Source organism: Anopheles marshallii, chromosome 3 (assembly GCF_943734725.1).
Source record: "Anopheles marshallii chromosome 3, idAnoMarsDA_429_01, whole genome shotgun sequence".
In the NCBI taxonomy this organism is placed as follows: domain Eukaryota; kingdom Metazoa; phylum Arthropoda; class Insecta; order Diptera; family Culicidae; genus Anopheles; species Anopheles marshallii.
The window spans coordinates 70,426,894-70,498,982 of record NC_071327.1 but is presented as its reverse complement, the minus strand read 5'-3'; the positions used below and the strand labels follow the sequence as shown (position 1 = coordinate 70,498,982).

Sequence of the window (72,089 nt, the reverse complement as noted above, 5' to 3'; positions counted from 1 at the left end):
ATCTATTTGTTCCTGTTGGACGTATCATCGCTAGCTCAACAGTCGGGCTATCTGTACACGGTTTGCAATACCCTGATGGAACATTTGGACAATCTTCCCGGTGATGCCCGCACACAGGTCGGTTTCATTGCGTACAACAGTGCTATCCATTTTTACAACATTTCCGAAGAATACAATCAACCGCATGAGGTGACGGTTTTGGACGTTGACGGTAAAGTATAGTGAATTCCTTTTTGGTGGGTAGTTTTTCATTACATTAACATTCTCCTTTTCCTTGCTCTTGTCTACACTGCTCCAAATAGACGTTTTTCTTCCGTATCCGGACAATCTGCTAGTGAATTTGAAGGAGTGCAAAGAAATGATCATGCAGCTGTTGAAGCAGTTGCCGAAGCGGTTCGAACACACACACGACACTCACAGTGCACTGGGAGCAGCTTTGCAAGTTGCATATAAGCTGATGGTAAGAGCGCTTTTTATTTTTTGTCTTTGTTAAAAAAAAAAGTTAAGTGGTTTATAAGTATGTATTCGTTGATATGGAACAAAGTGCGGTTAAGATCTCTCGTTTGTTTCAGATAGGTTATAGGATAGAACGTATATTAATCCCAAATGCAGAAAGTAATGCTATGTACCTGTATTACGAACCACTCAAGAGAGGCCACACAAACATAACATAATGAATAAAAAATGCGTTGATATTACAAATTAAAAATATTATCCCATTTGCTTCCTTATAGAGTGCTTCCGGAGGACGAGTTACGGTGTTCCAAACGTGTTTACCAAACTATGGTCCAGGAGCATTGCAATCAAGGTAATAACTTACAGTAATGCAATTTCAAGCAATTTGAGTTAATAAATGTTTTTTTTTGTTTAAAATTCCAGGGAAAATCCAAACAATCGTTCGTCGAAGGAAGTGGCCCATTTAGGACCGGCTACTGATTTCTACAAACGTCTTGCGTTGGAGTGCTCTGGTCAGCAGATTGCTGTGGATTTATTTTTACTAAATAGTCAATACTGTGATTTAGCCACTATTTGTAAGTACGATAGAGCCCCGGAGCAATGGTGGATATGAAGATAATGAAACATGTTGTTGCTCTTACAGCTGGCATTAGTAAATTTAGTGGTGGATGCATGCATCATATTCCGCTGTACAGTGAAACCAAGCCGCAGCTAGTGAAAACGCTACGCAAGTCTTTGGAGCGCTACCTGACGCGAAAGATCGGGTTTGAGGCAGTGATGCGCGTACGTTGCACGCGCGGATTGACAATACACACATTCCACGGTAATTTCTTCGTCCGCTCAACGGATTTGCTGTCCTTGCCGAATGTAAATCCGGACGCCGGTTTTGGAATGCAGGTAAGGTGTTGTGGGCAATATATGCGTAGCAAGCAATACATAATATACTTTAGAAGCACAAGCGCTAACGAATCAACAAACACTTCGTTCCAGATAACGTATGAAGAAAGTTTGACCAAAGTCAAAACGGTTTGCTTCCAAGCGGCACTGCTCTATACGAGCAGCAAAGCGGAACGGCGCATTCGCGTCCACACGCTTTGCATACCGGTCACGGAAAGCTTATCGGAGGTGATGTACTCGGCCGATCCGCAGTGCATAGTTGGGCTGCTCTCGAAGATGGCCGTCGACCGTTCGGTTACCTCAAGCCTGTCAGATGCCAGAGATGCCTTTGTTAATGCGACCGTCGATATAATTAGCGCGTTTAGGCTAGTCCAAAATCTGGCACAAACTTCAAGCAAATTGGTGGTACCAGAAAATCTGAAACTGTTGCCTTTGTACATTTTGGCTATGTTGAAGCATGTAAGTTTTTGCGGTTAAACATCATACCGTGGTGTTTTGTGTCATCTGAGTGTTCACCGGAATAAACGTATGCTATTTTTTTGTTCAGCCCGCTTTTCGAACCGGAACCAGCACTCGGTTAGACGATCGCGTGTTTGCTATGAGTGAAATGAAATCGCTTCCGTTGGATCAACTGATACGTTACATCTATCCGGATTTCTATCTATTAGATTGTTTGTTCGTGTCCGGCAGCAACGGTTACGTTGACGATGGGCACAAGCTGGAGCCCATCCGGTTGCAGTTATCGGCAGAGAAGTAAATATCAGACCGCGGATTAGCGTTGCGATCGTTTGGGTTAACCATTGCTCTTTTTATCGTTCCTTTAGGCTTGATTCTCGATCCATGTTTTTGCTTGATTGTGGCCCATTCATGTATATTTATATCGGTTCTAATGTGGCATCTAGCATTGTGCAGGACATTTTAGGTACGTGAATGCAGGCTGCACATGTTTGAGCAAGACATAATCATTCACTCATTACGTTTTGTTATTGCAGGATACAATTCAGTTGCCGAAATACCTGATTTCTGCATTGAGCTACCGAGCCGCAAGACGAAAGCAAGCGAAGCTCTATTGACTTTCCTGGAAAGCATTGACGACGAAAAGCCGTACGCGTCTTATGTGCAAGTGATTCGGTAAGATGAAAAGACCATTTCGATACATTACAAAACATTACATTTCTTCTCGTTTCCCCCTTTTCTTCATTTTTTCAGTGATACTAGCCAATTTAGATCGGTGATGATTGAAAAGTTCGTAGATGATCGCAATCCAAATTCACTGTCGTACTATGAGTTCTTGCAGCATTTAAGTGCACAGGTAAAGTAAATGTAAAGGAAACCTCCGGTTTTCTCATGAAAATGGCAAACAAAAACGGAGCAGTTAATCCAACCGGGCATCTTCAAAGATAAAGCTAGTTCGCTATTTAAAAAAAAAAAAAAAACAAAACCCCCACTCGTATATGTATGTATTATAGCATACCAATTACTGAAAGTACTCCAAAAGCATCGTGCTGCAAAACGCAAAACGTTTTTCTCCCCTCATTCACACAGTTCATTGTCTATAGGGAAACAAGGGATGCGAGCAGAATGGGACGAACGATTTTAAAGCATAAATTGAAATAAAAAACCCGCATATGTCGAAACCATTAACACGATCCTTCAAAATCGAGCTAGTAACATGGGTGTGCGTGCGTGTGTCCGTCTAGGGGCGTCGCTTTAGAATAGGTTGTACTGTAATCCCGGAAGCGGTTTGTGGTCGGAATAGTCGGCACCGTTAGCAAATTATAAACAATGGAGCAAGCTGCAAAAACAAGTCCGACGTGGGTGACAAGCGTGGAGACGGAACACACATTGTCTCGTCGGATGTTATGAGTAGCTAGAGTGTGGCAAGTATGATATATTAGTTTTAATTTAGGAAACAAATAATAAATAAAAGAATTATCCGATAATGCATGGGCGTACACCAATGAACCAAAACCCGATTTGTTATAAGGGGGAGAAAAACAACCAATGTTGTAGCAATGTTAGGACAGCAGAAGGCAGAGAGATAGCGGTTTACGATCAGTTTGTTTTTCTCTCGCATAGTTAATTACAACACTTTTCCTAACACTAGGCAATTTATTCGAACCAGCACCTCAACCGTCAAGATAAATCGTAATAGGAAATCGGAGCGAACTGTGCAGAATAATTCTAGATAACTTTTCAATTTGATATATCTGAAACTAGCCAACGGACGTTGTTTGATGGCAGAAATATTCGGGAAAATGACACGCCCGGTAACAGGTGAAACTCGAAGGTAATAGTTATTGGTTTTTTGCTGTTGCTGTTCTGTTCTTTTATTTAATGTGGTGCAAGAACCCATATGACCCTTTACCTTTACGGTAGCTTTTCTGTATTGTTTGTAAATTGCATACAGCCAGATTAATCCTGCTGATGGGGGTTTCAATTAAGTCTACATCTCATCCCCGAGGACGGGTTTGTTGTTAAACCGTGGGATTATGCTTTTGGCGCTGGAAAACTAAAGAACTCAACCGTGTGGGTAGGTGTTGCAAGCTTTAGTAAGTCTTGCAAAAAGCGCATATAATGTGCACACTTTTATCATTTAGCCGTATGTTTACCTTTTTCATAAGTTATTCGACGGAAGGCATCCACATGTGGTCGGCCGACTGCGGCTTGTTCGTGTTATGCAGATGGGAAAGCAAACGAATACCTATCCTGCGTACTCTGTTTGGGTTTGTTTCTGCGGTACTGTTGTTTAATTTTGTGTTGTCGTTCGGTTTAGCCGTCCAGTTCGAGTAATGATTGCAGAGAAACAACCCATAACCCGGGAAAAATTACATTGAAAATGTAAATCGAAGCGAATAAATGTTTGATAGTTAAGACGTGCAAAGGGGCAAAGGTTCGGCATAGGTTATTGAGAAGAATTATATGTAGTATGGGGATAGCTGGAGCATTTGGTGTAATGTATATCTTTATCACGTAAGGCTTATAAATTTGAGATAAAATATCGATCATCGCATCTTTTTTTGTTTCGGGAGCCTGTCGATTGCGTCTTGTTTTATTTGAAATATTGAGAACAATTATTGTATTCTGATCGAAACGCCGAGCCGAGTTTTGTGTCAAACAGTATTCTTGCAATCCAGTAAATCTGTGATTTTGCTCTTAGTATTCATACCACAAAACAAAATGGCGTAAAAGATCCAACTCTTTCAACAAATGTTGAGCATATGGACTCTTTTGAGACGAACTAGTGAACCATCATTCGAATCATGAGCCAAATCTCAAACGCGTCATTAATTGTTGATGTTATATTAAACTCCGAAGATTGATGGAACACCCAAGATTAATCTCCCAATCTCAACAATTTACAATTCAACAATTCATTATTTTAGGCATATTTTGTCTTCTCCAATCAAACTTTTTGTATACATGAAAAATTTCAAGTACAGGTAGCCCCCGAGATATGCGGTACCTCTTATATGCGGATTCGTAGATACTCAGTTTGGCAGCTGAGTTAGTTTATAGCACAAAATTTAAGAACAAAAATAATAAAAAGATTGATTATGCCTTCCAATTTGATGCTACTAATTCCTCTTAATTTTCGTTTACGTTTTCTTTCAAAAATCGCCAAAAGTGCTGAAATATATTACTAGGAAAGAAATTAATCTACTTCAGCACTTACAAGTATAAACGTAGGTTATAGCGGTCTGTTATAATAATGTACTCGGGGACTGTTTGTACTTCTACTGTAATGTACTACCTGAATGCATCTTTAAGTAACTACGAAAATTAACGAATCTTTATAAAACATATTCAATCCGTTCATTCATTTTAAAGGCTCTCTTCAGATTCATGGGTCTGAACCACCTTCTTTCATCGCTAGTCTTAATGGTTGTTCGTTCTATTATCTAATTCCTTTTTTTTCATTTGTTTTAGAAGATTGCTACATAAACAATCAACGGTACCGCAAATACGTCGTAGAATTTTATGCCCTTCTGATCAAAGTGTAATCAGTGAAATGTGTTCAGAAGCACTAGGTGATTTGATGGAATGGAACGTTATTGGACAGAAGTGACTGAGCTGGAGATACAATCCATGACACGTTTATATTCAGGGTAGCCACGATGTGAGAGAACAAAAAAAGCCAACGAATGCATCGAAACAATTCATTGAGCTGGAACATTTGCTGGATAACAACGCTGTACCCGTTCGGACGATATCCATTGTATCTCCATTTTAAGTGGTTTTATTTGATTACCGCAGCGTTGTGGCACGATGAACGACCAATTACGGCTACAGTGCATGTCAGAGATTAATTAACACCTGTTGCTTACTGTGAGAAGCTTGGGAGAAAACCCCGAAGGTAGACAGTTCCGAACTGCACTTGATAACTGTTTGGAACCTAACGAAGCTTATGATTAACGATATTGGGATCGAATTTCGGCTCTACCGCGTTGAAAGTTGCGATATAAAGCGCAAGTGCACAGGAACGAGCGGACCTCGGAATGGTTGAGTTGAGAAAATATGATGTAACACGAGATGCCTATTGGACAGACAATGAGGACAACCTTGTCGATGTCCGCTTCCGCTAGATAAGATTAATCTCTCAATAATGTAAGTGTTCTTGAGTTAGTCTTATGTACGATATCTAACCACATTAAGCTTCGTTTTAACATGCCATTTTATGCTACAAAGGTGGCTGCAGTTGTAGCACAATTTCACGACACACTTAATTGCAGATCAAAATGGTAATCTGCTCGCTTCAACGTTGGTTTCCTGCAAACAGACGACGGTCTCCTCACTCGCTTCGGTGCCCGTTTTTGAACGGTATGATAATTTATGACCCTTTATCAAATATTCATCGGCATGCACGAGCCATTAATAATCACGGTGATTATCGTTGCCACTTAGTGATGCCAACTTCACCGCACAACAAGCGGACCAGCCCTGTACCGCAGTATATTCGCTTAATGCTGGAATAAATTGGACATTGATTTTTGGAGGGTCAGAACCATCGGACAGAACAACAGCGTTCTGGTGAGGTCAGGGAACTGCACGGAATATATTACGGGCGTTCCCGCCCTGTCGCTTAACCATGGTAATTTGCATGAAGCTGATGGCCCCTTGGTAAGCTCCGAAGCTGTGGAGCGAAAATATCTTTCAAATAATCGAACCAAATATGTTTGTTCCCGGTTCTGAGAAGAACCTTTCTTCCTCAAAGAAAAAAAAAGGATATGAAAGGAACGGAAAAGGATTCAAGCGTTGTAACCAATGGGCATATAATTTGGAGCAAAAATAGCCATTCCGTAATCGATACTGGGAAACCGGTAACTTGTTCCGGATGGTGCGTGTGTGTATAATTTTTCGTATATGCCCACGTGCAACGCACCCCAAAATGGAGACATTTCATTAGGGCATTTCAACGTTCAGTTTATTTCTCAAGTATTGAAATTGAATTGGAAGTAAATGTGTCGGAAATATGCGTTGTTAAATTGTTGTGCCGCGTGGAGAAGCATTTTTTTTTCTTTGATCAAAGCTCAATCAGTTCCGATGATAAACTTACGGCCCAAAATCAATTACCAGTAATAGCCGATAATTATCTCTTCATCAAATTGACGCGCTTTGTTCCCATGCTGCTCTAGCATAATTGACCCATCCGCTATTTTTGGCACCGTTTAAATCAATTAATGTTCGACGATCGCACTCCATTTTCCTCACTGGGCGGCAAAGCACACCGAGCGCGGACGGCACTGTGTTTTTTCTGTTTTGTTTTGTTTATTTTTTTTTTTTTTTTGGGAGGTGGGAAAATTATAATTGACACAGGAGTAGTACTTATCGGTAGGGGAAAAAATGACCTTTGCCTCAGAACAAAGACTACCCGGGGTTAGCGTTTGGTAGCGAAAGTAGATCTTTTTTTTTAGGATACGCGAATTAAAAATATCTTTAATGGGAACATGGGAGAAGACGAAATATGATTTTTTTGCTTCGGATTTTTCAAAACAATTAGCTACACAGCTTTATAAAAAGCATCATCTGCTTCATCGCCTAATTGCCGTCACCGTCTCGAGCTGTCTTAGTTTGATGCCAACACAACCTTCCTATTCTTGTGGATGTTTCAATGTCTATCAGCTGTATCGGATTTCCGTTCCTTTATCAAACTTTAAATTTACTTACACTGTTTTTATCTATTTCTTCTATTACTCTATAAATAACTGTCATTACAAACTACCAGAAACCTTCATTTTCAATACTTTCTTTACGCTGCTGGAGGCGCCCAGTACTTCACTGCCTCAGCGTGTGGACATTCTATTTCATTCTATTCTATTTTTTTTTGTATCACTATTTATTTTATTTCAGTATACATCAATTTCTTGATAAGTATTTCGAACCCATAAATAACTACTATTAGATTAGTCAGTAACGTATTACAATTCTATTTATGTGACTGGAGGCGCCCAGTACTTCACTGCTCCAGCACGTGGGGCATAAGTAAAAAGCATCTTCTTCTTGCCGTTCTTCTTATTATCATTTATTATTATTAGACCTTCTAGACTTATTTTATCACGTAGCCCGGGTAGTCAGTCCTTGCTACGGGGCATTGGTCGGGATGGGGTTTTGGACCGGTCCGGTCGTGTGAAAGTCGCCGCTGCTACCAAATCAAATCAAACTAAACAATTCAGTAATCAAGGCACTGTTGATCGCATAATAAGAGAGGGCTTTCAGTAGGACTTTTAATAGAAGTTTATGCGTTTACCTAAGAGCAGATAATACAATACGCCTACATAACTTAGCATCAATCAGCAGAGCAGTTGGTTGCGGCATCGATAAATGGCTTAAGCTCTGATTCTGAAATCATCCAATAAGTTTTCACTTCCCAGAAAATTCTACGCCTGTCACTCCCGTAGCAAGGGTTGACTATCCTTCGCTCCGTGGTAAGATGAATCTAGTAGGCCAGAAATGGCAGGCAACACCGCCTATTACGTCGATACACCAAGAAGAAGTGGTGTACACGTCATCGTAACATGTCAGTAACTGCAATAACAATTTTAGAGACCAATTTTCAGGAACTCCAACTTCTTCTCAATGGTTGGGTGGGTTTCGTACTAAACTCCTACTCCGAACGGAGGTTTTTTTTTAGATCGTGCAAGTATACAAAGTATCATATATCACCACTAACCGTAGCTCTGAGGGTAACCTGGCAGATTCTCAGACCTAAGGCAGTAAGTGGCTATGTCAGGGAAGAATTTCGCAGAACTGGATTACTTCACTTGGTGGGAAATGTGTGGGGGGGAGGAGGGATGTTTGATGCGAAGGAATCAAATCACTACTCAGTATTGGCACATTATCGTCAATTTTATCACTTAAAGTCACCATTCGTCAATGAAAAGCTTACGGTGGAAAGACCATTAAGTACGGGAAATATCGATGCATAATTTGCTTTTGGTTGGATTTGCGTGGAAATCTTTCGAATTTTTGTTAAAAGCAATCATTATTTCATCCATAAAAAGGTTAACAAAACCGAAAACGGGAAAAAACATGCAGTAAAAGTGCGGACAGTTAAAGATAAACCGCGCCATGTCGAACCGGCAAAATGTGCTTAAAAACGCACTCTGCATCACGTGAATCACTACCGGGTCATGCCATTCGTACGCCATAAGCGCGTATTGAGCTTTTGAGTAGTTTAATGGGCTTAATGATACTGTTCACGCTGAGTGCAATTTAAAGCAAATCAAATTTGTCTGTGAAAAACGATGCGGGCCTGTTGGTGTTGTGTTTGTTTCCACCCCGGGGCGGGTGGAGCTCTGTTTGTGTGTGTGTGTATGTTTGTTGCACTCCATACTATTTGCCGGTGGCCTGAAAGCGTTGGGAGTCCATTTCATATGCATATTTCATATTGCAATCGCTCGGCAAATGTTTACCGACCGCGCATGATGCTCGTGTTGGTAAAGAACTGAATAAAAAAACCATTTTAAAAGGTTAAATGCGAGTAGGCCAATCTTTACATTAAATTTTAAAATATTTTTCGAACTTTAATTTGTTTTGCAATTCGGATCTGAAATTGTTAATACGTGATATGTCTGATATATTTTTCTAATTAAATAATGCTATTATGTAGCAGCTTATGTTAGTATTGTGAGTAAATTTTAAAATAAATTATAATATACGTCACTTTCCACGTTAATTTAGAAGAAGGCTAACTGGAAATATCTAATGGCAGGCATTCGATGCATGTGGAGTAAATTAAATTTAAATTACCTGCAAACAGACAGCGTTTCGCTTTCGACCAAGTTAGTCCAAAACAGGGTTTTTGCCAAACTGTGACTGACTGTAATGGGGTTTCGGTTTTATTCTTTCATGCCTCTGTCGCGCTCTAATTTGTATTTGCTTTAGAGATTTGTTTTGTTCGGATTACCGGAAGGCCGCGGGGAGCTTTAGCTTTTCCCGTGCAATGCAATGCTGAAATTTGCATTGCACTTTTCCCAGCAGCTGCAGTGCGTGGGGGGTTGGTTTCTGTGTGAGTGTGTGTGTTTGGCATGCGCCGGTTACCTAATTTTCCGCCCAAGTGCATTACCTTAATTGAGTTGGTGGGACGTTTCGAATCAGTACCCCCGCGGATGTGAATGGTGGAGTGGTTTGGTGTGTTTTTTTTTTGTATTATTTATCCACTGCCATTGAAAATTAATTTACGTGCAAAATAAGGTTATGTTTTATGCAAGAGCATAACGGGCACAATAACAGTGGAGAAAATAGTGGTGCAATCGTGCGTTGCATTTGAAAATGATGCTGCACTTACGGCAATATTTGTAAAATTTATAAATATTACTGAAACATTTCACAAATAATGAAACAGGCAAAAAACATTTCCCTGCGTTATTGTTATGTGTAAATTAAAGAAAATTTAATATAAGGTTATGAAAAAAGAAGTTAGGACGGCTATGTTTGTGGTCACAACATCACAAAAGAGTTAACGAACGACAAACACAAACAGTTTTGAAACCCTTTGTGCAAATGGTTTGAACCTAAAAGAAGTTTGGGGGTGGAATGCTAATTACCATAAATAAATGATGGATCAAAATGGACGAAATGAAATAAAATCGTCCCATTTCTTCAACGGATGTTGATCGGAGATACCAAGTAGATCAAATATTACAATATTGTGCGAAAACGATCGTGGCTGGTGCGTGGTGAAGTAGCTCAAACAGAGGACAAACCAAGACTAACGCACCGTTTATGTTTGGTGGGACTGGAAGAAAATCTGTTATTATGAGTTCCATTTTAGTCTAACAGAAGATGTTGATCGAAACAGAAGTGATGATGTGAACCATCACAAGCAACATCAGGCCACTTTGAATCAGGGCTTTAGTGACTCGTCAGACTTGATTTTTCTTCATTAATATTAAAGACTTCTGTGGGAAAGAGGTTATAGACCTACATAAACAATAGATAAAGAAATGTAAAATGAAAACATAAGGATAAACACCAACAATACATTTGTAGAAATTTTTTCCGTTTATCTTATACATGTACATAATAATGCAAGAAAATATTATAAAATAAATTAAACTACAAAACGGTGATGAAAATATTTCCATATACCATGTACGGTGATGGTAGCGAACAGGGAAAATCGATCCTTGAACCAAAAGCAAAAAAAAGAAACTCATAATAACAACAAGGTAACAACCACGGGAGCAATATTGTTGTGTCACATCAATTTCCAGTGCTTCCACTTATGAGATTTTGCACAGTTTTAACCCATTTTCGAGAGCGTGCAAAAAGGGTGCACAGCCCCAAACAGTCCTGTTCGTCGTGTTTTTTTGCGACGAGTGTGTGTGAATGTGGTGGTTAGTTCTCTTCACTCTTGGGTCGCGTTCGATGGGTGGCTTTTCTTGTTTCCCTTTTGCCCCCTTTTGTCACCTTTAGCTCGGCACTCCCCACAACACCACCACGGGTTTCGTCAATTCGCTGCTTAATGGTGGTAAAATCGAAAGAATGGCGATATCGGGAAAAGTGAGGCGGTTTGGGGGAAGACCCTTTAAAGGGGGCTGGCTGGGGCGAAGATGGAATGCACTCGAACCCGGGCTGGTGGACACACAAAAGGGGGATGGTTGGCCGAGTGGCGGTATCGTACCGATGGCGTCAGTGACAGCATCCATCATGGCGTGACACTTGGATGGGAGTAAATTTATGAGATAGGTAATGCGCTAGAATATTTACACTTATTCGAAAAGGTTATTGGTTTCCTTTTTTGGCCAGGTTTTGTAAGTAAAATGGCGATATTTATTCGGTCGGAATTGGGAAATGGGAATTCATTCCAATTCGTGGACGATGAACATGATATTCATAAATACATAACATAAATAAATAAATATCACATAATGTTAGTGTACAAAGGCGTGCATTAGCGATAATACACTGAATGAAACGTCGCGCACCTTTGCTCACTTGAACGCCGCATGGCCATGGTGGACTAAAGTCGTACCGCGCGTACCTTGAATTGTGTGAAAATAAACGAATGTCGAATTTAGGTAAATTTCCCACCATGTGTAACCATGGACGGATCCCACCGTACAGCACCGGATAGCGTTAAACATTCACCCAACGTTGCCCATGTGTTGTGGCACCCCGTCCTAGAATTCTCGGAGCTTTGGCGGGCGTACACCCGGACCAGGTGTCAACATCAGCAGAGACTTTGCCAAAGGTAACCCGGTACCCCGGCGAATCAATAATAGATGGTACGTGCGGTGGAGAATTGAGGCAACTACAGTGCGAACGACTGTTCGTGCGGATGTTGTTGAAGGCAGAAAAAACGGGGGTCCCCCCTCCCGGTATCCTGGAAGGGATGGAAAATCGGGGAAAAGGACAACCGGCCGCGGGAACGGTTGGGTTGGTGAGCCAAATTCAGACCATTTCCCATTCACGTCAACTGGCGTGGAAAGAGTGATGGGATTCTATGTAAAATTGTGCAAAGTACAAGCCATATTATATTATAACAAGATGTTTCCGGCCATTTCTTTCTTCTCCGGCCCGGTTGGGGGGTTTGGCTTTAGGCCACACATCCATTATCCAGCACAAGCTACAAGTGTTGTTTAGCAAGCGATTTGTAAGTGAATAATTTAACTAGTTCGCTGATTATTTAGTATAAAGTTTAAAGATTGTCATGCACAATAAGTTGTTATTTATTTGGTTTACTTGTTTTTTGCTATTTTCACAACCTTTTGTATCTTTGTTTTTTTAGTGTATTGTTTAGATCGTTAGTTAGTTTTATTATTTGACTAATTCTTTATTTGTTAGCTTTTTTATTTATTTAGCTTATACATTTATCAATTTATTAATTCTTATTTTGTACTTATTTCCACATTTACTTACTTCACTTCTTCATGGTGTACTGACTTACTATATCATGTCTGCCATTTATAGCATATAAATCTTGTTTTGTTTTATTTTATTTATTTATTAATATATTTATTCCCTTCTTTATTTCAGTGCCGCTTGTACATAAATGTGCTGTAACGTATCAAGCGCATAACTTACACACTTTATTGATCGTCACCGTACTAACACTACACTTTCTATTCCATCCATTCCACAGTTAGGCCCAAAACTTCCTCTCAGTTCGGCTTCCCGGCTTGTCGACATCATGTTAGGCCGGCAAAACTGGGGCACAGGAGGCGGTAATTCGTAATTGTATAATTTAATTCATTTCCAAAAAGCGACACAAAACGTCGCAAAACAAGCCGAAAGCCTAAACCTGGCCCCGGCTGTAATGAGCACGGGCCCAAGATGTCTCCGGATCGGATAGCGCCATCACGTGACGGCAGGTGGGACACTTTAAGCTCCGTGCAAGCCGAAAACGGCACACGGGGGTGGGAGTGCGGAAAACAACCCAACCGAAACCGAGGAGCGGCCGAACGTTGCTGTTTACCATCGACTGTTGCTGGTTTGCGCCGCTGGAACGATAAAACTTTCGTTTGCCGGTGTGCTTCTTTTGCATTAAAATTTAAGGTAATCTCATCAAGCGTCCACCGGGAGCAGAGCAACCGGTAACGGGATGGTGCGGTCGTTGTCGCCGCTGTTGTTTGGATGTGTTTTCGATCCGCGCCTGATAGGTCGTGTGCTGATGTGGGTTAGGATGTGTTTTGATTACGTGATTAATTTGCTTCAACTTCCGCCGGGTGGAAAGTTTCGGGTCGGGCGCTGTTCATTTCGGGACCGAATGGTTTGTTCTCCTTGTGTGTGTTTTTTTTGTGTCTTCGCTGGTACAAATGGGAAACTTTTCCGATGTACGATTTTAACAAGTCGTGAGCTCGTGATTATGCAGTTAGTTAACGGTGTGAGGGCCCCGGTAAACTTGAACATTCGCCGTTGATGCGTAAATAATGTTGTGCGGAAAAGGAAAGTCATTATCGGGAGTGATGATGGCGAATGTGTTACTTGGAAGCTTCTGTTGGTAGCAAGTGTTTAGTTTGCGGTTTGTTACAAGTAAGGCGAATAGGTGTAACGAATGCTTCGACAAAAAACAAAACGGAAGCGGTCGCACGAACTAGTCGCATGTTGATGTTGACTGATAAGACGGTGAACACTGCAGTGTCATCGTTGGGGTTTGCCCATGAGCTTTCCCATTACATTTAAATATGTTATGCAGAAATGACTGGTAATGTGGGTAATATTCCATTCCGTTGTCCGTAACATCCACCTTCAGGCATCGTAAATTTTCATAATGACTTTGTTTCACACATTTGCTAGATAGCGGATAACAGCTCTGGCTTCCGGCTTCCAACGGCGCAGAGCTACGGCCGGCACCTAATGGACCCGGCTGCAACAGGCAAAGCAGCGCAGAAGTCGTAGAGAAATGGTTCAAAATTTTGTTGATCCCCCGGGAGTGCTTAAGCATCATCCGGAGATACTAAAACTTTTCCCAAACCTCGCCTTCTTCGGTCGATCGGTCGTGTCCCGAGAGCTGTGTGCGGGTGTGTGGAGGAGAGCATATTTGCTCGTGCAACACGTACCAGCGATACATCTGCGCCGTGTGCGCTAGGGTGCGACTATGTTTACCTGGAGGTTATGGTGTTGCCATCTGCCAAGCTTGACCTGTTTCACCGGTGCCGAACCCATTTCTTTGCTACCGGGACTTCATTAAAGCTGGTGCGCCGAGGTAGGCAATCCGGTCACCAACAGTCGGGTTTTGGCCTCCGGAAATGTGGACGGAAAGGGAAGGCATCTACCAGCCGCAAACTAGTTCGGTGGTGGTGGTGGTGCTTCCGATGTGCCGTGCCGTGTTGGCAAACAATTTTGTTTGTTGCGTGTGTTGTCGTGCGGTCCTGTTTGCTGCTGCGTATATGCTATAAAAAGAGAAAACGTTCTTGACATATGGTAGTGCTGTTAAAATCATTCCTGTCACGCATTAGCTTCAACTAGAAATTAAACGAATGATTGACTGTGTGATCCATTCTTATGGACTCTATTGGACATTAATGATGTTTTTTTATCAATTCTCTAAAGATTAAGTAGTTTCAAAGCATTCTGAGGTACAACTTCATTGGAGGAGCATCACACAATACTAGGTACTACAAATGTGAAAGTAATAAGGATTAAGGATACCAAAACTGCACAACCTTTTGCACAATGAAATTGTACTAAAAGACTCGTATTTGAATCAGATGACTGACCACTGCAAACCTGAAGCAAAACAAGAGAGATTGATTCTATAAATAATACGGAACAAATACCCTAAACATCGAGTAGGCATCTTCAGAATTTAGTACAATGTGCTAAACGATACCGTGAGCATCGTAATATCCTCGAAAGAGCATGGGAGTAACGAGGCACTAGAATTGAATTTTAGAAAATGTTTACGAAAGATACAGCATAATTTAATTGAAAATGATTATTTATCATAAACAGAGAGTATTTAGAAATTATTTTGTTAAAGTTCAAAACAAAATGGAGCATTTTTTAGTACAGATGGAAGTCGACGTTTCTGGTCGTCGATCGATGCAACAGGACCAGAAGGCTTCAAAATTCGATTTTTTTGATGAAATTTTGATGGGCAATCACGATTCCAGCGGTATGTGGACTGTGAACTTTAATATGATGCAAGTATTTTAAGGTCTCCCTGCATTTTATGTTTTGTTTGGACAATAATGCCAATAATTTATGGGTATTACATGTACTAAATAGTACTAAAAATATATTAAAGCTGGATTTACAGCTAATAGGAAGAGAATAAATTAGGAAAACATATCCAGCATTGGAACTGATAGGAATTTGAAGTTGGAAAATACATTCCTGGTGTTAGAATCTGGTCAGAATATGCAAAAAGAGGAATTCCTAAAGCCTTTTGACGGATTGTTTCTTTAATATTATACAATAATTTATATAGCAAACTAGCAACGTGTCATCCTGCATTGATTAAATGAGAGTAATTATTTTGCATACACTTTGCTAAATGACTTTTCACGATAATATTTCATCTGTACCTAAATCAAACCAGGCAAAGTTGCTCCCTGCTGGACAGCAGAAGGCACACTGTTTGGAACTTTTCGTTTTTAATTTAACAAACCAATGAACCAATGTTACATACCCTGAAGTGCTTTTCCAAAGTCCATCCATCCATCCATTTCCAGCGTTGTTCACTTTCGGCCAGTCGGCACTGGTTTGGGCAGCGGCGTGCAGAGCCCCACGGGAAGCGATGCCGGAAGAAGCGATTGCATCTGTTGGGCGTACGGGAAGTCTCATAAATTAATAGAAGTACCACCGTAAACAATGATGCTCGTCGCCTGGAGTGGCAATCTCGCGTTGGCCTCTTTTCATCTGGGAAAGTTTTTATTAAGCCTGATGTGCGGAATGAAGTTTAATGAGATGTTCACACGCTTCATCCATATGTTGCACGAATAGTTGTACGAATGGGGAGGCAGTTTGTTTAGTTTAATAATTCTTTTTTAATAATTAGGTTTATTCTTTGATCTAAAGAGAATTGTATACTAAAATCATGAACATTTACTGTAGAAAAGAAGTTACTTTTAATTGAAATTGCCCCTGGAATATTGAAAGTGAGCACGTCGGATGTGGTTTTTGGTTCGCAACACGCACATTCAGGTGGCTAAAGTTCAGTGATTAGTATCGAGCATAATTGTTTTCCATATGGGATCATTGCATACGTTCGACGATAGCAGGAAAATTGATTTACGCTCGAGGCGTCCGGAACGTGGCGCCCGTTCGTGTCATTCTCCGAAACGATGCCACAGACTGTGGACTGAGTAGTACGATGAATGGCCGTGGCTACCTTTGCTAACGTTGGCAGCAGCCTTTCGATAGTCGCCGTTGGGGTTGGATGCTGCCGGTGTATCGATTCGCACGCCCAATCATACCTATTCCATGCGGTACGTTCGATTTTTGGGCCACACTGTCTGTCCTTTATCTGGGCCGAGCGTAACGTGAATCGGGTGAAGCATCTCCCGTTACGGTACAGTGGAGTTTTAGTTCAGCTTAATGGATTTCTTTCGTAACGGTTCAATATGAATAATTTAGTATCTGCTCTACCCATCGCTGCCTCGCTCGCCAAGCTAGCGCACCAACCGGGTGGACCGTGGCTAGGCGGCCTTTTTATGACGTTAGCCGTAACGACTCTGTGGCTCATCATGCGGATCAGTTTTTGCGGGTACTTGAAGGCTTCGCGTCCTTGGATGGTGAGCTTTTTTTTTGAGTGAGCTAGAAGTGTGTGGTGGCATGATTGGATCAAGCACCCGTACCACATCTGGGGATGTTTGGCAAACAAACAAAAAAAGAAAAAACGGACGCGATTTTTCCGCATCGGAAGTTTTTCTTCGGAAGCTTGGGAAGGACCCCCTTTTTTGTTTTCGCTTTGATTCGCCCCTCATCAGGCTTTTTTTTTTGGCCATGCCGTACCGAAACGCATACTTGAGTGGAAACTCCCCGTGGGATATTTGTGATGCACGACGGTGAAAGGGGACAATGCTGGCGTAGAGACATGCTGTATTTACATGATGGCGGCCACCGGTAGAGGTGTAATGTAAAGGCCAAAGCGTAATCGAACTGCACCAAACTATCGTGTGTTAAGGGTGGCTCGTAGGGAAAATCGCTTAGCAAGGAAAGTTGATAAGAGCAATTGGGTTTAAGCTTTCTTTAAGTGTGCGCGTCGTAAAGTTAAGATTCATCAAAATGAGTGTAATTAACAAAAAGTGCTGTGATTCTGTTAACTAAAGCTTAACGAACTGTTAGACATGGTCGTACATTCGTAGTAATGATGGAATAATCAACTCATTTTGGTGAATTGGGTGCAGAGAGTGAGTGAGTTATAATAGTGAGTCAATTCTTTAATTCATTCTCTCATTCGGCTCATTCGACGTGTCTCATTAACATTATATCTCAGGAGTGATTTAAATCATTGAGTTACTCTTTAAGAGATTTTAATCACAACACAACACACGCACTCCTGTTTGATTGGGATGGAATAATCAACTCATTTTGGAAAAGTGGGTGCAGAGAGTGAGTGAGTTAGAATAATGAGTCAACTCTGTAATTCATTCACTCATTCGTCTCATTCAACGTGTCTTTAGTTGACTCATTAACATTATATCTTAGGAGTGATTTTAATTACTATTACTCGATAGGAGAGTTAAATCTCGACCCAACAGTCACACTCTTATTTGATTCGTCCATGGAGTAATGTAACTCATCTTGTAATCGCAAATTAGCCATGAAAACCTTACTCACTTACTTATTCGGCGCTATATTCGCGGTCTTGGCCTATTGTTGGAGTCCTCTAAACCGCTCGTGGTTGAGCGCTTTCCTCTGCAAATCCAATATTTCGGCGTTTCTGGTGGACGCATCAAGGCCATCACTTCATCTCAATTTGAGTCTACCACGCCTACCCTGTCCTCTGTGAACGACCTGAAAAAACTTTACGGGATGAGGTAGTCTGGTGTCATTCGCATAACGTGACGTTCCCATCGGAGCCTGGTGAGTCTAATTAGCTGTACGACAGTGAGCGACTCCTTCATTGTAACCTCCAGAGGTTCCTCCAGATAAAATCCTTCCACGCATATTCGAGATTCAAAAATCCTTCTGAGCATCTTCTAGTTGAACGGGGGTGGAATCCATCTTTTCCAAGATCTGCTGCTGGTGGTGTAGATCTGATCAGTGATTGATTTTCCATTTCGGAATCCCTTCTGATAGTTTCCAACTACCTTTTAGACGAATGGGACAAGACGATCTTGTAGGGTTTCGACGATGTTAGGTGGCAGTAGCATGATATCATCTGCTAGTGGAGCTGCTCGTTAAGCTAATCATTTAGTAATTCATCAAAATACTGAACCATGAAAACCAGCTCCAGATTACATCCAACCGGCGTTAGGATAATGATTTAAATGCTAATTTTATCATAATTCATGTTGCTTAAAGTATTATAGATTACAGCTGTTCTAACATTCGGAATGATTAGTATTTAGGGGCATAAATTAATTAAATGTGGTGGTAGCTTAATATCTAACATCATACATGTGTAGTAACTTCCAAATTATCTTCCAACCTATTTGTATAGAAATAAAGCACCGCATGCCATTAATAAACAAAACACTCATTCCCAACGGCCACCGGAACGTGTGTCGCTTTCGACAAAACAGATTTGATGCGGGAGATTGGGGGCGAAATGATGTCGAGGATGGATTAAATGGAATTATCTAAATTTTACACCGCAGCAGGCCAGAAAAATGTTGCTCCACTCGAGCATTTTGAAGCATGGTTTATGGTTTGCGTTAGGATTTCACTACAACGCTACACACCTTTGGGGCCCCGAAACGGACCGTACGGAATTGGGGGAAGAGAATTTTATCAACAAAACTTTTGTTTCGTCCCGGTGCAGAAAACGTCAAACCACTGCTGCCGGAGCAGGGGAAAAAAAGTTAGCAAAAGTTCACCTACACTGCATGACGATGATGATGAAAATGGATGAGAGTTTCGCTGGAATAGCGAACAATAAAACACAGTATTTCCATTTTCACTTCCGTTTGTGTGCTGCCAATGATCGAGTTCGAGTTATTTCGGCTGTGTAAGTGAGTGATTTGCTTGGGTGGCGGTACATTCGTAACGGTGGAGGAGATTTCGTTTGCCATTTTGTGATCGCGCCTGCACGGGGAAATAATTGTGTCTGCTTTTTCCCCGATTTCTATTTCCCGGTGTGGATCGCATCTCGTTACACGGAAACTCCCCTCGGGCATTCTTTTTGGCGGCAAACTTGATTTTTGCTGTTGCCCTGTTGGTTGGATAGGAGCAGGGATAGATAAAGTGTGTGATAAACTTTGTTTTTTTGCGGTGTTTGCCTCTCGTTTTTTATTTTGCTGCTGTTACTGTTATAATAATCTAGATGGTTGGCCGTGAAGATATTTGAAACTTTTTTCATATTGTGTTAGCGTGCCAGTTTTTAGACTTTGGACGGCACACATACCAGCGAGCAGAGTCAATTTGATTCAATTTCCGTCAAACCAATCAACTGTCCAATTGCTTTGAGCGATGAGCAGTTTGGTTCTAGCAACCGACTTCGAACTTTCGGTGAACTTCCACCAGCCCCCGGCTTGTGTGTTGTGGAGTTCGTTTGGAGGAATGAAATTGAAATTGTTATCTGCACGATAAAATTACATTAAAACGCTATTGATTTAAGGCCAGTAATCAATATGAATTAATGTTGATGAGCCTTCCCTACGGTGTTTGTTTTAAGACGCTTTGTTCTAAAACATATTTTGGATCTGTAGTACAAAATGTACATACTTGTAAGAATTCGTTTTTATCGTTTTGATCTTGTTGGAACTGAACGCAACAGATACTTGACATAATGAGACACAGAAAGATACCGTCCGAGGAACAGAACGCAGGGAGAAACGTAGCTAAATCCGGCTCTACAACCGTGTAGTTTCCCCCCTTCCCCGTTTTTGGGCTTCCCGCATTGCCGTGGCTCGGCTGGAGGCTCCGGTGCGAAAGTTTACGCAGCGATAGAGATTAATCGTGCGCTTCATTTAATTCTCGGTTTTCCCATTTCCCATAAACAGGGTGCTTTATCGCCAATCGTTGGGGCGTCGATTAAGTGTGCCTGCTGCCGAGAACCGAGCAGCCGTGAGCAGCCTTCGGATAAATGGCCAATGGGAGTCCACCATTTGCCGTTCATAATTTATACTCCCGTTCTCGCTCGCTCGAATCGATTTTACTGTCAGCGTGGATACGGTGCCCCGGTGTGGCAAAGGGGGGCGGGCATCCTGATGCTACTACCCCATGCTGGCTGGCTGGCTGGTCGGCTACCTATGGGGGTGAAGGTGACGTTGCGGATGTTGCCAACACGGAAGCAGAAAAGTTGGCCTAGACATAAGGTGAAACATTCCGGGAATATTCATGCGGGACACGTCACGTTTCATCCGTACCATGCTAGACGAACCGGAAATTGGAAAGGAAATTGTATCATATTCAATCAATTAAATCTAGCATCTTCGTTGTACTAAATTTAGATTGACTGTGTATGTGTGTGTGGTTTGCGTACTTTCTCTCTCGCTCTCTCGCATTACGAGCCAGCTTCAAACCACCTATACTGACAGAGATGATAAATATGCATGCAGTTAGCTTCTAGTTAAAGCATTTAGGCCTACTTCGTTTTTTGTTGCAAACTTCTCATCAACGCATTATTAGTGATGCTTTAATATAGGTTAACGTACATGGCAACGCATCTATTAAGTTTCAATGTGACATTAAGTTTTTCTGTGGCAATAAATAATGCTGTTCTTAATTTGACTCTTCCCAGCAGAGTCATTAAAATCATGAGTCAACTATAGAAAGGTTCACGATTGTTTTAAGAGGAATGTAATCGACCCTTCTCAGATGTATGACTCTCCAAGGATTTTTGATTATTTTCTATCACTGTGTCTTAAAGAACTCAAGCAACTTATAGTTGTGTCAACAGAGATTTCAGACATTTTTTTATGATAATCTTATCAGTAGAAACCTTTAGTGCCTTCAAAAGACACTAGAGATTTAAAGTGACTTACGTTTTGATTCTTAATTCACGACTCTGAGTCAGCTTCATCGAAATTTAGGGAGCATCTCTTGTTAGTAGAATTTAATCTTAAATACAAGTTACTATTTGACACTTCTTCTTCTCCTTTATCGGCACAACAACCTCAAGAGGGCTTGGTCTGTCATTTTTCTGCCAGAACGTAGAGTGATGAACGAACTTGGTTATGCGCGTTTACACCTCAATCGCGTCTTGTTCGGGGAGAACATGAAGAAGGAACTCCTCGTGGCGGTCTAAAGAGACAAGAGAGATTGCCTTTCGGGATGATAGGATCACGGTAAACGCTGGTATGGTCGTTGATAGGTAAAAAAAAAGGTAGTGTTGTGACGCGATAAATATATGGCACGCGGAAAGAAAACCCGCGAGAATCAGCAAATTCGGGATAACCCGGCTCGTTTTATCCTGGTCACGGCACCAATGAAGCCGCCCATTTGACGCAAAATTATTATATTAGCAAATTATTATAAATTGAATTATTAAAAAAATAAGTAGAAATTTATCACTGAATTAAATGTGATACGGTTGAATTAGGTGTCCATGTTACCATCCTACACTGCTCAATGATCAACTCAATACCTCACTACATGAGGTGAATGAGGACCTAACTGACCTAACGGAACTGATTAAACCTAACATATTTTGAAGTCTAAAATCCAGTACAAACGCGTTGAATTAAATTAAATAGTTAATTAAACAGCATTTTAGAGCTCCAATCAGGCGAGCTCCAGAAACGAAAAAAACACCTTCCATTGTCACTAACTTGAAATGCTTGCCAATTGTTCAACTCCCATCTTTCCAACTTTTTATCCCTAACGCTTTTTGCTTGATGCAGAACATTAAGCATCTAAATTCAATTGAATCGGCACGATGCTCCAAAACCAATTATTATTTACCACCCTGCAACACCCTTGCTACCCTTATTGTTCGAATCATTTTTCAAAATTTGTACAAAACACGTGCAGCACGAAGCAAAACAAGCGTGCTGCTGCTGTTTGTACACAAACACAAAGAATGTTCAAAATGAAATATTTATTTCACCCAAAACCCGAGATCCACCAGCACGCACTGGAAGCGGAAGCCGGGAGCTGGGTGGGGGGGGGGGGGGGGGGGGGGGAAGGAAATCATTAAAATCTCACAAACACAACACCACCGACTCGATGATGGTTTGCCACTGCTACTAGATTAGAGATTCCCCGAGGGGTCAGTGTGGTAAATATTTGTAACATTTTGTGCTGTTTGTGGTTTTGCGATAGCAGGTTGAACATGTTACGGTTGGCCCGATTAGTGGTGGTAGCCACAAATAAAATAATAAGCTGTTATTAAAATAATCACCACAGAGAGAGAGAGAGAGAGCGTGCGAGTTGATAGCGTGTCCAACACTTGCTATAATTATAGCAGTAATTGTGTGGCTTTTAGAAATTATATCATCGGTAGTAGCTTAGTAATTACTGCATGTAGTTAACACTATAATAGTACACTTCTTCAATACTTTGTTAGTGGATGCAGGTGTTCCGTCACCATTCCGGTGGAATGGCCACTCACCTCAGCATCCTCACGATGCGCTAGAAATATGGTTAATTAGATACAAACCATCCCTGCCCTCGCACTGAGAAGATGACATTGCGTTGCTTCAAGTATCTTCAATGAGTATGTCAGTGGCAAATGTTAGCCGACACGAAGAACTTGTACTTGCAGTGACGATCGCATAATAAAGCTAAAGTGTAACACACTCAACGGGCAGCGAGCGAAACTTTGTGTACAAGCTACCAAACAGCAATAAACAGCGGTCGACCACAGTTGTTGCGTGGATGGAAATGCAAACACACTTCCCGCGGTACCGCCATGGGCTTGCAGTGGAAGCGTGGATGTCTCACAGGATGCATCTGTTTATGTCTCACTGTTTCGAGTGGGACTCGGGGGAACTTACACGCTGCAAGTTGTCTTCGGTAAAGAAAACGGGTTCGAGTCAACACTGAATTACGTAAGGTGGTACTGTGCTGGGCGGTGGGTGGGAGGGGGGATAATGATATGGGTGGTGTGTGTGTGTGTGACAAAAGTAAACAGTGTGGTAAACTCGTGTTGGGGATTGTGGCTTGTTTGAATGGGCCAGACAGTTCCGGTTGTGCGCTAATTGTTTATAACCTTTATAAATATTGGACAGGTGGGCATTCAACAACAACCGATGTGCTAAGCCGGAAATTTTCAAACTTAAAACTGCTTCAAAATTGCATTTGCCCTTTAATACACAGCGAGAATTGGCGAATACAAACAAGCTTTGTCGCCCTGGCCCTTGGTTCGTGTGTTATAATAAAAGCATGTTTCTGTCCTGTCAGGCTTATATCGTCCCATCCCTCTACACAAATAAGCTTTGTTCCTTAACACAACGTGAAAAACCTGCTGAAATGCACCCTGAAACTTTCACTCCCAGTACGCAAAAAAAACAGGTTCCCAACGGAGCCGAAGGCCGAAGAGCCAGCAGCACACACGTCGTTTTCGTGGAATTTTAGTCGCGAGCGTATTCGCTCGCCATTTTGCGAGAGCCATGCGCTCCTGCTCGACAGATCATCGTGCGTGAGGCTTCTGGCATGTGCCGTCTCAGTTGCTCCCAACAGGCACGGTACGAAGAGACACTCTCTTCGCCCAAGCTCGCGCTTCATTCCCATCCGAGCGTGTGCTCACATATCGCTCGCGCTCGTCCCGCTAACCTGTGCTTGGCCATCGGCAGTAGAACGGACGGTGGAAGCTCGGCTGATGCTGCCGACCTGCTGTAACAGGTTGGCATAGGGTTTTTGCCGCGAGAGCAGGTCAGTTCGAGATAAGCTTTCGATCAGTGCGGTTGGGTACGGAGTGGTTTCGTTTCTTGTTCTCAACCCCCCAAATCCCCCCCCTCCTCGTGGGTTATTACTGGTGGTCAGTGCAAGCATTTAGGTAAACCTCATTGTTTCGGTTCGAAAAAAAAAATAAATAAAACAGTGATACTGTGTGTTTTAGTACAAAAAGCTTACAGCTGCCCATTCAATTCCTTCAATGTTGTGGTGCGACTCCGTTGGTTACGTTTTTCGCGCATGAAATACAATCCTTCCGCAGCAGGCTGTACTGTACGTGATTAGCAGTTATCTTGTTTGCCCCGCTTATTCCCTTGTGGAGCGAAAAACGAAACGAAACAAACAAACGAAAAAAAAGTGCAACGAGTTTCGTGTAACTTAGCCCTAGCTGATTCTGTGTGCGGAAGGGCTGATCTCATCGGGAGAAAAAGTGCCATACCTGGTGCTTACTGCTGCTCAGTTATACTACTTTCCTGGGAAGGAAACCATAGCTTCTGTGTTGCAGTTAGATATCTGGGTTGGTGTGTTGCTTGTCAGTTTAGTTTTCAAACTCATCGTGGGCCAATATAAAGTGAAATATTAGTTTTAGAAATATGTGCTCGTGGCGATATTTAGCTATACTGAAGATAGTGTTACTTATATCAAGTTAAATATAAATACTAGCTAAGAGATACAAAGTCATTGTTTAAGATCAGATTTTAACTTCTGTTTTTTGTATTGAAAAAGTGTCTTAAATATTAAAATTTGTAGAGATTCCTTAAACAATTTATTAAAATCTTTAAATTGCGTACAGTTTTTATGCGATTAAATTTGTGTAATTTTCTAATAAATATTTATTTCATGAGGAAAATGAATAGAATATTTGAATAGAATAAACAAATTGTGAAGTTAGTGAAAATTTTTATTATTATCAGAGAGTTTTTTTTTATTGGTTTTCTCCATAGTGGAATGTGCAAAACAGATTTTACGATCACTGGTGAGGAGCGAAAATAAATTAAACATTCTGGTGCCGAACGAACAGTGATGGAATTGGAAAACGAAGATAATGGATTAATCTACTTTGTTGAAAAATAAAGGTAAGAGTTAGCTTGAACAGTGCCAATCTAAACCTTTCAACGCTAAGTCCCTTGTTTTAAGGACAAAAAGGGCAAAGGTATGGATAAATTCGACCGATTGTGCTCGTTTCCGGGGTTTGGGCCACCATCAAACCCAAACGGAGCTATTTTTAAATGCCCTTGGTTCCGTTAAAATAAACCACAGTTCATCTGATTTGATGGTTTTTACGGTTGCTCCTCATGTTTATCATCACCTATTTCTCCAGTTCATCATCGTGTGCATTTGTCTATCCAGTGAAATTGGTAGTAACAGGGTGGTATTTGTTTATAAGCAAGCGTAGCATTGGTTTTGAGCGTTTAGTGGCAGATTAGGCACGGTGCGGTACGTTTGTTTACATTCATGTTTCGCTGATTGTACAGCTTCTCCCCGCAGGGAGACATAAAATAACTGAAACGATTGGAAAAATCCTGTGCATACTGTAGGTTTCGAGGGGTTTTGGGATGATTTTTGGTTTGGTTTTGGTTTGCAAAAATGGTATTGTGTATAAACAATCAACTAACGACTAATTTTTTGTAAGAAAACGGAATAATTTAATTGTAATGAATCAATCAGAAATGCTCAACAGCAAAAATATCGCTTTAACAAATTAGCGGTATTTAAAAGTAGATAAATTAATATTTACATGTAACGAATAAATATTACCCTCCATTGTATTTATTAATGGTTTGCAGTACAAATATGTGTGCATCAAATTACATTTCCCCACACTCTAATTCTGTGAATAAACATGATTAAATTTTTTACCAAACTTAAAAGCGTCGGCCACATCAAGCGAAGGAAGACATTTTCCTTCTCGTCTTTTTGTTGTTGATCATTTGACGAAAAAAAACACACCGGAATCAAAACAACCGAAACGATGAAAGGAATTTGAAGCAAGGAGTAATATTCGAGTGCGGCTGCTTGCAATGAGCGCTTATGATACAAACCTGAAGCACAGCAAGGGAAAAAAGATATCCAAAACCCAGCACAAAATAACAAGATGCTGGAGCGTACACTCGAACGTATAAACAAGTGATCATCATTATACAAACAAACAACCGTGCGTTGACTTGCACCTTGCGTCGTACACGTACGCCTGGCATAACCTTTCTCCGGGTAGCTGGCCCTGGTCCTGGTCGCACAAAACTTGAGCTGAAAACAGTGAACCACCATGCGCCTCCATCGGCAAACTGAACCGACCAACTACCATGCGTCTCCATTTGTGCTCACACTGTGCGTTCGTTGCGAATTTAATAACCCTGCAACAAGTCAGTTCGTGCTGCATCAAAAGTCATACTGGCGGCTAGAAGCAACCAAGCGGACGGCAATCGAATGACGATGGACGATGACGAGCTAATGCATTGAAAAACGATACACACTAAAGCTTTCCTTTCTGGGTGCCTGTCATTTTGAATTGCACCGTTAAGTGGTGATGTAGTAATTAGTTCCGCCATTGCCACTGCTGTAGTGGTGTGGAGAAATGATGTTGGCAAAACAGCGAAGCCAACAGCCCCACATCCGGATGTGTTCGGTAATCCGGCAGCGGTGGCCTTATCGATTATTTACAAATTTTATCTGGTGGAATGCTCCGCACCGCATAAACACATGGCGCACTGCACGGTTGTGGTCGTGGTATTGTTGATGTTTGGGAGCGCGTATAGGTACCATCACGGAATGACTAAAAACATCACACGACAGATGTGATGAATCTCAAATCGGCGATTGAATCCCATATTGTTACGTCATGGATATTGATTAGAGGTAGTTATTCCGATTAATGTACAATAAATCGGTGAAGTCTTTATTTTCCTCATAAGTAATTTTTGATATTTTTAATCAAGCATAATTATAGCAGGCAAAGCGTAGCCCTCAATATGACCGAACCAATTTAAATATATCCATATTTATAAGGTAAACATTCAGAATGTGGTGCTAAGTTAGGTTATGTAATCTTATGCTTTTAAAGATATCTATCGAGTTGGCATAGTATGAATTCTAAAGTACAATTAGGATGCATCAAAACTGTGAGACACGGACAGCAAAGAGCTCATTAGAACTTTATTGTCACCTCCTAAAGCCAACTGCAGCCAAGTTTCGTTACTTCTTGCATGCAGTATGTATCTAAGCGGCCATACGTTGGTATTTTAAGGGTATGTTCTAAGAAGCATCACATTAAGGCGTGTTTTTTTTTACTTTTGTAGAACATATTTCCTAGTTGCATTTCAGTTTGCTGATTCAGGCAATAGAGCAAGGGCACCACGAAGCGGAACAAAGCAGAAGTAAATAATGGACAAACAATGAATAGAGAGATTTAAGAGAATTAAGGTCATTTATTGAAGCTGAGTGAGTGTGACTAAATTCTAACTATTTCAGAACTTTGCTGTTAATCGTTTGATAATGAAGACGGAACTGTAATTTGCTGATTAACATGGCGCCAAAATCCGGCCGAGTACACCCGGGATAAGGTGACCTTTTACTGTTTGGAGAAGGAAATGTCTTTAAACGAATGTGAATAATATTTTAGATTAAGATTCCTTTATTTATAAGCAATACGGCCTGGCCGTTATTTGATATACAAAAAAATATGACTCCTAAACTGTCTTAATATAGCTACAAACAGAATGAATTAACGAATAGAGGATTGATCTTAAGATACAGTGGCACATTTAAGATTACCATAAAATCTGTCAGCTTCTTGAAGATTGGTACATGCAAATCAACATGGAATACCATTCCAAGAAGGGGTAATAGACGTGATCAAGCTCTGTTTAACACGCTCCAATGACTTCTTCTTCATCGGCACAACAACCTCAAGAGGTCTAGGCCTACTCTTTCTGGCTTTCTTTGACTATATTTACACGTAACTGGATAGTCAGTCCTGCGTAAGAGGATTTGGTCCAAATGGGATTTTGGTCCGGTTCGTTCGTGTGAAGACCGGCGCCGTTACCATCATGCCACCGAGCCGCCACACGCTCTAACGACACTTTCAGATGTTTGTAGATCATAGAGGAAAGGTTAGAGGAAAAGCCTGATGATCCAAGCAACAAAACTCCAGGGATGTTGTCTGATGCTGATCAAGCCAGTCTGTCTCGTCCTGGATCCGATGGTACTGTTCTGCTCAGTGATGATCCGCTTGCATGATTTGTCAAGCGAACTGCTCAAAAAAAGTAAAGCGCGTTCGTTAGTTCGTTACTACCACGAATGTAAACGTGGAGATCTTCCTCAAGGAGTGTCTACTACAGAGCCCAACAATCGTCTGCGTTGATCTAGTTGGACCATTTCAAATATATTTAAGAAGAAGCTGCTGTCAGATGTTGTACAGAATCTAATCAGTGGAGTGAAGCGTACGGTTATGTTGATCGAAATCAATAAGTCATAAATGACTCGTATTGGATTGTCTAGAAGCATCAATGAGCAAAACTAATCTGAGCAAAAGATGGTAACAATTGAGAAAGAAATCGTCCCCAAAAACCTCGAGCTCGCCAACGTCTCTCCGTGCAGTACTTTCAAGTGTTCCTGCTCATTGCATCCAATAATGGATGGTTTGTAGCGACGGTTCTGGAACACACGCTCGTTTGCGGTGTTGTTGCACCGTAACCGCATGTTCGATGGCCATTCACAGCGAAACCGCAGGCATTTTATCCCCCCGGTGTGTTGATTTTTCACGTTGCGTTCTGTTTGTGTAGCCCCCCGCCGTGTGAGACTGTTATTTTATCTTGTTTCCAACCTATCCCCAAACGCGTGTGTCAACACGGGCGGTTGAATCTTCGGCCAACCGGCCCCAGGCCAAGATCTGTATCAGTGCGACCGTGCGGTACGATAAGCGCGCGGATGAGACCGACCCAGCGGCGGTGTGCTCTTCGAGGGCGGGATAGTGTTTAAATATTTACCTAAGCCATCCAGCTGCTGGTACGTTACGCTGGCCGCTCATGCCGCTGGCACGGCACATTTTTGATGGGGCGTTAACGAGCGAAAACACAGCGCCGCTATAGGTATAGGTCGTCATAATTGTGTTAAGGGTTCGGTGCTCGGCTTCCGTACGATGCAAGGCCCGTTACGAGGGGCGCTGTGCCGCTCGTAAATTGCGACCAATGACGAACGAAATTAATTTATCACCGGTGAAGAAATTGTTTTTGTGCCGCGTTGCATGAAAACTGATTTTCCATGGCATTATGTTTAGGGCGGTGGTGGCATAACCGGTTAGCTGGTGGTAATTGTTCATCATACCCCGAACGTTCCTTCGGCTTTTACTGGTCTCTTAATTACGGAGTCGGACGTTGTTTTTTTTTTTTTTGGCGAGCTTCTGGCGCGTAGCCGTCCGCGACTGTTATGCTTCACAACAGTGCAATCGGACGGCGATGGGAAGGAAGAAAATACTCCGTTATGATGTAATGATAATTAACATTTTCCGCTTACATTGGGTGGTCGGTTTTGTTTTTGGGTCGAAAAAGATAAAACATTTACCACTTCGGCTCGTGACATTCTCGGTAGTTCACTTAACGACAGTTAGAACGCTTTGCTGGTGTCTGTGCCTTTTTTTGTTCGTTTGTTAGCCTTGCTTGCGTCACAATAAATTACGTTTTCCCGGAACGAAGCAACGGGGCCGCATAAAAATAGACCCAATCCGATGGACTGAGAGATGGATTAACTGGTATCATCGAGCAGTGCGAAGTAATTATTAATCCAGATCCGGTTCGGGCACGATCGATCATTTGTCGTAAGAGCGTCTTCCCGATAGCGATACGGTCGCGCGGTGTTGCCGTGGCTATAATGATGCTGGTTAAGGCAGCTGTAATGAATCGTGTGCTGTTGTTCGTTTCTTCCTCCTTGCCCCTAACGAGTGTGTTGCTTTCGTACTGCCGATTAGGAACCAATCTGCGCTTGCCATTAAATGGGGTTGCAATAAAAATGGCGTGGCGCTTTGCCGGTTTGCGCGAAGAGTTTTATCGACTGTTTGTGCGTTAATTGCGCACACGCGAGTGGAGTGACACTGGGACGCAAGCAAGCAGCGGGTGTAGATAATGAATGTTGTTCAAATTTAGTGCCGCATATAAAACACTTTTTTGATGAAGTTAAGATTATGCTTTTGCGCCACAGAGTTCTTACGGCTGCCAGGGAAAGCGTTTTCCACGATAAATGGCCGCATTGGTGTTGCGATTAGGCCATAGGAAGTCGAATGACCATCTTAGCTGGTGCAATTCATGCTCGTTCTGGCAATTTGTTTTTAAATCTAAAAAAAATATTGGGTGGTTTTGTATAAAATTATGGAAACTTTTAATCTTTTCTTCTTTCTTTTGATTTTCTATTTCTCTTGTTTTGAGCTTTTTGAATCGAAACAAACGTTAGCAAAAGTTTATCAGCAAACAGAAATGCTGCTCTTGGTTCAGTAGCTTGCTAGCTTCTTTATCCTGCGCAATGTTCTCGCTCAAAGTTCAATGTTTTTTTCACTTTAACAACTGCAATTTTGACGTTGAGATATATTATGAAAGAACTGCCAAAGATGAAGAACTGGTGGGACCAACTTGCTATAGTCTACTATGAGTTATTGAAATAGCATGAAGCCATCATAGTATCCTTAATATCATCGATAACCTTATTCAAAAAAAAAATCGTAGAAGTAATCTGAAGCTTAATTTGGGAAAGTAATTCTGCAACACGACAGATGTTACACTATCAGAAACTCCAGCAACATAAGAACATAAAAAACCTGCACAATTTGTGGATTGCTTAAAAAATAAGGTCAATTAGTCTACTTAGAGTTCAAGAATAGGCAGAAAACTGGCCAAAAGACATAAGTAGCCATAAGAATTATACATGAAGTGCCTTGCTAGTTCAGATAATATTAGCAAAACAGTGGTAAATCTTCCAAAAATTGTTCGTTTCTTCGATGTTTTGCAGTTGAGTAAGAGTTGAAGATCCAAAAGAGCACGCTCTTAGGGTTCTGGTGCGTCTATAGCGGTTCGTGATAGAGCATATTGTAGCATCCTAAAATAGAGCAGTGGTTAATACTCCGCCGATAGGGCAAGCGTGTAAGTTAATGGAAATTACTTGAATTGCTCATGAACGAATAGTTTAACCTGCCCAAGAATTGCCATTATTCAGCCTTTATTACAAATTCGGACCAGCCGTGTTCTTAAATGATCATTTAGGCGACTATGTTATCTTACTATTCGTAGTAACAATCTTTTCCAGACTAAGAAAAGGTCTTCTTTACTATTCATAAAAGTAAGGTAAACGAGAGCATTCTTCCCAGAAAGCAGTTTCTCGTACTTCTCCACCTTTTGAATATTGGACAGCTCGTTGTAACTTTAAATTCTTTGAAGTAGGCATAATATGCCAATGCTACAGCAAACATATTTTCCTCGGAATTGCAATCAGTTCACTGCAGCGATTATCATTGCTACTAAGAATCTCGGGACGGTCGTTTTTTTATTGTTATGATTGGTTCAACCGTGCTTTTGGAGGTTGACGAGTCTGGTTGAAACATATCTGTCCCTCACATACCTCCCAAAGGCTCGTCCGTTCAATTTCATCCCGCAACGTGGCAGTGGGCTCTGTGGGACCTTCGCAGAACAAATACCTAGAGATCGTCCGTTTGATGTTTCACTTGTGGGCTGCCGTTTTGCCGGGGCAAGACTTCGGTATCGGCTCCAAACATGTTTCATTTCCCATCGTCGACCGCACTGAGCGACTTGCTAGCTGCTTGGTTGGAAAAGGTATTGATTAGTGCTTGAAATATGCAAAAAAAAAATGGGCAGACACGGTACAGTAAATTGGAAAATGGCGATGTTTTTACCACGCGCGATGTACAGCTGTTGGTTAAGATGAAGATAATAACGATCTAATAAATGAAGTTTACCGACTACGTACCATCAACTTCCGTTTGCGGATGGAAGTTTTAGTCCTGCGTGCCCTTCGGGCCGTAACCTTCAGCCGGGCTTTTACCGTATAAAATGCTGAGTCAAATTCGACCGAAAAATTCCAACCCTGTTGATTGGCGTATCAGATTTGCGAACTCTTCGTAATTTTGTGCCTGGTGCCTGTGTATGTGTGTATGTGGGTGCTTTTTTTTTTCTTTTGTTCGTTTTATATTGAATGGCATGTTTCACGCACGCTTTGGCTTGATCTTTGGCTGGCAACACCCCGTACCATGGAAGGCAAACGCAACAACACTCACACAGAGAAACGCGTATAATCCTGGCGGATATTACGACTCCCCTGGGGGTAGCTGGGAGACTGGGCTGGGACGTTCCAATGGTGCTACGGCAGCAAAGCATGAATTTAATAACATTAATGATACGGCAGCGGTCCCATTGTTGGTCGGTTGGGTCCGCGCAACAGGTGTGCTGGTGCACGTAGCTGACGATGTGTTTACACCTATATATACACATGCACATACCGGACGGAATGGGTAACTGGAGGATCTCTAGTTCTATATACACGTAAATAATGATACTTACCCAGCGAGAAACACCTGCGCTGAGCTGTCGTCTTGTTCTATTTCCATGCAAACTCTTAAAGCACTTAGCGTGTCTGTGAGGGTTTTGAAAATTTCACTTACTTTAGCTGAGCTTAAAATCGTTCTCGCTTATACTCCATTTTCAACCTCAATAAACAGTAGCATTAAAACAGCCATCACGGTGTGCCATGGTGTGGTGTATTTTAAGCTTGTAAAATAATGCCGTTTTAAAGACCACCCTATTAAAGTCTCAGCCAACCATCAGTATCAGTGATGTTGACTCATTTGCCGCGCTGAAAATTGTTTAAAAATTATCATGGGAAAAGGGAAATAATGGTTTTTTAAAACATACCATATAATTAGATTATGGGCTGGATTTGAATAAATATAATAAATTATTATATTCATTTTCAAATTCGTTGTTATCTTAATGTAAATAGGCCGTATTTTAATGCTAGTTATGTATAGCTAGTAATATTATATTTATTTTCTAATGGCGAGTTGTTGTATGAGCAGAACTTAAGAAGCAGTGGTACAGAGTTTATTTTAAGCAATTTGCAATTTATAATTGCAGTGGTTTCAGGCAAGTGAGGTGTTGAAAAAGTTCGGATTTTTTGGTGTAATATCTAACTCCAGTTAGGTGAGAGAAGTTCAAAATTTATTGCTGCTTTTAACGCTGTCTGCAACTGGAAAAGGGCTCGATCCTCGAATTGTCACCCATTTTACCCCGCTGACGGTGGCGCCCTCTGCCGTGATTCAATCCAAACACTGACCCTCTATAATGGGCAGGCTGTGTCAACAACTTTGACATGTGGCCATGGTCTATTTAAACATTTTGACAGTTGCAATTGAGTCGATTGAGGCCGGGGTTACGGCGTGAAAACATATTGTGTAAATAGAGGCGATATCTTTTAGCCTCTTTCACTATTTCTCAGGCAAATAGAAACGATTTTAGTAATGGAAATGGTATGTTTAGTTTAGTAATTAACTAAACTAAAACACACAACATACAAACTTCAATTATGTATAGCATTTTGTGTTTTTAGTAGTTTTTTATTATAAGTTGCTATGTAAAAAAATATTCCAAAATTGTCTAACAAGAGTTGAAAGTAGAACATTATTTAGTACCTGTTTGAAAATTTCATAGTAAATAGATAAAATTTTCCAAATTGCCAATTAATCAATCAGATTTACCAAATGGCGCTTCTTGGAATAACTACAACGCGCTGAGTTAATAAAGTTGGGCAGAATTCCAATGCTCGACACAATCTCCACCACCCTCCAACGGTCGCTGCATTCGGCCACGCTGATCGTGCGACAAACTGAGCCGATAAGCTTTGAATTACTTTCCTGCCTTGAATCGTGCTTCGTGGAACAATCTTGGTGCCGATTGCACGAGGGATTAGCCCGGTTTCGTAGGGTAATTACATTTTCCAGCAAACAAAAGCTGGACGAAAAAAAAAAAAAGGTAACCCAACGTAATCAAGCCGCGGGTGAAGGAAAACCACAGAAATGAAGATTACAAATTGTTGAGCTACTGTCCGATACTGTGCGAAGCTTAATTTGTTTATACAGGACTGGGTGGCCACAACAGCAGCGACATGACATGACATCGAGTTATTCTTCGGCTGGGCCGTGTCTGTAGTATGCGGTGAGCAAGAAAATAACTTCACTAACGCCACCGCCACTTCCGTCGTCCGTGGCACGGCACACAGCGTGCAGCGGGTCGGGCACGTTTCCTGTTCCTTCCGAGGAAAAGCGCACCGAACCGTGGCAGCGTGATAAAAACTTCTTACTGCTGGCCGTGCTTTACGCTTCCTTTCTCCGGATTCACTTGTTTGGCAAAAGTTGAGCGAAATGTCTAGAATGTCGCCCGTTTGTCCATCTTCCATCGTTGCTTAACCCCTTTGGGGAATGTCTGATGGGGGGCTTTTTTCGGAGGGGTGTTGTATTTCAGCACGGCTTTCAAATCCACCGTCATTTAGTTGACCGGTTGGGGTTTTTCCTCTTCTTTTGGTTGTTTTACGCAAAGTCATCCAGCACTTTTCCGGATGCATTCTTTTGTCGAGCAGTTTGATAAATGAAGCGCAAACATAGCAGTGCCATAAGGGAGTGGAGGAAACAACTAGGCCCGGTCTACGGGCGGATGATCAATTTTCTCCGAAATCGTAGCACAAAAAATATGTATGTGTGTGCGTGTGTTTGTGTGCTGAAAATACTCATCCGGAGCCGTAACAGTGCCGGCAGAGTGTACCCAAAATGAAGACAAGCGGAAGAAATCGAAACCCCGGTCCTTGACGTCTCGGGCCGACCCACATAAAACACTCGTTCGGACAGTGTCAATCTGAGAATTCGTAGTAATTTCATAGAAACGTGACACCACTGTTCTTTTGAGTTAGTTTTCAGCTTTGTGTTCCGCACACTTGGGCAAGGACTGTGCGAGCTCGAGTAGGCTCTTAGGCATAACGCGAAAGTCATGCGGAACAGCCGGAATTCATCAGTGGCAAATCCGGGGAATGCCGTGTGCTTTGACACATTTTTCAGACCTTCCCGGGGCTTTTTTTCCGGCCCGGCATTCGGAGAGAAGCTCATTTGCATTCGCTTTTCATTTGACTGTTTTTACCAAGAAATGAAATAGAACGAGTTGCACATGTTATGATGGAAAAGGGGGAAACAATGTGAAATTGATTCTTTCCAGGTATTTCGTACAATCTCTGGTAGTGGCCATTGCTTAAAAGTTGTTTCCTTATATAACCGTACACAGCTCACATTTTTTGATGGTTTGACGTACATTTAGTTCTGTGAACTTTAACTGAAATCCATTCAACATCAACGATAAACGAAATTTGAGATAAGTTATTTGCAATTTTGAACTAAAGGCGCTGTAAATAATTTTAAATTATTATATCTATGTTAGTAATGATTATCTAGTGCTTTGTATCATATTTCAAATAGCTGCAATTGGCTCATAACTATACGATCACTTATATTTCGAATTTTGAATAGAAAAAGATTACAGTGCTATTAAAGCATTTCACAACGTGTGTAAGTTAACATCGTTTTATATTTATATAATTTTTGTTCAAATGTTGGGTATTATATCGCATTTTTTTATTCAGAAAGTTCCCTATAAACAATATCGTCTAATATAGACCAACAGTCATACCGGGTTATAATTATAATCTGCTATAATAACCTGTCATAATAGGGTTCTATATCATTTATACTTATAAGTTTAAGGGTTGATTTCCTTACTTATTCGCTGTCCGTTCACTATGTTGGAAAATCTTGTACAAGGTCTCTAATTTTAAGCGATATTCAATTCAACTTCAACTTCAATTCAACTCTTCCACACATTCTTTTATTTGTGAAGGACAAATGTTAGTAAAGTAAGTGAATATTATTTGTAATCATATTGATTGGATGTTTTAATAAGTTTTGAAGAAATGTTCTCGAAAGCACTTTGTTTTGACATTTGTTTTGAGGAATTTGAAAATAATAACTTCATTTTGCATCTATAAGTTGGGTTTATTTGGGTTTTTATGCTTGTGTTAAAAAAAACAAAACGAGAAATAGGGTTAAGTAATGCCCATCAACATGTTATTTGCAGCATTATGTATAATTTTTGCTACCCTAGTCCCCTGGTTGCCATCAGGGCTAAACAACTCAACCCAACTGGCTGCCCCGTCTGGTCGACTCGATCTCCAAAAACCGAACAAAAAAGTATCGAACTGTCCCGAAGTCAGGCGTACCATTTTTATCCACAGCAAAAATTGTTGCAAACAAAACTTTCATCCCCGATAGAAAGGAAAACGTAAAACATATTTATCACTAGCTCTAGACAAAAGAAAAACAAACCAAGGGACTGAGAAAGTTGAAGCATTTTTCAACCGTTTATGTGCCCGTACCGACGGGGCGGTAGCTTGGTGGGGAAAAAATTCCAAAATACAAAACAAAAAAGACAAAATAAATCACTCAGCGATATCGGCACACTCGCACACAGCGGGGCGTGTTGCTTTTTTGCATACCAGTCATCTGCCTCACGGTAAGTTTTTCCGCATTTTGATGGGATTTTTGGCATGCTTTCGATGGCGTTGCCGGTGGTGAGCGCTGGTGAGATTTTCTTTCGCCAGCCGTACCAACGCAAAGCGATACGCGACCCGGCGCACACTTGGGTGTTGCGTGTGCTGAAGATAGAAAGCATATTAAAGACGGTGGATGATGACCCCCGTGTGGGTATGGGGAAGTCGGAAAACCGGTTGCTTATGCAGACCTTGAGGTGTGAAACTTTCAGCAAACTTAGCGAAGTGGTGAGGTTTTTCCACCGATTCGTGGAGTGAATTTTAGATTGAATATTCGAGTAGGGGAAAGGAAAAGTTGGCTGCACCCGAGCGTAGTAGTGGCAACAGTCGGAATATTTTCACCGATGAACTTCAACTTTAGTTTTATGGCAATGAAAGCTTAGCGATTGAATGTTTTCGTGATGTTAGAAACATCTTTAGTAAAAGGTTCGCAAAACCATGCCTTAAAAGTGATTGGTCATGCACACTGTAAATAGGCGGCTTTTACTGCTATGCATGCTAGATTGCATATCTTTCAGGCGCATAAAATTAGACTCACTGTCTAGAAGCAAGTTTTGAGCAACGGCTCTGTTATAATTGGGCGATATCAACGTACGAGTGTCGTAAATTAGGGCGATTTAAACTATTTCCTGTTGCAAACGGTGGATATATCTGTTGGGAAGAAGGCCAACCAACCTTACCGTGCAGTTGCTTTGCTGCGGAAAGTCTGCCGACTTGACGTGTCGACTTACGGAGCTACGATTGCTAGAAGCGTTTGCATGCGGTACACTACACACATATGCATTCCTTTTTTTTCGAGAGGGGGAAATAACTTTGAGCTAGTAATATGGTTGCATTGCAGTAGTCCCATATGGCTACTGCCATAATGTACCAGAACTTATAACGTACGTCGACGGTGGGAGTGAACGCCGTAGTGAACGGAACGGTGAACTAAATTCATATACACCATGTACGGTGCTCGTGAGCGTATGCAAATTTAATGACATTTAAATAATCTTCTACCATTTCCGATGGTAGCTACACCATCACGAACACGTATCGCAAAATGTTAAGCGCTCCACAGGGCAAGGCGGCATCACACGGAAGAACTCCGTGTGGCGTTTTGTTTAAAATTGAATTTACACAGTTTTTTTTTATTTTCGTTGAGACCAAAAACATCGCACCGTCGTACGTCTTTACGGTAAGATTAATTTATAGCAGTATTCGCGCGTCCAAATAGGAGCAGTGGGACATAACCGTTCGTTTAGGGTTTGCTTGTTGCGCATATGCGGATAACGTACTAGTGTAGTTGGTTGAGGTTAAGTCAGACAGTTTGGAGTTTATGAAATATATCGTCAATTAACTCTTGGTGTAGCAAAACATGGTACCAAGAATAACAAAATCGTACGGCCACGAGGAATATGATCAGATATTATGGTCCGTTTAATCATAAATTTGAATACGTCCAGGCACATGCAATTCGTGATAAAAGTATTACGAAACTAATTTCGGACGGTTCAGTGTAGCTAGACCTAGCAGAAGTATATTCGTCGAGGTAGAGTTGTTTGTTCCCGAATGATGTTTAATTTTCGCCGTTGTCTCGTGGACAGAAACTTAATAATGCAAAATATGCATCATGTGAAATAATCACGAGCGTAATTTTGGGAGAAAAAATTTAACGATTGTGGAAAGTGTAGTAAAGTTTTACGAGAACAACAATGGTGACGTTATCTTCCGAATAAAAATATTACCACACAGTTGTTTTTTTACGATGTCTGCGGATGACATCGAAGCTATAAGTCGTTAAATGTTGCTTGCATTGTTGATGAGATGTGCTCATAGCTGGTCATTTTGTGTATTTTACACTTGGCAACCGAGAAAAAGACATAAACCAATAACTATGTTCGTAATATTCCTCACTTAGTCAACTTTCAGTGGGGTTTAGAAGAGTGGCTAGTAGACACACAGCGGTTAATTTCTTAGAGACCTAAAGGGTATTATTTCCCACAAAGTGTCACTCTTCATTTAACACTAATGCTTTAGCTTTTACTCTTTCGTGTCTTCGTAATACCTTCGGGATTGAACGCTGAATTGGAATTACAGTATCGCCGATTGCCTACATTTAGGCTACAGCGAGCTATAAAGCAGTTATAGTAAAGTATCTCTGTTTACATCTCTTCATTTTGTGCTTGTGAGATTTCGAAATGTTCGCAAAGAGCAAATTTAGTTGCGAGTAGTGTTGCAAGATGAAAAATAGTTCCCTACGAAACAAACTGGGTTAGTGTTCCTGTCACGAAATTCATCTATCACTGTTCGCCGGCCGTAGCCGTTTCGCCTGGTAGTATGCTTTAACACCCGTCGTAAACATTATAGCTTTCGGCGTTCTTACTCCAACACTCGCAGAATAATGCAATGTGACTAGTTCGGAGCGTTTTCGCTGTTGACTAAACCTAACTAGTTCCGTCGTGTAGAAGTAAACAGATGATGATGGTACTAAAGTGGCAAGAGTAACAACGACGCGACGATTGCTATTTTCGAACCAAATTGTTTGCTTTTCGTGACCTCTTTCATTAGGGATCTCTCGGCCTCGCTTTTACTACTACTCTGTTCAGCTGCTGCACATTGTGCACATTGCTCGAGAGAAGCATCATTTTCGTAACGTGTTTGTGCCGCACATTTATAATTGATTTCGATTGACGTAGCTAAATATTTTGTTATCTACAAATTAAATTGAAATATTGACAAATACAGGAGTTATGACAGCAATAGTAAACCGTATGGACGATTCTAAAAACGAAATGGATGAAAGTGTGTTACAATGTGCGTGGTAATATGATCCATGGCAAATAGGAAAGGTTGTGACGCTTGTTACACCATTACTGGAGCCATTTCTCGTCTCGTGCGTTGCTGACTTTTCGACCAGTTGCCCCTTCGGAAATGTTCACCAAACGCTAGCACACAGTGACAAAGTAAACGTAAATCAATTTCCATTGCATATTTTATTTACTTCCGCTCTCTGGTGTCTTTATTTATTCGGTCCCATTTCCAGGGCGCCGGCAGCGGCACGAGCAGTACCATCGTCAGCATCATCACGGCACGGACAGCTGCGAAGGGCGATGCGGAGACATTATGGGGATGTAATGTTCATCAAGCTGATTGCGACGGACTCATAATCGAAAGAAACAATTGTACCTCCGAGCAGTCGGGACCGCAGTCGGTGGCCCTGCACAAACGTACACGGGCAGGAGACTGGCAACGCCAATGCAATCAGCATGGCGGCAGCGATAGAGGAAGCAGTGTTTAATGCTCTACGGGGACATCACAATGCGCTCACGAAGCTGCCTTCGCCCCGAATAATTAAGATCTATGTGGCAAGCTTAAAGGATGGTAAGTTCGTGCTATGCTATGGGACGGCTTGCTTCAAAGCGCTTTGCTGTTCGTACAGTGGAATGATCAAAGCGGTAGCATCAAAAGATGCTAATACCGATACACATCTATAAGCTGAAACAAACAGATAAACAGCTACGCAGTACCACTAACTTTCATTTCGTTTCGATCGGTGCGGGATTTCGATTGTTGATTCACTGCAGACTTCAAAGAGGAACGACGACTGCTGCTGGAAGTGATTGGTCCGGACCTGCAAGCCCTGTACGATGACCGGCAGCTCGAGGTAAATGATAAAGAACCGTAGAACCAATTGCACCACCTGGCCAAGGTTGTTGTAATAAAATGACTTCTATCTGCTGCTTTCGTTTTCGCTTTTTCCCCCTCAAATGCATTCTCTGACGAACTATTGTAGATTGAAATAGTTGACATACACTTCGGAACTGGCAGTGATGAGCTAACAACCGTCGACCTGGATCCGTATGTGCTCGAGGATCATCTGGAGGAAATCGAAACGTGTCATGCCGTCTCGAAGAGTGTATTTCTAATCGTAAGTTTCCACGACAATCGTTTGCCTTACAGTGAAGATAACACATCACGCGGGGGGTGCGCGATGAAATCGTTTCTGTCCGAGAATCGTTTCCGGCAGTAGTAGATTTTTATGGTTTGCCGTTGCCGTTCCATCCAAAACGATTGAATTGATTTGTCAGCACCAAGCAAAGAGCACTTTATGGACGATTTGATGCTTTGCTTCAGCATAACCTCAACCCAGGCAATGCTTGGTTGCTTGGATGAGTTTGCATGGAGGTTTAGGTGTGGGGCGAGAAATGCTACATCACCGTGTACCTGGGCCTGGGATTGGGCCTATTATCGGGCAGGATGAATAATATGCGTAATGAAAAGAGTAGCTTACAATAGCAATGATTAATGGACGAAGAAAAACTAACAAAGCAACAATCTGGAAAAATGTTTTCTTGTTCCGAGTTGGATGCATAAAACTAATGATATCCTTATCATAGATCTTAACGGTGCCCTTTTGCAGAGGGGTTTGAGTTGCTGTAGGTGAAGTTATTTCTGGATAGTATTAAAGTTGAGCTTCTTGTTCTTGGCAGACATAAAGAACGCATTGCTGACGTGTGAGTTGCGAAAACTTTGAATGGAATACAGTTCAGTCTTTCTAACCTTCTACCTGAAGGGATTGCTATCTTTACCCGAGAGATTTGCAGCTTTGGATAAGAACACACTGGCGTGGTATACTATTTAAGTATGACAAAAATATTCAACCATACTCTGTAAACGCAACCATCATGAGCTCTCATTGTCAAATCCCAAAACAACCCCAAAACGACTTGCTTACAGAGACATTGGTGTACAAACATCACGTGCAGCTTTGAGAATACCATGTTGGGGAGACTTTACTGCAGGATTAAGATTACAAATGTTCCAGAAAGATTTCAGTTCAACATGAATATAATCCAGAAATGACCATAGCTTCAACTCGAAAATCTTGTAAATTATCCTTGTAAATGTCAAAATTCTAAGTTCAAGTGTCTACGAGACGCTTAATTTGAAGTTTTTGTTAATAATATTTCAATCACCCGCCACAAATTCGTTTACCACTCCTATCTTTCTATGTACGTGAGTGTTTTAGTACGCAGAGAGAGAGAGGGTAAAGTAAAACGGAAGGAGTTGGATGGAAGCGCATGTTAAGAAAAGGTCTTGACCCTCTGTAAAGGATTTATCGAACGCAATTCAATATTAATTGATTGAAAAACCATCCTTTCATTGCAATGGAAGAGGTGAAAGGATGAAAACCCCCTGCAGGCAGGTTATCATTTCATGCGGTAGCGCATCTCCGTTCTCGTTTTGCCCTGACTCCCTCCCCAAATTGGGGATGGTTTGACGAGTTATGAGCTATCCTGGGTTTTGCCGGTTTCTATCAAAACGGTGAGTGATTGGTGTTTCCGGTTTAACTTACGTTTTGTTTCACTATCCATCCCGCTCCCGTCTGTCCGTGGCCAACGCAACGGCTTTCGACGTCTTCGATTTTCCATCCACCACGATAACAACGACGCCCGGACACACATACCAACAGGTGCTGCTTGGGTCACGTTTGGGCAATTTTTTACTGCCAACCAAACTCGACCCCACCATTTTTACGGCCATTTCGAACCTATCGACCGGCGACGAGGTGGAGTGTTTGCGGAAGTGGTACAGCACCAGCCGCCCGAAGGCGGGCGTTCATCCGGCGGACGGGCGGCTCCCGAACGGCGAAGGATGCTACTACTGGCTGGCTACGGACTACAGGTGGGTAAACCAAATACAAAACAAAAGAAACAAAAAAAAACCCTTTTCAATTTCCTTCTTCTTACGGTGCGATTTTCGGCCGCCCGTTACCACAACGGCCCTCGGGGACGCTACCGGAAAGAGAGACATAAAGTGCCGGATGATGAATTGATTATTTTTATTGCTGATTGGTATCGGCCGATGGCTTCGGAACGATCGGCAATATTTTAATGATCGCAAGATGCGGAAGAGCTTGAGCAAATGGTGCATGCGGGCGAGCGAGAGTTATCAATCATGCTTATTTATCGCAAAGCTATATTCAGGTTATGGGGCTGCATTTATTATTGCATTAGTCGATTAATTAAATCAACCACCAACCGATAGAGATATTAATTTTAAGGCATTAGCTTTTCCACTGTTTTTTTTGATTTCTGAAAAATATTTTTAAATTTTTTATAAAAGGCAATTTAAATAACTAATTTTTAGTGGGTTATTTATTTGAGGAATAAAAAAATAGTTTGATGATTCGCGAACTAATACACCTGAATTACCATAAAACTTAATAACAACCAAAATATGCAAATTTTTACATGAAATTCCTGAGAGTTGAATGTCAGACACTTAACTCAAATAGTTCTCCAAAATTCAAATATTAAAGGTGCTTTTGTAGTTGGCTGTGATGTAAACATTATTACGCGATGTTTTGCGTTATTACTTTGTAGAACATTATTTTTGTCTCTCTCCATCTCTTCAAACTTTCCTTCTTCTTCTACCGACTGTATTAAGCAGTTGAAGCTTTTGATAATGATGATGATGATGAGTTTATTAAATCATTTAGAGACGGATTTTGATTGGAAAGTAGACTCTTTCGGCAAAAGTACATTAGATCAGCGCGGCAAAGGAACGACTCCACTCGGGGGAATTAATCCATTACCGAAAAGTCAACAGAACTAATTTATCTTATACGGGTGCCACCAGCTGAAACGGCATGGAATGAGCCCGCTCGGTATTGGTGGTGATTGAAAAAAAGAGGAAACACCGCTCCATTTTGCACTTGTAAGACTCTAGCGAAAATTTCCCTAGCTATTCTTTGCAGCACAATGCCTTTTTCTTTGCTGATTCGCCTTGGCAGTTAGAATACGAAACATTTAATTAGCTAAGCTCTGCGTCAACAAACTCCGCGATGGAAATTGTATTTGGCCCAGGGGTTGCGTTAGTTGTTCTTCTCTAGCGCACCGGGGGAAGCATCAAGAAGAAGCGATAGAGGCAGGAGTTTTTTTTTTCTTCCATCCGTTAGTTATGAGCCACGTTTGTGGTTGTTTGGGGGACGAAAAGCACGAAAGTGGAAGCACTTTATCAAAATCATTACCTCAGATCAAATCAGTTATTGCTCGTGACTGACTGTCCTTTCCGGTCGCGGAACCCTCGAACGTCAGGCGAAATGTCCTTGTATCGACGACAGTGACGTAATCCCCATTTTCCCCACCATTTCTTGCCACCTTCCCGCACCCACTTTACTTTCGTTTTATCATGCCTTTTTTCAACGCGTTTGCTCTCAACATTTCCAGGACGCTGGATCGAGCCGAATGGGCGACGGAAGCGGAACGGTTGCGGGAGCTGCTGGAGAGACGGTTGGAGGAGGTGTTGCGTTCGGCTGCGGGCAAGGAAAAGTCATCCGAAGATGGATTGGACGGGGAACAATTCTGTGATAATCTGAAACGACTGAAAACCAGAGCTATCGCACGGGAAATTGAAAAGGGTTTAGGTAAGTGGATCGAATCAAAAATGGGGAGTTCGTAAAACGATTTGCAGGGTTTCTTCCACAGTGCTGTTACGCGTGGCACGGTATCGGATCGTTCGATGATGGTTTAATAGAGTTGTGGAACTTACTGTCAATTGCTGTCTGGTTGTAGCATGTGCTAGACGAAGTGCCATCCAAGTGGATATGGATTGAAATAGCACTTTCGATAGGATTTATTTTTTTGTTTGAAAAAGTCCCAACAATTCAATTCATGGCAAGTTGAACTTCATCAAGAGAATGTTTTCAATTTAAGGCATAACGCTATTAACATTGTTTCATACAATCAATTAGAGCGAAACGGAATTTTTGAGCACTCTTTTCACTCGTTCGTTGCATCACGATATTCATAACAGCTGACCTTTTTCACGGGCGGAGTTCACGCCGGTGAGATACTGTAGCGGATTAGCTTTCGACCATGCTTCCGCGTCACGTAACCAGGTTAATAGAGAGTAATGGAAATCAGTTGTCATTTCCCGATGTGCGCGAAACGTGTCCACTTAGCGTTCATTATCGAGATTGTCCGTTTGGTTTGGCGTGTTTCCAACCGGGTTCTGTAATTGATAAATGCGCGTTGGCAGATAGGGGAAGACGGTGAAGCCTCTTTTACGACAATCGATTCAGTTTGGCATCGATAAACATTCACTTACGATCGATTACACTTCATCAGCCAGTTGGGTGGTATAGCATTTTTTTGTGTTCTCGATGCGTGCTGGCGATGTGCACCATTGAGCTCCATATTGGAAAGAGACAGTCCAGCTATCTGTTGTATGAGGTACAGTTTTCATAATTGAATGTTTATACTCTAGCAAAACTTAATTTTGCTCCTTTAACATACTAAAGAACACTGTTTATCCTACGTTGAGTTATTTTTAGCCGCGTGTATCATGACCATTTCAGATACCATTTCGACACGATAAATCCATACCATATTTAATAATCAAAATCTTATGCATCGAAAAAAGAACACTTTTAATCCGTGTTGTCCGTCCGTCCACGAACGATCGCGTCCCGACGAACACGGTTAATCGACATTCAACTGTCATTCATTTCCTATGTGTACTATAATTCATCCGTGTTGTGCACATTGCATAACCAGCGGGCGCTAACATCTGTTTCACATTAGGCAAATTCATTAACTTTGGTCACGACGATGGTGCATGTGTTATCTGTGTTGTTGACTTTATTTGATTATGCCGAGAGCGACAATAAACATTAGAACAAATATTATTGCTTGTCGTCATGGTACATCGGTGTCATGACAAAAATATGTCCCATTTGTAAACGATCAAAACTCGTTCTGAGAACTGTTTGCAAAATGGGGGAAAAAATGAACAACAGCAGCGTTTTCGGGACTCTTTAATGAGCAGATTGCATGTTACGATAGCGTTCCCATTACACTATTTCACAATCTTTCCCTATCGGTTGCGAGAAATGGCCGTGGCCGAACCGTTTTTAGTGGCCGGTTTCGTGTGTGCCGGGCTGTTCTTTTACGAAACCCATCACGTCTAGCGTCGGAATCGACCTAAATAAATAGATAATCAGCACTGCTGTGTTGCACACCATTAACCGTTCATCCATCTTTTTTTTTTCTTCCCTCTTCTATTTCGTATCCATTTCCACCGATCGGTGTGCTTTACCATTCGGCCATTCGGGTTGTGTGTTGCCGTGCCTTTGCTACAGCGTGCTCGCCGGGACGCATTTTGACACTTTTCCGCCGCTGGCAGAAGCAGCCGGAAAATGGTGCTACCGACCACGGCGACGATGGGCCCCCGGGTGTGAACAAGCTAGAGTGCAGCCTCGTACAAGCGCTACCTGCCAGCAATCACCAGACGCTAACGTAAGTCTATCTGCGGAACCTAACTAAAGCGGAAGGAAATCAGTGACCGGTACGCTCCGTGTGTTTTCCCACCTGTTTTCCATCATACCACCGTACCCCGTACCGATCCGACCATTTCGAAACTCATTTGAGCCACGCAGCTCCCAACCGCTTCGAGCGAACCGTGGATGAATGAGCCGAAAAAGGGAAGGCAGAAAAAAGATACATGAATATTCATTCGCTAACCGGGTTTTGTTTGTTTGGTTCTTTTCATTCCATTCGTTCGATCGTCGCCGGTTCAACCTGCCGATTTTCGTTCTTTCTTTCCTTTTTTGTTCGGGGACGGCCCGATGTTTTCATTACTGATTTTGCGAACGTGCAGCGTTGATTGGGCGGAAAATGGAATCGACCCGGAGCTCGAATGTCACGATCTCTACTTGAGTAGCTTCAAGAACAAAATGTTCGAAATGATGAAGGCTTCCATCGATCAGGATTTGGCCAAGGACCCGAACGGTGGCAAGGGGCGCAAGAAGACGGTACAGGTAAGTTGGGTGGGGTACAGGGCGTAGCATAACAAGCACATTGGGCACGGGGGCCTTGTTTTTGTGGCGGGAGGAACTCGGGAGCAAAGTGCTAATGTTGGTACATATGTTCGGTAATCCGGATATGATGGAATGATTTTTACCGCCGCTTGAATCTTTTGCACTCGAAACGCTCATCGATCGTCGATGTGGGTGAGTGAATGGGTAAGAATTGGTCGGTTGTGTGTAAACGGTGGTCGTTTCCCAACACGAACGCCCAATTGTAATGGGAGAAATTCGTTACAGCCGCTTCTAACAATAAGCAAAGTAATTCCAGCACAATCAACACAACCCTTTTATTTATTTTGCCTAAGTAACTTTTCCCAAACAGCGAGCTTCGGTGCGAATAAATAATACTAACCGGGTCCAATATGTTAGCGATTTGCAGCGGTGCATGGAAACAACACAACTGTGCCGGTTTCGCACAAACAGATAGGGAAGTAAGCGCAGCTTATTAGCAGGATTTTGTGGTTTTTCTGTGGAACGCGCTGAGTGTTTAAACTGTTGACGGCATTGCAAACATACTGACACGTCGGTTTATTCCTGTCGGAATTGGTATGAGCGGTGAAAAGCTATTTCTTTTGTTCGCGATGAATGAACAAAATAACCACATTGTGGTATGAAATTAAACGTAAGATATTGAATGTTACTATTAAAATGAGGATTCTGTAGCAAGAACTGGGTTAAAATCATTATTATTATACTTTTGTGAAAATACGATTGAGTGAAAGTAACTCTTATGCATTTAAAAAAATTACGAATCAAATAATTGTTTGAACAAAATCGTTTTTTACAGTGCGTAACATAACTATAGGAACTTTTCGAAATATAATTAAAAGTAAACATAACACAAAGAATCTTCTGGTTAGAGTTATATAGAACCAAAGATAGTGCTTTTTTGTAACTTTTCTTTAATATTTTGTTAAATGTTTTGATAAGTAAAATGTACTGCAAAAGAAAACTCTACGACAACTAAATCATTCGATTTCTTGTTAATTGAGCTTCAGAAACCTATTTGAAACAATTGTTTTAAAGTTATCTTAGAGCTTTTATAGCTTACAAGGCGTTTGTTTGGATTTACTAACTAACTATGAAGGGTGTTTTATCAACAATTGAAATCAGAGAAGCAGATGTCATCTGAAGTATTGTTTTTTTTATATTGTTCTACAATTTGTAAAGTGCATTATTATATTTTTTTTTATCAAATTTTAAAAATAATATTTTATATCTTTCTTTATCCCGACTTGTTGACTATTTATTTTTGGATGTCTAGGAAAAATAGTACATGTTCGTGAATTAATACAACAATGTTTGGAAAAAACATTATAAAAAAATACACGAATAGGTATTTTTTATTTATTGTTTAACTTACCAGAACATATCTTGCATATTTTTCTTATGCAAAGTTTGCTTCATTCTCATAAAAAATAGAACGTCTTATAACTGTGTGACGCACTGTATACTGGAAGCATTAAAGAATGTAATTTATTATACCACATGGGAAGCTATAAAACTAAACACCACCATTTTGCTGCTCTTGTTTCGCTGACTAATGCATTGCAGGAAATATTCCACGAGCATTCGACGCATTTAATGTACTTAAATGAGCACCTGAGTGCAAACAAGTACATCTCGTCCATGGTACCGGAGCGGATACGGCAGAACGTGCAGATGAACTTCCGGTCTGGGAGCCGGCATCCGCCGTACTTCATCCACGGTGGGCATGGCAGCGGCAAGAGCACTTTGCTGTCGCACATCTACACCGAGCTGACGGGATGGTTCGAGCACGTGAAGGTGCACCGCGTGATACGGTACGCGTCGGCTACGCCCCGTTCCGCCTACAACCTGGAGCTGCTGCGTGTCGTCTGCCAACAGCTGGCCATCATCTTGAACATCCCCGAGGGTTACCTGCCGAAGGACGCATCGTTCGATCCGCTGTACATCAACAACTGGTTCCAGAACTTGCTGAAGCACTGCGAGGACCTGCACAACGAGATACTCTTCCTGTTCATTGACGATCTGCACCGGTTGAATCCGCTCGACTGCGACATAGTGGCTGCGCTGTCCTGGCTACCCATCAGTCTGCCCTGGAACGTGTTTCTGGTCGTGTCTACCACCGTGCCGATCGAGTCACTCCGGCTGACGCCGATGCAGAAGGAGCGGTTCAAGTGTGCGGACTACTTTTTCGATCTCGCGCTGGAGCAAAACGAAACCAAAGTGCAACGTTGGGGCGTAAGTGCATCGGGGCCAGAACAGGCCGAAACCGATGGTCCCACGTTTGTGCAGCTGGTCAATGGGTTGTTCGATGCGATGGAGCAGCGGTTCGGTGTGAAGGGCTTTAGCCGGTTGGCCATCTACGTGACGTGCTCGGAGTACGGGTTGACGGAAACGGAGCTGCTGGAGCTGCTGATGCCGACGCAGGACGCGGACCTGGTCATCGATAGTCACCAGGGAGACTTCAACTTTTCCACCTTCCGCACCATTCGCAATGAAATGAGTACGTATGATTGTTCGGCTGTGTTCGACTTTTTCCAGCCGTCCAATCCCCAATTTCAAACCACTCACACCTGTTAATCTCTCCCGTGCCAGGGCTGATACTGAGGGAGAAACTAATGTCCGGTAAGCTGTTGATCGTCTGGCGGCACAGCATATGTTCGGAGATTACCCGGGCCCGCTACATGACGCCCGACATTACCCGCTCCATACACTCGGAGCTGGTGAATCTGTTCTTCCCACCGGACGGTGACGACAGCGAGGACATGTCGACCGAACAGCACAGCAGAAAATCGAGTAAGTACCACTCGACGCCGATGATGGTGCTCTGGGTGCGGGCCGGCCACGACCGCACGGTGCCCGGAACGAGCGCCGCTAGCATTGTTCTACGAATGGAAACATACGGAATCGCCAACTATTCGACAGAGTGCCAGCGAGTAGTTGCACCAGTACGTTTATTGTTCGGTTGGCAACGATTCGGAATGGCATGATACCGCCCTCAGCAGGAGACGTCCCGGTCCGGGCTAATTGGTTGTCGTTCAAGAGCTCTTTATTGTTAAATGAAAAATCGATAGCGTTAATTTAAACTTCCTACAGCGATGTTTAGCGATGTCGTCCACAGGCTGCCCTAAGTGCTGAAGGCAGCGGATGCAAGTGTCGAGCGGTAAATTGGGAGTGCTTGAAAGCAAATTTACTTTCGCCCAAGTTCGATAAGTGGTTGTGGAAGTGTTGCGAAGCAAATCAATCGAACGCCATGGCCATCAGGTTTGGGCTAATTAAGTTTTGTGATGTCACTTCATCAGTGAAAACGATCGTGGGCCTTTATGATTGTTAATTTTTATGAATTTTTTTTGTTATGATTCTTATGGTTTCATTCTAACTTGTTTTATTATTTGAACAGTCTTGTATTAAATTTGATTGCAAACATTAAACTTCAGTAGATAAAAGGGAGCTGGAAAAGGGATTTTTTACACTATAACGACCAGCGAGGTAATTTAGTCTGGCACAGTATTTTAAAGCTTAACTAACTTCTAGGGGTAAAGTTAGTCAAACTATGCTTCGATACAAAAACAAAAATGTTTTTCAAATCGAAGTAACCCTTGGACTTCGACGATACAACTGAAAACAGCTTGTACGCGGATGGATATGTTGAGCTTCACTGTATCATTTTCTTTTCTGTTTATTCTAAATTATTTGCAAAGTTTTCTAAACGATGGATTATTTAATAATAATTTTCAATTGTAGATAATTCAAATCATCATTAAAAATTGTTCTATCTAAGTTTTTCGATACTTTACTATTATTTTTATGGTTTGGATTATATTTGGCAAGTAAAACATAAATCCAAAGTAACAAATTCGATTGGTTCCAAATGTTGCCATCACTTGCCACCATCTTGTTTGACCAGTGGATTGTGTGCTATTGTTGGTATACCATTTTTGGAAGACTTTAGATGTAGGAAGTCATTAGGGGGTTATGAAATATTTTAACGAAGGACTAATAATGAAGCGAAGAAGCAACCCACTGGTTTTGTCGACGTGTGACCTTGTTGGTCGTTCTAGTGTAAACTAAAACTTCTGACTATTGTTTTTTCTTCAATCATCCATCCCAATTTAGTTGCCAAATTTATAATTTCGGGCGATAATTTCTGTGCAAGCAATGTCACTATAATAACACGCTCTCGTGCAGCGTATGCCCTGGCGGAAATGAAACTTTAGACAAAACGCTTCTCGTTTTCTTTTGTTGTTGTGCGATGGTGTGCTCGTGTGCTCGAAATATTTCCAGCTCACCTCTCGCATCAATTTAAGCTGCAACACTTTGCTTGTCTACGCACGTCCTGCAAGCAGCACCAGGATCCCCGGTCCCGTCCAGTAACACAACCGTACACAAACTATCAATACACGCCAGCACAATAGAACACTTGCTCGGAGCTCTTTTATTGTGACGGGACAACTTCAACGTACCAGCGAGGCCAGCGAATAGTCCCGGAGCTACATCATTCCTGTAGACTTTTCACGTTTGTATCAACCCATACAATTGAGGTAACAATAGCGAGGGGGAGTGTGGAGGAAAAAAACAATGGCGTAAGAAAACTTTTCCACCTAGGCACACTATTTTATCTCGGGCACTCGGCAGGCATTTGCCCAAGGCCGGTATCGTAACGTAACGGACCGACTGCTGGCACGTTGGACACCATTGGGGTAATGGGGTGGAGAGTACCGCGAACAAAAAACGGGGTTACGTTGGTATTGTTCGCCTGCTCGATTTATGTGTCTCCAGTTTGCAAAGCTTTGCATGGCATCTTTTATGTGGACGGTGATGGGCCTTTGCCTCACCAAGGTGGTGTGTTTTTTTAAATTGATTTTAATTGAATCGTTATTTTGTGTGAGCGGTATCAACGGGGAACGATGTCACTCATTATTCGTGAAAGCTTAGGGAATCGATTATTTAAAACAATTGCTATAAATGCACCATACGTAAAACGTTGATTGATGAAGCATATTAATTTTGACGTGTAAAATATTGATTTTTAATTAAAAATAAATGCGTCATCCATGTTACTTTGGCGGACGAAGCCCACAGCACTACCTTCCATAGCTACGGAGTAAGCTGCCTTCTAACTCACAAAAGAAATTGCGTGTTTGTGTAGCATGTGGTACGAAATCAAATTACAAAGCATTTGCCGATGTCCAATGCCCTTCCCCGTTTTAGTGGAGCTGCGAGCTGGATCAAATTGTATCTCCGGCTTAAAGGTTATCATGCACGAGATAGCATAATGGGATCAAAGTGGATACCACACACACACAATCACAATGGCACCGCTTGGACGCAAGCGAACAAGGGTGGTGCTCGGGAGGTTCGGGTGGACAAGCGGTGCCTTAATTACAGAACAGAGCACAAAACCGTACCGTACCGCACCGCGCACGACCGGCTGGGCTCAATTGGAACTGAGCTGACATTAAAAGACGGTGACCGTGCGAATGATACTGATGGCATCCGAGAGCCTAATTCTCGATTCATCATGGCTTCTTGTTATTTGTGTGTTTCGGGGAGCAGGGGGGTTTTCGTTTTTTTTTTTCGAGGTTGCCCGTGCCCCGACGAACGGCATGCGAATAATAAAACACGCCGCGTACCGTTTCGTCACTTTTGGGTTCGGGTTCGGCGAACGGTGTTCGGTACATCTCCCCACCCCCCATCTCCAAAGATGGCGTGTCGTTGCCGTCAGTGGCCTTTTAATGGCACTGGCTGGGAAACGGAACGTGTGAAAGGACACACACACACACACACACACACACACACACACACACCGTCACCTACGCAACTGTTGTGCGCTTTGTGCATGTTTTACTTCGCGATTATTTGATATTACGCGAGGATGGTGATTTCTGGCCTTTTTTTTCTTCGAGTAGGCGTAGGTAGTTAAGTGTGTTGATGTTTCATGTCCATTTTCACACCTTCGAGGAATTGGAGGTGCCAGGCAAATTGAGTTGGTTTGAGTGCCCTTGTTAGCAATCAAAAAAACCCTGCTTAGTTGGTTCCGTGAATTGGTTGGATTTATTTTAAAGTTAAGAGACTTCTACTATTTCCAAACAGGTTTTTCAATAATTACAAGGTTTTTTTTCATTTATTTGGTGACAAGTCCTCAGTACAGCAAATATTCTTTTCTCATGAATTCGTCTACTCTTTGCGCTATATTAGGAAACTTTTTTAAGCAATCGGAAACTTTTACGACTAAAACTGCAATATAATTCCAAAACACAGGCATGCAGACACAGCAGGATGACAATGTGACCCAAGTGCTAAACCTAGGGCCGGACATTTCCTACAGCATACGGCACGTGGAGGAGGCCTGGCATCATCTGATCAAGTCGGAGGACACCAAAAAGCTGAAGGAGATTGCGGTGTGCAATTTCGACTTTTTGCTCGCTGCGGTAGGTGTTCGGTGTAGTACCGTGGTCACTTTTCAATTTAAAAAATAAAACTTCCCATTCCCCGACCCCCAGGTGCAAACAGTGTCCATCAGCTATCTGCGCTGCCTAATCGAGCACGTGCGCTGTTACATCCTGGACCGGGACATCGAGCTGGTGTACTACACGATCCGGAAGTCGAGCGATGTACTTACCCGCGATCCAATGCAGCTGGGCGCCCAGGTACGGGAGTCGAATGCAACGGAAATTGAACACATCGCGGTCACTTACCGGCCGGTGTACTTTTGATTTGTTGTTTTTTTTTTAATATTTCCCTTCCTTTTATATTTTCCTTTCCCTGTTTGTTTGCAGTTGATTTCCTGGCTGAAGTCCGTGTCGGCACACGAGGGACCGCAGGCACTGCTCAGCGTTACGGTGCAATCGGCGACGGCCTGGTGCGATGGGTACACGGTGCCACTGCTCGTACCGTTGACCGGTTGGCTTCCGGTTCCGCTGCCCAGCCAGATACGGTGCATCACCGTGCCAGGGCCGGGCCCGGTCCGCTGCATCGAAGTTTCGCCGTCCAAACAGCATCTGATATTATCGCCAAAAGTTGGTGACCCGCAGCTCTGGCACATCATGAGCAACAGCCTAGTACATACGTTTAAAGGTAGGTGGCATTTGTACCGTACAGTCAGTGCTTTCATATGTAACGTCCATTTTGATTCCCTTTAGGCTTTTAATGTATAGCCACAATGGGAAGTTTTGAAGACATTTTGAACAATAGCGATTATTGCAAAAAATAAATATTTTTTTTGTTATTTTTTTATAATCACGAATTTTTCATCAGACATGTTTTTTGAAATGCTTAACAATTTCAATTATTAGAATCGTTTTTAACTATCAAATCATACAACAACTCCTACCGTCACAGTATTTGAATTATTTTTAAATTTCTCTCACGATATGATGGAGGCGCCTGGTGTTTTAGTACTCAAAAGTTTAAAATCCTCTAGAAATCCCGAAATCAGGGACCAAATGTTGGTTTGTGTTGTTGTGGAAGGCATTTAAAACTTTAATAAAAAATATTCAACCACGAAAATCTGCTTATCCAGTTGTGGGAAAATTAAAACACCCATAATTAGCCATTTTGCCCACCCAAACAGTCCCAAAATCAGCAAAAAGGTCGCAAAGCCAGCCCTAGGAAATAGAGAAACGGTTATAAATATGGATGTTTTTATAGTAAAGCAATTTCAACACCCTTCCATTTCAGCCAGCGTTCCATTCCAATATGTCGTTAAACGACAATGTGTACAATCAAGATTAAAAACAATTCGTTCCCTTCCGATCAAACAGGACGCAATGTAAAAAGAAATGAGTATTGTTAACAAAGTAAAACAAAATACGCGACTTTTTCGTTCCGTTTGCACTCTTTGAAAAGATTAAAACTGCTGAAAAGAAGGACCAAAAGCACTTTTTTTCTGCATCCAAATGGAGCATTAGCTCCCTTTGAGCATTGATACGGATGGTTTGTTCTTATGTTTATGTTGGCTTGAACTTAGGGCAGAACCGGATCCCGGGTACTTTTTGATGGAGTTCAGCAAGCAAGCAAAAACAAAGAAGGTTCATTTTAATTAAAGATTCATCCATCAGACCGGTTTGGATGGAGCTGTCATGGCGCGACATCTACGACGAATAATCCATTCGCTGTTCGGTTTTTTTTTGCGTTTGTTTGTTTGTTTGTTTTTACCTCTCTTTCTCTCTCATTTTTGCTGAGACTTTTGACCTTTTCGCACAGCTTACGAGATAATTGGATGGATTAATTATTGGAATACTAGCAATGATGTTCACTCGCTAAAGATGGGAATTTAAAATGGCTGTTGTCTCAATGGAAATTATTTTTTTATATTCGATGGCTTTTTTTAGAAAATAGTAGAATAATGATCCTTTGTAAAAAAAATACCATAAATATGAACATAAATACCACATTACAATAATATATTTAAAGTTCTCTAAAAACAATGTCCAACTGTGTCCATTCCTCCCATGACATTGTATCTTCCCACTGTGTCACTGTAATAAATCTTAAAACTCTTCACTCCGAGTTTGTCAAAGTGTCTTCACAACCCCGAACCATGCTGCACCATAAATTCCCCATCGTCAGTGTGATCGGTTTTATTTTGCAATCATTCCAACCGAGTAGATCGGTTGGCAATGACGGTATCCCTGCAATGACACATTGTTGTCCTGCCACAATCACTAATGTCGTATTATGTCCGGATCGGCTCGTCAGCATGTCCGGTCCGGGCAGCTTCTCATGTTCAATGTTTGTGTGTGTGTGTGTGTGTGTTGCTTTCGACCATCGCCGATGGCCATTTTTTTAGTACTTTTCTCATCACTTGTTTTTACTCTCTCTCTCTCTCTCCCCCTTCCTGCAGGTCACAGCGGTCCGGTAACGTACATGAAGGTACTGTCACAGTATCTGGTCACAGCGTCCGAGGACACATCCGTTATCGTGTGGGACATGAAGACCCTGGCAATGAAGTTGAGATTACGGTAAGGCTACAGCTTTGCATGGTTCCATACGCGTGTGCCCGGGTTTGCATCGTGCGAAGTGGCACTAAACATTTATTTATGGGACCGAAACCAGGCAACAACTAGCCCGATCTGGTCGATCAGGAGTTAGCCAAACATTTGCATAACCGGCGCTGGTGGTTCGACTTGTTTTTTCTTCTGTCGGTGTGTGGTGCTGAAATGTTTTCCTCTGTGGTTAAAAAGTTGCTTCATGCGAGTGTTTGTGGCTGGCTGTGGCGGTTCTTGGGGTGGAGGTGGCAGTAAGAAGAAAACAATAAGTACGTGCTGGGCAGGAAGGTGGTAATGGTGGCATCCATCGCACGTACCACGATAACCCCGAATGCTGAGCTGAAAACCCCCAACCACGAGCCCCCAAAGGAACGTGATAGGCAGTGCTGCTTACCGGCAGCGAAACGACCAGCCGGATCCTTAGCCAGGTCGATATGCAAATGTGAAGCATACATACAGGCGCACAGCCATCGTTCATGCGTACAATGTATCTTCTTCACCGTTAGCATCGCACAACTTATCACACCTTCCGTTTGGCGTACGTCGTGTGTCAAGGCTTCATATATGTACAAATCTGTACAGCAAATCCAAGACACACACACACACATGCCCGGTCACAAACGAGTGAAATTTCGGAAAATTAATGAGTTCGTAACGCGGTGCTAAATCATCCGGCGCCTGACAGTGCTTTCAACCGGGCACACCTTTCTTCTTCACACATGGAGAGATATAAGAATTGGATTTTTTCCTACTCTCATCCAACACCTACGGGGGTTAAAGTGGCCGGAAAGATGTGCTAGAAGAATGGCAAAAGGGCAAATCCCTCCCGATAAGCGCCTAGCTCAACGATGGATTTATTTTCGTTTGGCCCTTCAATCGGGCCCTCACCACCATTTTTGGCCGGAAATTGCCAGGAACTATTGCACGAATCTTATTATTTCTCGACGTTGGTACAATAACGCAAAGAAAGGATGGGTAAAAATAATATAACTCGCGCCAAAAAGAAAAAAAAAGGCAATTCGCTTCTCGCATGACCTAACGGATGGAATCACACGCGTTGGGGCTTGTTTGTTGCGCGACCGGGAAATGGATATCAATCAACCATTTTCACCTTCGGGCAGAGATAAACAAAAAATCGTTTAACATTGCCGATGGTGTTGCGAAGAGGGATGATAATGTGCGATGACAAAATTGGATCCATCTCGGCTCGGAAGGCACTGGGTTGAGAGAGGAAATTGTAATTTGTATTCTAATTTTAATGATCTGCTTATTGGTGGAGAAATGCTTGAGTGACATTGCGGTGCACAACAAGGATCTTGAATATCCTTTCTTTTAACTCTAGTTTATATCTCCAGCACATAAAACCGCCTCGGAATAGTCCAAAAGATCGTCGTTGTAACATGTGTTCTACGCTAACAATAACCACGGACCACAAACGCGCCATCCGAGAACATCGGGGCACGGGGCTATCAGTTATTTGTGATGTAAATGCTGACACAGAGTTTTGCAACCATTTGCATACCGGAAAGGATTAACGCTCGAACCAGCTCCACCAGCAGGATGGCAGAAAAATCCAGTCTGTCAATGAATGAGCTGGCTGGCTGTTCTTCATTTGTTGGCAGCAGTTGTCGCGCGAATGTGTCGCGCTTTGCCTTGACCGAACTCGCTCCGGGTCGATATCAGCGACAGCACAATGTGTCGGTCGGTCAGGATGTCAGCCCGAGCCAGCGTGCCATTTGCATTGATAAGCCGTTGCCGTGTCAGGGTGGCCTTGCCCGTGCACTCCCGACGCGCACAGATGGTGTGTCGCCACCAGTCCAGGCACCCGAGAATGGTAAAGTGAATATTAAGTTTTCAATTAACATCGCCAAGACGAGTGGCAAATGGTAATTTTAGTTCTGCCCGTTGCCTGGAATATGCTGACACTGTGGGAAAACATTTCACTTACATACGAAGACAATGGTGATAGAAATAGAACTCGGCCAAGATGGTATGTTGTGATGAAATTGTCTACGTCTTCGGTAGGTAAAGATTTTTGGCCATGCGCTAGGGAATGGAAATGTGTTTGAGACATTCGTGCTTTGCTTGTGGCATGTGTATTGCAGCTTGGTCAAATAGTCTTAGGTTGGTTTTATCACAGTTCTCACGAAATTTTGTTATTGCCATGTCGGGGAGATAAATTTTAAGATTTGGCATCACTCGAATGTTGCCATATAACAGCAATACGATTCCTGGAAGTTTGTGTAACTCTGCTCGCTGTGCAAGAAAGAGTCGCTTCAAATATGTTCCAAATGTATTTTGAGGACTTACAACACATTTTCAAGGGTATTAAAAGTGTTTTGTTTCTACTTGCGTGATGAAACGCTGGATGGAATCACTAAGGATAATACACTTTTGGAAAGAGCTTTTGATGATGAAGTCAATTATGCAGGGTTTTCGATTTTACTTGGTGATTCGGAGCTTTTTCCAGAATCGATTCAAACAGAACTAGCAACGGGGCCGCATAGAATCATTGGCACCATTTATAACCAGCTCAAATAGAGCCTGATTCTGATGCTGAAAAGATGGTTAACACCGCAACGCTTTATGGCAAGCGTTTCAACAGCGAGCAAAACCAAGGTGTATGAAGACCAGGTGGTCTCATCCCATGTAAATTGACAACTAAACCCAGGGAAAAAAAATAAGGTTTTGACAGGACGGGTGACAACAAAACTGGTACAAATTGCTTAGGTACATATGTAGTAGCCGTTGAATATCGTTCAACGAAGCTAATATTTTATGAACGAATTTAATGCTTGTGGAAGAATTCCACTACCTTCGTTAACGGACCGTTTACTAAGACCATATGTCCATCTTCGCACAAACTTGATTATACCTTTAAAAAACTCAAAATTTGTGGAAACATTTCACATCTACCTGTACGTAACCCAGTTCTATTTGAAAAGTTACCAAAGAATAGTTCCAACGTTACCATTTCATTTCAAAATCTCTGTAACTACTTGCTTGGCGATATCTTCCGATCGTTTGGAATTTAACGAGTTGGACGATTCGGAACAACTCCAAGAACTTTTAGAACATGCACCGTTGCTGCGTTATGTGCGAGTAGCAATGTGCAATTTATAGCCCATTCACAGTACTTTTTGACTATATGAACTTAACTAAACTTGAGCTAACATTTCTTGAGATTACTACATGGTAAAACTCCTTAGCAAAAGAAGTAGTCGACGTATCTAATGTCTAGTTTTTACCTTTTCCCTTCCAGCGAACACATTGCTCCGGCGCTGTGCGCTACGTTAGCCTTGGACAACAAGTACGTCATCAGTGGTAGTGATGATTCCAGCATCATAATTGCACTGTTCGAGACGGGAAAGCTGGTAAGTAAGTTCGCACTACACAGTGGTGAACACACTTGTGCAGAATGAGAGTGAAAAACTTTGAAGTGTCTGGCTCAAACTTACAATTACTTCTCGCCCCGTTGGTGCCCGCTTTCGGTTGGTGAAAAATTAGGTTACCAAAATTGATCATCACCGTGGCCCGGTGACGGCCCTGCACATGAGCTACCCGAGCGAAGTCCTCGTGTCCTCCAGCCACGATGCAACCGTCTGTCTGTGGTCGCTGGTAAACTTCACCCTACTCAACTGCATCCAGCTGGCGCAGCCCATTCTCGGCATGCAGATATCGTGCGATTCGGTAAGTGCTCCCCGCAACACACAATAAGCGTCCGAATGGCGGGTCGGGTGACCTTTCACTTTTTGCCACCACGTTGCGTGACGGTCGGAAACGAAGCGGTTGCTCATGCGATGCCCACTTCCTGACGGATGTCATCGGGAACATTTTTTTCCCTCTCTCTCTCTATTGCTTTTCGTTTTTCACTCCCCGACAGACGTTCCTGCTGGTGCACTGTGCCGACAACGGGTTGTATCTTCGGTCGCTGACCACCGGCACGGAGCTGCACGCCCTGAAAGGACACAAATCGAAGGTAAGCAGCTTACGGGTGGCACTAATCCCATAAACGGAAATTACGTGGAAAACTTTCGTGCTGCCACCAGCCACGATCCGCGTGCGTGATAAAGCGAAGCGCAACGAACGGTGAACAAAGCAGCAGTTCCCGTGCTATCGTGTTGAGCTAGACGGGAGAAAAAAACAAAAAAGTGGAAAAGTGCGAGAGCAAAATTCGCTTTAACTTTCCACTGCTTTCGACGCTTCGGTGGGACTGCATTTGACTGAAACTATTCGCGTTCGGACAAGACGTTGATTAATGCAGAACTTTGGTCGAAGTCGTTCGCAACACAGCGTTGGGGCAGATGCGGCCACAGATCTGGGTTGAAAAGGGTAAAATTTCCTGTCGAATGGTTTCGAGATTTTGTTGGGAAGCAATGTTGTTTGTGCTTAAGCAAGTGGCAGTAACTCTAGCTGATTAAAGTTTCATCATGTTTCCTGTGAACAGAAATGGAAAGAAAATACTTTATTTACTTGCAAACACTCGGCATATACTTAGTGCAATGTTGGCAATCCGTTTTAGACAAAAAAAACTAGCAACATTCATGGAAGATGATAAATTTATAAGAAATGAGTGAGGCTTTTAAAAAATTATTATTTTAAAACTTCGTTATTACAATGAGTGAATGTGATACATCTTGCTATGGTCTAATTGCCTTATTGCTATTTTAATTGCCGACGAGAAGTTTTTTATCACTCGATTTCTCACAACTACTTAAATCATTCATGAGTACAACTACCGAGTCGAAAAAAGAATCATTGAGTTGGAGTGAGATTTAAATCTTCACTGCTACGCGAACGACTACGCTATGCTCTCATACTACTCGCGCTATTGAGTACATTTTGCATAGTGAACTTCAACATAGAGAGCTGTTGTCATTGGCCTGGTGAGTTTTGTAATAAATATTATTTTACCAGCAGAAATTTCACTGCTCTATGAGAGATAATAAAAGGAAAAGTTTCTTGAGCACCATTGCTTAGACTAAAGCTCAAGTAATACTGATGCCGTCGCACTCACGCCTACTGAGGTTGTTCTTTCTATGCTCCCTATTCGTATCACTTTCAAGTCTCTCTAATCTTAAAATGTTTTCTAGTCTTCTATTGGCCAGAATCATACTATAAACCAGTTTTTTATATGCGTTTTGTCGTTTGAAGGCTTATCAGCTTTCAGCTCCCCATACAAATGGCAAGCCAAGCTTATGCTAGGAGGAAAAAAAGGATTCTATAGTTTTCCTTATGTCAAAACAGCTGCTGTACAAATCTCAAAACATCCCATTTTGCTAGCTGGTTTGAACCAGGTTGGGCCATGTCTCCCGCATGCAAAAAATATAAACAAACATTTTTAACGAAGAATTATTTTAATAATCAGATTTATATATTGTTCCAAATAAATTGAATTTAAAGTTACATTTCTAAACTTTAATCTTTTTTTCTCCAATTTTAGTTCTGAGAAATAGATCCCTTGTGTCAAAATGCTACTGTCCTTTACGAATTTGTACAGAATGATACAGCCCGGTACATGAATTACTTGACAGATTCCGGTTGAAAATTTAAGCTTTCTAACTTATGATATGATATGCTCCATTGTTGGAAAACACTCTTCAATTTGAGTCAATTTGATAGAAATAACACGGAGATACTTTTGCTACTTGGTACTTTGGTAACGAACAGTTAAGTTACGAGAATAATTGCATCCAAGTGACAGTAAGTCTCTTGGTACAATTTCTGTAAAGATTAATCAACAAACAGATCCACACACCCAGTGCTTCCCAATTCTTATCAGCTAAGCTTATGACAAAGTCAACACGTAACCGGTTTGCCGTCTATCGATATGGCAATTATTCTTCTGGCGCAACTTTATCGTTCCACGAATGCTTCCACGCGCTCGAATCGTATGTTTCGTCTAAGCTAAGACACAGATATTGAGATAAGCACGACGCGATCTAGCTGCAAGGCAACGAATAAAACCCTTAATTTTCGCCCAGCCATACATCGTGTGCTGTGTGCTACGATTCTGCAACATTCCACGAATTATGCTGTGTTTTTTTTTCTTCAAAACTTCGTATCGCGTTACGGTGAACCGAAGCTGCTGCAGAATGCTGTACACCGTTTCTGTATTCCACCCGACACACGCTCGCAGCTGCATGACGTTTGATTAACATTTTACTTCACTTTTCGCTTTGGCAGTGAAACTGAAACACCGCACACGTCCGACGTTGCGCTTTGCGTCATACGTTTCACGGGTTGCAACCTAATAAATATTTACGATTGTGTAGCAAACGGAAAAAAACGGTGCTCGACGACGGTGGCATTCCGGTGTCGGTTGCGGTTTGTTCCTGTTCCCGGGGGCAGCGAAAGATGAGAAATCAATTCGTCATCAACCGAGTGAACACAGGATGGAATGGCGGAAATGGCATTTCAAATCCCCCCCCCCCCCTCCCCTCTCACCCCACTCGACAGCTCCATCGAGCCTCATAATACGAGGAAAACTTCTCCGACACTGGGCGCCATTTACACGAAGGGGTTCTATTGTCATCCTCCGTCAACCTCCTCTCTCAGGGGGCGCACCGATGATCATCGTCGCGTGTAAGGCGTTGGTACAGTTCGTGCTTGCGTAATCCCGTCAAAAGCTATGAATAAAATGGGCACTGTTTCCTGCTCGCATACCGTCCACGCACCGCAGGGCGAACGTAAATAGGGTGAAGCGGAAAGAGATCATGAGCCTGCAACACGGTGACACTTTCCCCTGATGATCGATGGTTCACGCATTGACGGGTGGCGGATGCCGGATGCCCTGGCACCATCCGAGAAGGATGGATGGTGTGTTGTTGTGTCTTTCGGTGGATGGGACTCAAAGCACCGGCGGACGGACGTGGTGGTTGGTTGACGCATCTCAAAACCCCCGGCCACGCAAGTACGCAGTCAGCTCGGAATCGGATTTAAATGTTATTTCGTAGCGCGTTGACTAAACGAAAAAAGAACAAACAAACAAACAAATGGGTCTCAAAGGAATGGTGTTTGGTAAGGAGGCAACGTAGCACACATAAGACGCAGCACAAGCACTTTCGGGTGGTGGGGAATGTTTGGCCGGATGTGCGAAAGAAAAGCTCATTCCGGAAGAGCAACATATATACATCCAATGAGCGCTCGGTGTACGCGGTTCGTTGGTTCCGTTTTTACGGGTCGGGTTCTTTTTTTTACACATTTCCAGCGTCTATAGTTGCTTTCTGTAACCGCTGAATTTATTAACTCTCAAACAGCCGAGAACAGAAGGATTCGCCTCCCTAATTGCATGTTTGTGCGAATATGTGCGAACGAAAGAGTGTTTTTTTTTTCAAACTCTCTCGTTTTGGAAAGAGAACCCAATCCGGGGGAAGGCAAAGAAGGCTTCCTTCGCTACACATTCGGATGATATTAAAGAGCAGCGTACCGTGAAGCATCGACGGGACCGGTCGGTTAGGCGGATGAAGGTATGATTGTACATCTTGCCAGTGTGTTGCCAAAGTGCTTCGTTGCATGGTTGCGTTCTGCACGGTCAGAGCATATGCCGTAAGCATAAGAGAAAAGGTTTCTTTATTGTATTTCGGGGCTGAAAGCCCCGTTTTGCGTTCGGCATACGGACGTAAGTTCGGTGCAGTTCGCTCTCACATCGAGTGCCTTTTGCACGAACCCATTAATAATACCGCACGAAAATAATGCCGCTTTATAATATCTTTACTTCACTGCTGAAGTACCGCCCGGTTTTGCAGGATTTACATGGTTGCAAATAAAATACTTCGGTGTAAAACGGTTTAACAGCTGAAAGCACCATTAAAGCACGCTTTATTAAAGTTTGTTACCGTCGGCGCACACGCAGACATAGCAGCACGTCTGCAAAACGTGCTCATGATGAATCAAAGAGCCCAATGCTCTGCCAAACGAGTTCTTCGGTTTTGAAGTGGGCTTACCGGGTGGTTTGGACACTGGGCGCCCCGAGCAATGAGCAACGGATTGAATTATTCAACCGATTGCTGCTGGCAAAGGATGAACCACACTGCAACACCACAATCCATCGAAAGGATATCTAATCTTCGTGCCGGGTCTAAGCTCCGGGGTGGCCGATGTGGCGAGGGTGATTATGGCATGTTCATAAGGATTATGCGTTTGATTTCTGTTTGATTGCTTGACCCACCCGAACCCTATCGCAAGCGAAGCGGTAGAATCCTTTATGCGAATGAAGGTGGTTTGTATTTCTTTGGTGTTTTTGTTTTTACTTTCATTAAGCATTAAGCTTCATTTGAGAGAGCTTCAATGGGCACCATTTAAAAAAAAATGCTGTAAAACACTCAGGTTGTGTTCTTTAAGTAAACATTTCGGATCAAAATCGAGCAACACTATTCAGTAATTTCTTTTGTTTTGAAAAGTCAAAACGAAATTCAAGGAATTTGTGGATTGTTGTAGTGTTTTAAGCAATGAAAACATTGCAAAGGTATTAAATTGTTTCTAACTTAGAAATTCGGACAACTTCTTTTCTTACAGTTTTTCAATCCAAACTTAAAAAATTAAACGTTCCATTAAAATCCAGCAACTAAATTTATAAAAGTTCTTTTCAACTTGTCGGATCTATTCACGAATATCTCAAACTTAGTCCATATTAGCCGTTCCAACTCCCCGCTGTCCGGTGGTGTATTGGTAGCTGCGCCGGTCTTCACACGAACGGACCGGTCGAAAATCCCATCTAGACCAAACCTCCGTACGCAGTACTGAATATCCGGCAACTGGTAATTATAAAGTCAAAGAAAGCCAGAAATTGCGGACCTATAGACCCCTTGAGATTGTTGTGCCAATAAAGAAGAAGCCGTTCTTCAACCTGTACGAACTCATATGACCGTATTGAGACAGTACGGAAAAAGACCATTCCGTTCCACGCGCAAACCAACCGTCAACCGGATCCGGATCTTCTCGAAAATAAGAGGCGAATGAAGCCGTCCAGCTCAAAGTCTCTATAAAAACAATAAACAACATCTTCTCGAAAAGTTTGCGCCCTCTAGCGGCAAATGGCGTACAGTCACTTGCTATAAAATGACGGAACCACTAAGTGTACTATTTCTATGCAATTCTAAAAATCGACTTATTTTCGTACTTTTTCACATAAAAAAATGGAGATCATGTTCCACTTAAATAAAAAAAAAAACTGGAAACATCATTTATTAATCTCGAATAATCTCCCCAGGTTCGTGCCCTTTGCATTGCCATGGACAGCCAGCGGGCGATCGTTGGTGGTGAGGATACGAAGGCCCTCATCTTCGACATGCATTCCGGCCGCATTATCCGGTCGCTGCCACCGAACCCGGGCGCCGTCACAGCCGTGTACGTGATGGAGAAGGACGACTACCTCATCACGGCCGGCGGTAACAAGATCACGTTCTATTCGTTCCGCAACGAAGATTCCATCGTCAATTTCTACCCGAAGAAGAAGAAAACGCTCAAAAAGTTCCACCGAAATCGGTTGGCGCTGCAGTCGACCTCGAGCCCGGTGATTTGCTTTGACGTGTCGCGCGACTCGACGATGGCGGCCGTCGCCTCGAGCCGGTGCGTGCAGATCTGGCAGCTGAACACACCGGAGCTGACCAGCATCCTGGAGGGGCACTCGGCCACGGTGACGTGCGTGAGCTTTGCGCCGAACTGTGAGCTGGTCGCTTCCGGCTCGGAGGACAAAACGGTGAACGTCTGGAGTTTGGGGCTCGGTTCGGTGACGGCAACCTTCAAGGGGCACACCACCGCGATCACCTCCGTCACGTTCATGATGGACGCCAGACGCATCATATCGGCCGACCGGGATGGGCTGCTGTACGTGTGGATCTCCGACTCCGGCATGATACTGCAGAACGTGCAGGGACCGCACAAGTGTCTGTCCGTGACGAACAACATGAAGTTCGCGGTGTGCACCAATGGGGACTCGAGTCTGCGGATTTGGTCGCTAACGCGCGAGGACGAAAAGTACACGGTGTCGCATTCGGACGAGATTACCTGCTTCATCATCACGGCTGACTCGCTGTACGTCATCACCGGCTCGCGGGACATGTCGCTGAAGGTGTGGCAGGCGACGGGCGGCAAGCTGGCGCAGGTTCTCGTCGGCCACACGGACGCAGTCACATGCGTTGCGGTGTCAGTCACCAACAAAAGCCAGGTCATATCTGGTTCGAAGGATTCCAACCTCATCATCTGGGACATACACACCGGCGAGGAAATACACACGCTCGCCGGCCATCTTGGACCGGTGACGTGCGTCAAGGTGTCGGCGGACGGGACGACGGCCGTATCGGGAAGCGACGACAAGACGCTAATCGTGTGGGAAACGAAGCGCGGCCTAGCGTTAACCTCGCTGCAGCTGCACGTCCAGTTCACGCGGTTCGACATCAGTCTCGAGTGTTCGCGCATCATCGTGCAGCTGGTGGACAGTTCGTGTTTGCCCATCATCTGTCTGCACAACTCACCGGCCAGCTACATCAAGCTGCCGACCTATTCTGCCCCTGCACGGGACGTGGAGGATCTTCGCCCGGCCGGGCCGAAACGGCCGGCCCGGCGTCTGCTCAAGAAGGAGGTGTCGCTGGACACGTACACCTGGCAGAAGAAGTACGCCCATCTGACGTCCTCGGTCATGATGGCACAGGTGGACGAGCGTCTCAAGCGGCGCTTCTCGGTGTCTGCCAGCATGGAGGAGATTTCCAAGCTGGCCGAGGCGAAGAATGTCGAATCCCAGGCCACGCTTGGTCCGGAACAGGCGGCCCTCGCCCAGTCCCAGCACTTCGATCAGCTGGAGGCACTCTGGAACAAACGATCGCCTCCGAGACGCAGACTCAACGCGGTAAGTGATGGACCTGCACGGGTTGCGTGGACGGCCTCTTACCTAGGGTTTTTCGTTTGTATCTCTCTCTCTCTCCTCCGCAGTCACTGTCTCGGCAATCGTCGCTGGTCGAGGATCGGATCGACTCATCGGACGAGGACGAGTTCCAGGAGGAACGCGCAGGTATGTCGAAGAAACTGGCCCTCTTTCACGCGTCGCGCCCACTGTCGCTTTCGGTAGATGCATGGAACTGTTCTAGTCTGTACTCCTCAACCTCCTCCACCAACACCCAATACAACCAACCGAACCATCACCAGCAGCACCAATACCACCAGTACCATCACCGGCATCAGCCCGATCTGTTGCGCGAGGTGCTGCTGCTGAAGAAGCAACACTCGGTGCCGACCGGTGGCCACGCGGTCGACCCGTACGGCGCCCCGCTCAAGCTATCCTCCACCGAGACCGATCTGCAGGCCCTCTTTCGGCACTGCACGTTCGGGACGCTCAGTTGCCACTCGCGGCGCCGACAGTCGAGCCCGGAAGGTGAACAGTATCACGTCCGCACACGGCGTAAGTCCCGCTCGATCGATAACCTTGACCAGGAGGTGACGGTCTTTAGCCAACGTTGTCGACGCAATCCCATGTCCCGGTCCTGTCTCATGCAGTGAGGCAAAGACAGCGGGCGGGTCCGCTAGGGGATTTACACATTTTCCAGACATTCGTTTGTCCCCATCACGAACCTTGCACTACTGGGTTAAGGTGTGTGTGTGTGTGTTTGTGGGCGTGTGTGTGTGTGAGTTGATGTATGTGAGAGCCATGTTTGCGCAATGTCTGGAGGGTGTTCTGTTTGCCGCTACTAACAAAATCACTTCCTTCGAGAGAAATGCATTTGCAGCATTGCGCTGAATTACAAGATGGAAGTACTTGCAGTAAAACCTCATAACGGGGGGGGGGTACATAATGACTCGATAATTGTAGAATCGGAAAAAAACTATTCGATAGGCTAATGATTCCACATTCAATGAGGAGTTGAAATCTAATCGGTATTGGCATAGATACTTGTAATACCATGCAACGGACTGCATTCTAACAGGGCTTTTTGATCAAGCTGGACTAATGGTGGCTTTAGTGTGATGAATTGACACAAGTAATGCAATGCCGAGATACGTTCCAAAAATTATTCGTTTGGTTGAATTTGGTACCTGGCCGTTTGTGTTCCTGGTAAAGCTCCAATTTAAACTTCCGTCTAACAATAACTAACCTCTTTTAGAACTAATGTCTTTTTATTGAATTTTCCTTCTATTTCTCAGTAGCTTCAATTTGGTCTATCTGTACTTGACATCACTCACTCAGACGATTGCATTTTTATCCTTAGAATTCATTCTTCACAAAAATTTCTTAACCTTTCACCGCTTTCTATTGTAGATTCGATGAGTTTTAGGATATAACTATCACACGTTTATCAACTCTCTATACATTCAGTAACCTAGCGTTCCGTAGTGGTGTTTGTTTTTTTGCAGTAGTAACAATTAACAAATTAATAGTCGAGTAAGCAAATTTTAAGCATGTGTAGCCCACTTTTTTACCAGTTGGTACCAGTTCCGCTTCCAATACTCTAGTGCTACGGCTTGGTTTTACGGCTTTACGTAAGTAGTGTTTGGCAATAACTTTTTCCTCACTTCAAACTACACGCACCAAGTAGACTAATTACACGTTGATTACCGATTCCAAACTATACTCCGCACATTCACCACAATCGACAAACTGCTGCTTCAGCTAACTGTTTGCAGATGTGTTTTTTTTTTATCTTGTAACGAAACGATTGACTGAATGTTTGTTCTCTTCCTTCCAGATGTTCTTGCGGATTAAACCAAAATCGTATGCTGCTACACCTTACGGAGTTTAATGAATTTTGTTTAACAAAGCGCTTCGGGAGGGGGGCACTACATCACTAAAGTACATAGTCTCTAACAGATTATCGACGTTAAATATGTCTAAAACCGCACCACATTCCAGCACAAAACGGACGTAACGCTTTAGATCGGTTTCGAACGTCTACTGCGCAGGCTTCATGGTTGCGAAAGCTCCCATAAACCTTGCCATAAAGTTACGTGGGTGTCAACAAAAACCACTGCAAGGATCCGAGCAAGCTTTTATCCGATGCAACGCAACGAAAGTTGCGTGTGAAAAGCAGCCATCGGGGGGGGGAATTATCCTTCTTTTGTTTCATTCTACAGCATGTAAGCTTTTAAAGTACCATATCGAAAGCTCATAAAAAGGCCGTGAAGACTTAAAAACGAAAGCCACACCAAGGGCCATTCGTGCGATGTTTGCTGAAGCACTTCGATCAGCAGTCGTAAACATCGCTTCGTGAACGATCGTGCACCGTTCAAAGCTAGTTGCGAGTGGCGTTCAGTGGAAGGAAACGTCGCTTCGGCGAACGTTTCTGAACATCCTTGCGTTACAGCGTTACAATGGAATTACTAAATGTTAAGATGTTAAAAGTAGCAATCGTAGTAGTAGTAGCAGTAGTGCATTAAACATTTTAATCATAAACTCGTAGTGATAAACTAAACAACACACTGGCATTACTCGTAGGTGGATTGGGGACGTGAGCAGTGCCAACAGTGGCTATCCACACGTTTTTACTTCACCATACATAACTAACAAACAAACAAACAAAGAAAAAGCTGATACAATAAACCAAAATACGGGATAATGCTGATATTTATAGCAATAGCAATTGTTACTAGCGTGCAGCCGGTGAAACGGTGTAAACCCAACGTATTCTTCGTATTGCGCATAAGTAGTGTTAATTGTCCCCATTTCTGCAATGTGAATGTCTACGAAGATTTCGGCAAAGAGAATTACCCATGGCCGATGAACGATGATGGGGCGGTGTAGGTGGATGCGGTTAGGTTATCCAGCATGGGCGCGTAGCGCGTAGAACAATTGATGGGGTAGTGTCCATGTCATGTGTCATGTGTCATGTGTGTGGTGTCTACAACAACAACAAAACATGAATATTATCTTCCCTCGTATTATACACACACACACCCACACCTCTCCTCCCCACCGCTGGACTGCACTGATCTACCGATTACCTTTAAGAGAGATAGAAGTCTTGTAGTAGTACTGAGCAACCTTTTTCTAGCACCGACAATCATGATTGTTCGTTGACCGATTTCTACAATCAAGTACTTTCTGATGGACGAAGGGGAGAGAAGGACAAACAAACAAAAAAACCATGCCCCTCGTGTTTTGCTGAACCACTTTATTGGTGCATCGTTTTGTCCCGTTTGACACCCAGTTTTTGCTAGTTGATGAGCGTATTTTAGAGTATCCATTCGAAGGGTTACAATTGACGTTAACGCAACACAATCAATCCAGACCAGCAAAGCGCATGTAAACGGGTCTATCGTTCACCCTTTAGGGTTAGAGTTCGTGTGTTTACAAACAAATGTTTGATTTATTGCGATCAATTGGCAATTGGCATTTCCTGTGCTGGATTCTTATTTACTCACACTATTTACGTACAAATATCATCCATTGAGAATTAAATAGAATGTTGTTTTTTATGATTTGTTAAACAGGTTTAAGCATACTAATCGATTGCTTATCAAGAGCCGATCTGAACCACTTTGTTCCATGCTGTGCGTATGTTTATTGTTTGACTAGTGCGTTACAAAATAGTTCATCCAGAAGTATTACTAAATTAAGCATGGCAGTAAAAATATTATGAAACGAGAAACTTTAATATGCTGTAACCCGTAGTGACGGATGTGTCAATGCCATAAGTGAGATGCCATAATAAAAAAACTATCCTGAAACTGTATGAAGATGTCTTACTTACTTACTGCAATAATGGATGGTATAAAACCCTGCAATCCATTGAATCCAATATGATGACATTGATGCCTGGTATGTCCGGTCTGAGTCAGTTGGAAGATATTATCGATAAACGGTCTTCGATGAAGAGCAAACTATAACTGAACTGACAATAATCTGAAGTTCTTAGCGCTATAACATATGATCGGTTTATCCACTAAATTATGGAACGTTAGAACATTGAAACATTTCAGTATATTTCGATTTTTTTGCTCAGTAGTAAATTTTCGAATGAGTTGACAATGGCAGCTATGCAATAAAATAGTAAAATCTAAACACTTTCCATATAGTCATGGAGATAGAACAACCAGAACTATGCAGATATTGCTGAAATTGCTTATAATAATCATCTATTGGGCGCTTCTAGTAATTGCAGGGTTTTCGAGTCCATTTGGAAATAGTTTGAACAGATGTGAAATGAACTTGCGAAATTTATCAGCTCAACTTTCTCAACTCATATCAATTAAACTTCTGGGAGTTCTCCATTTTTGTCACTTGAACGCAAAAATGTCCGTTACATCGGAAAAATAATGTCTGCTCTTGACGGAAACTGAGTGAGACGGAAATGATGCAGAACAAACATAAAAAAAGATAAAATAGTGAGAAGATGTTTATGTTTTGGCAGGACTTAAAACACAAAACACATACAGAACTCGTAGATTGTTTTATTTCTGAAGAATTCCGTTGCAAGTAAGAGATGCAATGGTCACAACTATCAACTCGCCTGGATCGATAAATGACTTTTGAATGAAAGCAAACTGCAAGTAACACTAAAATTAATTAATATTTAAAATCCCTGAAAAATCTATCCTTTCTTTAGTTTTTCTTTAGTCAATCGATAAAAGTAAAAAACTAGTTCGATAAAAGTCGAATTAAAGTTTAGCGTACACAACTATACGTTTCTTCCTGTGTGTTATTAACTACTTTTTAACCTTACTTTTAATGTAGATGTAACAAGCAGTTTATTATTATAACACACTAATCAATTTTTTCCAAGTTACGAACGAAATTGTCTACCGAGGCACACAAAATTAATAAGCAAATCATAAAAACGCTCAACGCGCAACGCGGTTGTCAGGGGAAACGGAAGATTATCAACAAATCGACACCAAAACAAAAACAATTTCCCAAAACGGTTCCGATTGACAGCCGGTCGTGGTAGTTTTGCTGACCACTCCGCAAGAGTTTTCAGTGTTTTCGGTAAGAAAAACACAAAAAACCCTCATAACGCACCATTTTTTTTTTTTCGTGGCACAACACAAATGAAGATGACCGAACGGTACGTGTACTGCAATGGACGAGCGAACGAAGCTGCTTCGTCGTTGGGAGGCAACAAACAGCAAGCGGCAGAGAACAGTAAGTCCTTGCACAGTAAGCCACGACATTTGCCAAGAAAGTTGTGCTGAAGCAAAAAGAAAAGTTTATGAAAAGGTGTTGCAAAGTGTGAATAAAACTCGCTCCCCCACCGTCAAAAAAAAAAAAAGTTAACGTCAACGGTTCACGTGGTTTGCTTTCAGCGATGAAGCCCCAAACCGTTACCAATCGGCACATGAACTGGCTGATACACGGTTTGTATACGAGGAAGCACTTTGAGCAGTGTAAAAAGTTGATCGACCGTCAGCTGACCATCTGCTACGACAAGCAGTACCTGCATTACATGAAG

The 72,089-nt window shown here is 42.5% G+C and overlaps 3 protein-coding genes across 3 annotated transcripts in view; all 3 read left to right on the top strand.

Annotated features, from left to right (window-relative positions):
* Positions 1-2,674, top strand: part of LOC128716183 (protein transport protein Sec24A) — a 5,307-nt gene extending 2,633 nt beyond the window's left edge. The window contains exons 5-14 of the mRNA XM_053811104.1: positions 1-211; positions 303-460; positions 735-808; positions 880-1,031; positions 1,100-1,353; positions 1,447-1,812; positions 1,901-2,106; positions 2,178-2,275; positions 2,346-2,484; positions 2,563-2,674. The exon at positions 1-211 is cut by the window's left edge and continues 21 nt beyond it. Coding sequence (XP_053667079.1) covers positions 1-211; positions 303-460; positions 735-808; positions 880-1,031; positions 1,100-1,353; positions 1,447-1,812; positions 1,901-2,106; positions 2,178-2,275; positions 2,346-2,484; positions 2,563-2,674 — 1,770 coding nt within the window. The remainder of the gene's footprint in view (positions 212-302; positions 461-734; positions 809-879; positions 1,032-1,099; positions 1,354-1,446; positions 1,813-1,900; positions 2,107-2,177; positions 2,276-2,345; positions 2,485-2,562) is intronic.
* Positions 2,675-40,133: 37,459 nt separating this feature from the next.
* LOC128716102 (protein qui-1) lies at positions 40,134-67,206 on the top strand. The gene is made up of 18 exons (XM_053811023.1): positions 40,134-40,248; positions 40,452-40,531; positions 40,661-40,795; positions 42,341-42,552; positions 44,100-44,296; positions 46,013-46,169; positions 46,531-46,690; positions 48,293-49,226; positions 49,319-49,519; positions 52,985-53,154; positions 53,227-53,373; positions 53,503-53,800; positions 55,569-55,686; positions 58,976-59,087; positions 59,221-59,403; positions 59,597-59,692; positions 64,925-66,559; positions 66,643-67,206. The coding sequence occupies exons 1-18, from the start codon at positions 40,134-40,136 to the stop codon at positions 67,204-67,206; spliced, it is 5,514 nt and encodes a 1,837-aa protein (XP_053666998.1).
* Positions 67,207-71,694: 4,488 nt separating this feature from the next.
* Positions 71,695-72,089, top strand: part of LOC128713098 (Bardet-Biedl syndrome 4 protein homolog) — a 3,872-nt gene continuing 3,477 nt past the window's right edge. The window contains exons 1-2 of the mRNA XM_053807961.1: positions 71,695-71,782; positions 71,944-72,089. The exon at positions 71,944-72,089 is cut by the window's right edge and continues 113 nt beyond it. Coding sequence (XP_053663936.1) covers positions 71,695-71,782; positions 71,944-72,089 — 234 coding nt within the window. The remainder of the gene's footprint in view (positions 71,783-71,943) is intronic.

Excerpts from the sequence above, each read along its gene's own strand:
- LOC128716102 (XM_053811023.1), top strand. The coding sequence starts at position 40,134 with ATGGCGGCAGCGATAGAGGAAGCAGTGTTTAATGCTCTACGGGGACAT. Across the intron at positions 40,796-42,340 it reads CGAAGAGTGTATTTCTAATC|GTGCTGCTTGGGTCACGTTT; the intron begins GTAAGTTTCCAC and ends ACATACCAACAG. Across the intron at positions 44,297-46,012 it reads GGAAATTGAAAAGGGTTTAG|CGTGCTCGCCGGGACGCATT; the intron begins GTAAGTGGATCG and ends CCTTTGCTACAG.